Consider the following 54,612-nt stretch of genomic DNA (forward strand, 5'->3'; position numbering starts at 1 on the left):
GACTTGTGCTGTGGATGAGATCAGAGACTTTCACACTTTACAAATCCATTTTGTTTTACATTTGGCTTCCAGAACATGTAACACACGGCTTTATTGACCAGTGAAGGGGAAGTGTGCGACCAGTACAGGTACTGGGAATCCTGAGTGCACGGACTGACACTGGGCCGCAGCTGTCGCCAATCCCATGTATACAGGAACGATGGCAAACAAGGGATATTGGGGATGGGGGCCGGGACCCCCTCTATGTACAGCACAGCAGGTATATGGGCTAAAGGAGTTCTCAGGATTGGAAAAACAGCGCCTCCCTCTGTCTACAGGTTTTATGTGGTATTGCAGCTTGGTCCATTCACATGAATGTGGCTGAACTGCAATTCCGGACCCAAGCAATGGACAGTGGCTGGAAGAAAGCAGCCATGGTTTTCTCATCCTGATCTGAAGACATGGCTTGTCAGTGGCAGATGGACAAGACTAGAGGGTAAATGGAAATGTCCTGGTTCCTGACGACTAAAAAAAGTATTAAAAAGGAATTATAAGCTAAAATGGGTGGAATAGAAATCCAATAGGCGGGGTTATGGCACACTTAGGCGGAGCTATGGTGCATTGTGGGTGTGTCCTCAGTATCGCTATCTAAATAATGAAATATGAATTTGGCATAAAATCTATTTTGGACACAAATTGAGTTCAATCAGCCTGCAACAAAAAATGGTAGGAGAGGAAGATGCAGTGTGCAGAATGTGCAATATATGATCTCTCCTCCAGCCCCATTGTACCATATATAAAGTCACCGCTGGTCTGTGTGTGACCGCTCGTAGAGCCCCCACTGTCGCTTTTGGATGTTACATGACGGGTTATACAACGGCAGCATTGATCACAGCACAAGTTCATGGTGAAATATTCAGGGCGCCTGGGAGAAGGTCAATCTCAATCTCCCCACTAGATGGCGGCAGAGACGCTTCAGTGTCAGGAAATACATGCAGAGCCCCCACATATACCTAAGGCTACGTTCAGACTAGCGTTGTGCTAGTCTGCGTCGGCGCCGCGTCGGGCGACGACGCACGCGTCATGCGCCCCTATGTTTAACACGGGGGACGCATGCGTTTTTGCTTGTTGCGTTTTGCGACGCGTGCGTCTTTTTTGCCGCAAGCGTCGGACCAAGAAAACGCAACAAGTTGCATTTTTCTTGCGTCCGATTTTCGGCAAAAAACGACACACGCGTCGCAAAACGCAGCGTTTTGCCGCATTTTTCGTCGCGTCGCCGACGCAGCGGCGCACAACGCTAGTCTGAACGTAGCCTTAAGGCCTCTTTCACACTTCTGTCTTTTTGTTTGTCAAAATCCATGGTTTTGTGAAAAAAAACGAATCCAGAGAATTTGCCCGCTGGATCCGTAATTTTCTCATAGACTTGTATTAGCTACGGATTATGACGGATGGCCTCACGTTTCGTCATTCTTCCGCTGGATCCGTCGGAATTTATTTATCCGTCGTCTGGAGGACGGACAAAGTAATGTTTTTTTTGTCTGTATCAAAAAGTGAGACAGTGACGGAGCCAGTGGCGTCCATCATTGGCTAGAATGGAAGCCTATGGGCGCAGGATCCGTCGCTATCCGTCAAATGACAGAATCCAGCGACGGATTCCGTTTTTTTAAACTGAGCATGCTCCAAATCTGTATTTAGTAGCCAACTGGCCAGACAGCCCCAAATCTATATAAACCTGCCATGTGGCTTCATTCCTCAATGTGCCGGCCAGCAACCCGCCTGATGGATAGATGGTCACAATATTTGCTAGAACTCCTTCCATTTCTGCCACTTGCTCTACAACCTCTCAAAGATGGGGTGTTAAAACACTCAATATATAGGTTTCCATTATTTTCCAGTAGCCAATCACGTTTGGGAGACTCCCATTTGGAGATATGAAAAAACGGATCAGTCGAAAAAAAAAAACTGATGCAACGGATCCAGTTTTTCAACAGATCCGCTATACGGATCCATTGAAAAACCGGATTCGTTGTTTCCGTTTTTCACTATTTTTGATGGATCCGTCACAACGACTGATTTTGACTGACGCCAAAAGACTGAATTGTGAAAGAGGCCAAAGACGGTCCTGACGCTCCACCGTTCTGTGTTTTGGTTTTACCACCGACATCAATGCAATAAAAAAGAAAAGTCTTCACAGGATGTTCTTGCCATTCACTGGGTGGGAGCGAACGTCCACGTCATGAGCCAGAAATACAGAATTTGTACAAAATACAAGAAACGTTCCCAAAATGAGAAAAGAAGTCTATAGAGGAAGAAAAGCTTATTTAATAAAACACTGTAGAAACTTAGACAACCCGGCGTCCACAGCCACAAATCAGATGTTGGTGTCAGGCTGAGCTGCACCACAAGTCTTATTAAATAAGCCTGTACCGTTAAGGTTCACGTCTGATAATTCATCTTATAGGTTAAATATAGCTGCAAATGCTTTTATTCTGTATTATATATCAAGACATTTATTTCAGGCACATCCAGAGCTGCGTTCACAATTCTGCTCCTAGGGACTATGTTGTTGCACTGCCCCGTCACATATTCTTGTACAGGATTACAGCCAGCAGGGAGAATTGGAGCAATGTGTGATTGTCTGCAGCGCTGCAGTAACTGTACGTCATTGCAAGATGAGTAAACGGAGATTTATATAGTCATATAAAATGGTGTCCAGACGTGACCCTGCTCTTTACATCACTTTGTAGAACTGTAGGCAACGTATGTGTCCAGTTTTAGGCGAGTACCCTTGCAGCACACATCTGAAAAACCACATCCGCGTGCGGTGGCTAATGGCTGCACAGTTTGTCTAGCCTTCAAGTTCTGGGCCATTGGCCACCACACGTGCACATGGTTCTGGATGCTTGCAGCAGCTTTAGTGTGAACAGACCACCTTGGGCTTTATTCAGGCATCCTAATCTTTCAGCTACGGTTAATAGTCCGTTTTTCATCAATATTTGGCCAATGCAAATTAAACAATGGTGATATAAAGGGATACGTTGTTTTTTCACATGTGAAAATCGCTAAAGCTTCTCCTACTCATGGAAATGTTACTCACGGACTGTACACATATAGCACTTGGACACCATCAGTACAGTCACTGGTTTTCATGGACCTATAGACTTGTATGGGTACTTTTGGTTATGACTATGATCAAAAGGAACGGTTGCATGATTTTTTTTGCAGACACGAAGTCTGCAAAGAAAAAGAAAAACAAGTATGTGAATAGCATCAGAGTTTTCTGGGTACCTGTTCTACCTGTGAAAAATCACAGAGCACTTTATATTCAACGTTAAAGTTGTCTGTGGCCATAAATCAGCCGAGAGGAGCGAAAGAGACCACATTACAGTTGAATCTGCAGGAAAATAAGAAGCCAAACTGTGCAAAATTTGTAATGAAGCCCAATTGCAAAAAATGATTTTAGCCAAAAATACATGCATTTAAGTTGTAAAAAAAAAAAAAAAAAAAAAAAAAAAGAAATTGCCCTGAAAGATGGTCAACCCCTTTAATGCCGCTATCACTCCCCTCTCAATTGCGAACTGCTAATGTGGCATTAACAGATGTCTGCCAGTCTCGTGCCCCCGATAGGATGTGTGCACCAGACCCACAAAGCGTCCGCTGACCCCACAGGAGCAGTGCCCCCATTCCTTCAAAAATGCAGAAGTGATAGGGATGGTTGGCCCCTTTAAGTGTTCTCTGCACCTGCGTCTTTCCTGCAGTTGGAGCAGAGCAGCCTGTGGAAGCATTGTTAGGCTGTCGCCTCTTCATAATAACTGGAGGTAGATACAAGTGATAAATCATCATTAAAAAGTATATTGATGTATATAAAAATGTTTAAAATCTGATGATATGAGTCTGTCTCTGCATAGAGAGATCAGGGGCTCACTACAAAGTTTTACAAAATACGCATTAGCGCACACATATTATACAACGTTCTCTACGAGAGCCGACAAATCAGAATTCTAGTGCAAATAGAGATCTCCATAAACCTGAATCTAGGGAGAGGGTTAGTAAACCTCCAGATCGAGTGCGTCGCTCGACTGAGGGCGGATGGATACTGGGTCACATCATGGTCTCCACGATGACGTGTGTGGGCTTCATGTGACCTCCGTCTGGACAGAAAGGTGCAGACCCCTCCGATTCCTGGGCCCAGCGATTAATCTCTCTTGGGGCTGTCACCAACTTAATCCTCTGAAAAACAGAAATGACAAAGGATTTAGCCACAAACATTTAATAAGCTTCCATTTCTCTACAAAAATATGCTGTACTTTGCATTTGGAGAGGGTGTACTGCACAAAGATATGCAGACACTCGGGACTGAAGACATGCAGGCACTCGGGGTGCAGGGCTAATGACCCGCCAACCCTCGGGGCTCATGACGTGAAGGCACTCGGGTGCAGGGCTAATGACCCGCCAACCCTCGGGGCTCATGATGCGAAGGCACTCGGGTGCAGGGCTAATGACCCGCCAACCCTCGGGGCTCATGATGCGAAGGCACTCGGGTGCAGGGCTAATGACCCGCCAACCCTCGGGGCTCATGATGCGAAGGCACTCGGGTGCAGGGCTAATGACCCGCCAACCCTCGGGGCTCATGACGCGAAGGCACTCGGGTGCAGGGCTAATGACCCGCCAACCCTCGGGGCTCATGACGCGAAGGCACTCGGGGTGGAGGGATGCCAACTCTCGGGATTCATGACTTGAAGGCACTCAGGGTGCAGGGTTAATACCCCCGCCAACCCTCGGGGCTCATGACGCGCAGGCACTCGGGGTGGAGGGATAATACCCCCGCCAACCCTCGGGGCTCATGACGCAAAGGCACTCGGGGTGCAGGGCTAATACCCCTACCAACCCTCGGGGCTCATGACGCAAAGGCACTCGGGGTGCAGGGCTAATACCCCTGCCAACCCTCAGGGCTCATGACGCAAAGGCACTCGAGGTGCAGGGCTGACAACCTGCCGACACTCGGGGCTCATGACGCGAAGGCACTCGGGGTGCAGGGCTGACAACCTGCCGACAATCGGGGCTCATGACACGCAGGCACTCGGGGTGCAGGGCTGACAACCTGCCGACCCTTGGGGTGCAGGGCTAACGACACGCCAACACTCGGGTCGTGGGCCTAAAGGTTTATTTTTTTTACTGTCAGATTCATCACAATCTTCCTGTACCTCGATCAGTGATCCTTCCGCGCGCACGACTTTAAACACCACGACCAATGGAATACACAGCATGGAGGACAGAGCTAGGGCCCAGCCCAGCCCGATGGCCCAATCTGGATACGTGTAATACTTGTTGTACGTCAGAGGGGTATATTTGGCTAAAGAGAAAATGAAGCACCCCTGAGAAAAAATATGAGATGTTAGTGAGGCTAGAACACCCCCTAACAACCTCCCACAAATCCCTTTAGTTATGGACAGACTGCAGTTTCCTCTTTTTCCTATAGGGGGCACTGCAGGTAAGGCATGTATTAGGTGGCTGTAAAGGTTTCCACCATGCTAAGGTAATGAAGGATTATTACAGACGTGTCCAGAAGTGGAGGATGTGTGTCATAAATAAGCGTGTTCTCACCACGCAGAGCAGCGGAGTGATCGCACACCAGCTCCACTTCATCCACGGTCCTGGACGGTACCCGATCATGTCCTCAATGTTGTCATATAATTTATCAGCGCCTGGGGAGAGAAAACCAGCGTCACATGGTGGAGGCTCAAGGACGGGTACAATCTACTCACTGATACTTACCATAAACCCAGGCTACAGCAATACATTCAAAGAATGCAACCCACAGGAGGCAGACACCGCTCGCTGCATAGTAGTCAAAAAGTTGGAATACATACATGCCGCCCTGTGGGAGATAAAACGGGAGGTTACTGGGCCATGTACACGTTGCACAAGCGTCATGCCTTGTTTAAGGGGGAGCATTGCACTAAAGTGTCCTCTGCACGGTGGAAATCTGGAAAGAGACACTTTACCAGCGAGTTCTCGATTGTCATTATCGCTGTGGGTGGTGATAAATGGCGCAGGTCTAAGTGAGGGGACCACCAGGCGATACACGAGCCATGGTCCACCACATCTGGGCTTTGTAATGACTCTAGTTCATAGAGGGGGTTCCCAAGAGAAAGACCCCCTCTTCTACAACATCTTTTATCTGCATGTAAAAATAGGAAAATCAGTCTCCACATTAAGCAGCATACATGTACGTGTGTGGAGATCGTGGCCCTTTAAATAGACCATGGTGACTGAAGAACTTGTGGAAAAACACGTGAGCCCGCAGTCTGTAGCCGGCCTGGTACTGGAGTGGAAAATTAGGATTGCTTCATTTCCTACATCGCTAAATAGAGTCCGAGAGAAAAAAAAATGCCCACAGCATTTACAGACAGCAAATAAACAGGAGGCCCATCTGGACGCTCAGTGCGAGACGCCGACCTCAGAATCTGCCTGTATTCTGCTGCTGACGACCCCTGGACGATGCGCAGACCCCCAGATCCCTGCAGATCCAAGGTGCTGTACATCATGTGCTAAATCCAGCGTTCTATATGGAGGTGATCTGCATGGAGAAGGACCCCATCATATGTCACCGGCATGCACTGCTGAACATGCTTCATGCGGAGAGCTGCGTACACCATATGACTAGCTCAGCACATTTCAGGATCACACGGGCTCGCTTTTTGCAGCAACAGAGATAGAACGGGAGTCCCAGGATTATGATGTTGGGTACTTGCCTCTGTGACCATAGTTAACCCCAGAAGATAGCTGAGGAAACATATGATAGCGATGAAGATCTCTCGCCTGTATCCCTTCCGTAGGAAGGACGGGTACAGATCAACTAATGACGTGATCTGTCCTTCAACTTCAACAAACTGTCAGGAGGAGAAAAAAAGGAAAGAGATTAACAGTGGGCAGCATAGCGGCAGTGCGTCCACAGCCAATCATCTCACACAGACACCGTGACATCACTGTATCTAAGCCCATCATGTCATTGTGTATCTAAGCCTATTATATGTGATACTATGCCGAGAAACCTCATAGAAAACTTGACGTCGTACTATTAGTGATTATTGGTCAAGACATTAAATTGCTACAGCTGTAGGGTGGTGAAGGGGTTAATCATATTGAGATGGAGGGGACATCTCCGGTGGCGTAGGTTGATCATTTTGTGTTATTTACCATAAAATATAACATTAATGACAGAATTTGGGTTCTATCATTAAAGGGCACTCCTTTGGCTCTGAGCTACCGGCAGCCACCACTAGAGGGAGCTTATACAGATTCACGATTGAGGTCAATGGGAGCTGCACAAATTCATCTGTACAGAGCTCCCCCTGGTGGCGGCTGAAGACACCAGAATCTGACAGACGGCAGAGGTGAAGGCTGTTTTAGGGGACACCTACCTGGCTATCTAGTCCAAGCAACAAAAGCATTATAAAGAAAAGGATAGCCCAGAAAGAGGGCAGAGGCATCATGGAGACGGCTTTGGGGTACGCGATGAAGGCCAGGCCAGGACCTAGAAAAATAAGAAAGAGGGGCAGGGGAGGGAGATAAAAAAATTAGTCTAGTTCTGTACAAGATGGAGGACACAGCACGCTGCCGGAGTGAGGGATTCAATCTGCTCTTGGCTAATTATTATGTCCAAGAGCAAATTCCTATCTGACATCATTTACCCCCAACCTCTCAATCAAACTACAAGTCACTGATCTGCCAACTACTGCACCGGAAAGAGCGGAAAAATGCAGCCATGAAGGAAAAATGGCTCTGCGGAAAACTGCATCACGTTTCTCTGCAGAGGTTAATGGGGAAAGAAGCAGGAAAAACGACGCAAAAGTGACGCCGTAGTCATCAAAATATCTGCTCCTATGACTGACATGAAGGTAAAATGGGAAGAAACGTCGAACTCCCATCGTGCCCTGTACAGTGGCGCCGAAAGGCCCCAAACACAAGATCAATGTTGGCCAGACCTGCTGTTAGTAGGACGAGCCGACCATCTGAAGAGTTCGGGGGCCGTCGGAATTTCACCGTACGATTCTTTTGTTTTCAGGGAAGAGAAGCTGCGATCGGAGGAATCAGCAGCTTCTCCATCCTCTCTGCTGAAAAGCCATGAAGGCTCGTCTGAGCCAAGTCCTTGTGTATGGGGAGCTCGGAGAGATGGCGGCCTGCTGAATGAACAGCTATCTCATGTGTAATGGCAGCTTAGGAGCTAACAGCGATTCCGCAGAATTGTGAGTGCAGCTCCGGATGGGAATGAAATACAAAACAAAGTAACTTAAGACCAATTAAAGAAGTAAAGCAAAGTTACTGGAGATCATTTGCAGATGATGGAGCTGCGGTTCAGGCCCTGGGGCAGGATACAATCACAGCGGCATTTCTATCTCCACTTCAGGGAGGCAGGAGGATTTATACAAGTGGGAACAACCAGCAGAGCAGTACTCTCCCCGGAGCATTACAACTACTGGCGACAGACATGTTATGGCTTCTGCAGTTGACTCTTGGCCACTTCTAGGCCTCTTATCTCAGTACATGGAAATAATCATGTTAACCCCTCGCCGACGGGAGGGGGCGGCCACACCTGCCCAATGCCACATGCACCAGCACTCAGGAGGCCTCATTCTGGACCAGGTCATATCGACACCCTCACCCATCTGCAGATCCATTATTAAGAAAATGTCCAGGGACAGAACCTGCATCAAATGAAACATATTTCACTGCAGAAAATACTGCGGATTTAACTCTTTGCATTTCAGAAGATGAGAACCGCAGTAACATCAGCAGCATTAACTGATATATTGTGAATGGTAAAATAGCAGCACTGGTCAATTTACACTGTGCAGATATAAAAAGGTGTAAAATCTCATCCACAATGCTGCTGGTGTGAAACACAAATCCAAAGAGAAAGTCAGCCGTATATACAACCTGCGAGGCCATGACGTAATAGTGACATCTCCACCATCAGCACTGCGATGTATTACATGTATCACCGCGGCACGATCAGCAACCGTGGCACGATCAGCAACCGCAGCACGATCAGCAACCGCGGCACGATCAGCAACCGCGGCACGATCAGCAACCGCGGCACGATCAGCAACCGCGGCACGATCAGCAACCGCGGCACGATCAGCAACCGCGGCACGATCAGCAACCGCGGCACGATCAGCAACCGCGGCACGATCAGCAACCGCGGCACGATCAGCAACCGCAGCACGATCAGCAACCGCAGCACGATCAGCAACCGCAGCACGATCAGCAACCGCAGCACGATCAGCAACCGCAGCACGATCAGCAACCGCGGCATGATCAGCAAGCTCACAGGTGCTGACTGCAACACAAGTGCAGAACCGTGCATATAAACATGAGCCAGACTGAGATAGGGTCAACGTGCATTAGGGGATGGGGTGCATAAGAGGGTCTCATATGCGGCCCACCATGGCAACTATTACTTTGTTAGGACAACATTGTAGCTGCTTGTCAGAGTCACTCAAGAAAAGTGCAGAAAGGAGAGCAGACACGAGTGCAGGTCCCGCGTCCTTCCTGTGCGCGGCCGTGTCGCTCCCTAATTTACTATACACCCCATATTACCGGCAGGAGCTGTATACTGGTGTTCACAGCAGCATTATGTATGATTGTGCCATTCAAAGCAGCGGACAGGAATGTTTATCATAGCCCCCAAAATTAGCAGTAATTATAATAACCCCTCTAGATAACGGTGCAATATGTAAACGGGTGCAGGTCTGGGATTATTCAGACGTTTGTTGCTTCCTGTGGAAATCGGATGTTGGTAAGGGTTCTGTCACCCAACGCTCCGGCAGTCGGCGACAGCCCTCACCGTGTCGTGGTCATACAGTACCTGACTCTGCCACATCTGCAATGTCCACCCCTTGCTCTTGTGCCATGAAGCCCAGGATGGAAAAAATTGCGAAGCCAGACACAAAACTGGTACCGCTGTTGAGGCATCCCAGCAGCAAACAGTCCCTATGTCACACACATGTCACGGAGCAGTGTTAATGACCAGAAAAACCCGCACGCCACCCTCCCCCGCCAAGCGCGGACTTGCCTGTAGCAGTTGTACTTGTACTTGTTGTAACTTCCCAGGGACGTCATGGCTCCCAGACAGATGGCGTAGGAGAAGAAAATCTGGGTGCCGGCATCAATCCAGACCTAATGGTGAAAAGAAAAAACAGAGAAGAGGCTAAAGTTATAGTCTCAGTCCCCCATGACAACCCTTCCTGTCCCTGTTCCCTGGCAGCTCTACATTATCGTAGCAAACAATAAGATCTTTTATTTCTTAGCTGAACTGGAAAACTGAAATCTGGATTTTCATTGTATGCTGTAAAGCCCAATATCACTATGATATAGCTGAGCATACGGACAGGAGGTGTTGTCATGGGGACAATAAGTCAAGATGATATGGGTAACTCAGCTCAGAACCCCTTAATGACTGCCAATACGTCTTCACTGACCTGAGATATATGGGGATGAAATTCTCTTATAGGCGACATTCCAGCAGCAGCTGTCGGCTGTGCACTATAGCTGACAACTTGAATCACAGTTTTAAACAATTTGGTAAGATCATTCCTTCATTAGCTCGCAGCGATCTCTTCTACTCATATAAAATGCATAACTTTATTCAACAAATACCAAAACAAAATAACAAATAACCAAATCACATCATACCTTCAAAGTGATAAACACCAGGGGAGGTGCCTGCCCCTATTCTGGCCTATATGTACCTAGCTACCAGCAGAGGTTGGCACCCTAACACCTGCGCACTGGCGCCCCCGCTCCACGACGGCTTCCCCTGCTTACCCTATAGAGCCCTATGGTGGCAGGGGGTGCGATAGAAAGTGAACAGGTAGGTGAGAAAGAGGAGAGACATCTGTACATTTCTTGGGTCAAAAAGTGCTTCTAGATGGCTACTACTATAACCTCATGGTATTTTAAAGGACCTATCCTTATTTGATGATAGACACTATCGCACCCCCTGCCACCATAGGGCCCTATAGGGTGAGCAGGGGGAGCCGTCGTGGAGCGGGGGCGCCAGTGCGCAGGTGTTAGGGTGCCAACCTCCACTGGTAGCTAGGTACATACAGGCCAGAATAGGGGCAGGCACCTCCCCTGGTGTTTTCATCACTTTCAAGGTATGATATAATTTGTTATTATTTGTTATTTTGTTTTGGTATTTGTTAAATAAAGTTATGCTTTTTATATGAGTAGAAGAGATAGCTGTGAGATAATAATAGCTGACAACTTGCTGTATCAGCCGCTATCAGTGTTTGCACCGTCCATATCTGTTTAACCCCTTAGATGCTGCTGTCAATAGTGACTACATCATATAAATGGTTAACAGAGTGTGGGGGCTTCCTCTTTATCCCCATCGGCACCCTGAGATCATGATTGTGTGGTCCTGATGTTCGCCATGGCAATTCACGACCAAATAGCGGCCTTAGAGTCTGACGGCTTTAGTGACCTATTCACAAGTTTAGCGACATTTAGGTGGTAAAAATACACTTTTTCATTCCTGTCATGTCACTGTGCATTAATTCCTGAAAAGCACCTGAAGGGTTAATAAACTACCTGACTGCTGTTTTCACAATGTAGACGGGTGCGGTTTTTAAAATGGTATCACTTTTGGGGGGTTTCCAATACATAGGACCCCTAAAGGCACTTCAAACCTGGATAGGTCCCCAAAAAAATAATTTTGTAAATTTCCTTGGAAAAAAGAAAAAATTGCTGCTACATTGTAAAAGCTCCTAAAATGCTAATAAAATAAAATAACATTTTACAAATGGTCCTGATGTAAAGCCGACATGAGGGAAATGTTATTTATTAATGATTTTCTATAGTATGACTAACTGGATTAAAGGGATAATCATTCAAAGTTTGAAAATTGCAAATTTTTTTACATTTCTGTCAAATTTCTGATATTTTTTAAAAATAAACAAAACATATTGACCAAAATTTACCATTATCATAAAGTATAATGTGTCACGAAAAAAATGATCTCCAAAGCAATTGGATTTGTTGAAGCGATCCAGAGTTATTACCACATAAAGTGACACTGGTCAAATTTAAAAAATTTAGCCTGGTCACTAAGGGGTTAAAATATCTAAAAAGAAAACTCATTCGTTAATAGCTTTCAGTGACAATTATCTAATACTAGCTGAAGAGCCTGGGCATAGTAAATATCTGTGGTTAGTTATAGCACCTCACTTCTTTTATTTTCCCATCACGCCTCTCATTTTCCCCCTCACATCTCTCATTTTCTCCCTCACTCCTCTCATTCCCCCCTAACACTTGTCATTTTGACCTCACATCTGTCATTTTCCGATCACTCCACTATTTTCCCTCACTCCTCTCATTTTGCACTCACACCTTTTCATTTTCACCTCACACCTCTCATTTTCACCTCAGTATATACATGTTTGCATCTTCCTTATATATAGTATACACCTGTATGTCATCTCCTGTATATAGTATATACCTGTAGGTCATCTCCCCTGTATATAGTATATACCTGTGTGTCATCTCCTCCTATATATAGTATATACCTGTATGTCATCTCCTTCTATATATAGTATATACCTTTATGTCATCTCCTCCTGTATATAGTATATACCTGTGTGTCATCTCCCCTGTATATAGTATATATCTGTGTGTCATCTCCTCCTGTATATAGTATATACCTGTAGGTCATCTGCTCCTGTATATAGTATATACCTGTGTGTCATCTCCTCCTGTATATAGTATATACCTGTATGTCATCTCCTCCTGTATATAGTATGTACCTGTATGTCATCTCCTCCTCTATATAGTATATATCTGTGTGTCATCTCCCCTGTATATAGTATATATCTGTGTGTCATCTCCTCCTGTATTAGACCGCATTCACACATTATTTGCTCATTATTTTTACCTCAGTATTTGTAAGCTAAATTGGCAGCCTGATAAATCCCCAGCCAACAGGAAGCCCTCCCCCTGGCAGTATATATTAGCTCACACATACACATGATAGACAGGTCATGTGACTGACAGCTGCCGTATTTCCTATATGGTACATTTGTTGCTCTTGTAGTTTGTCTGCTTATTAATCAGATTTTTATTTTTGAAGGATAATACCAGACTTGTGTGTGTTTTAGGGCGAGTTTCGTTTGTGAAGTTGTGTGTGTTGAGTTGTGTGTGGCGACTTGCATATAGCGACTTTTGTGAGATGAGTTTTGTGTGGCAACATGCGTGTAGCAACTTTTTGTGTGTCGAGTTGCATGTGACAGGTTAGTGTAGCAAGTTGTGTGCAGCAAGTTTTGCGCGTGGCGAGTTTTATGTGTGGTGCCTTTTGAGTATGTGCAAGTTTTGTGTGAGGCAACTTTTGCATGAGTTGCAACTTTTGTGCATGTGGCAATTTTTCCGCGTGTGCAAGTTTTGGGTGTGGCGAGTTTTCCATGAGGTGAGTTTTGCACTTGTGGCGAGTTTTGCGTGAGCCTAGTTTTTGCATGTGGCGAGTTTTGAGCGGCGAATATACTCTTTGGCGCCATCGCTCTCATTCTTTAAGTCCCCCTTGTTCACATCTGGCAGCTGTCAATTTGCCTCCAACACTTTTCCTTTCACTTTTTCCCCATTATGTAGATAGGGGCAAAATTGTTTGGTGAATTGGAAAGCGCGGGGTTAAAATTTCGCCTCACAACATAGCCTATGACGCTCTCGGGGTCCAGACGTGTGACTGTGCAAAATTTTGTGGCTGTAGCTGCGACGGTGCAGATGCCAATCCCGGACATACATACACACACACATACACACACACATTCAGCTTTATATACAGTGGGGCAAAAAAGTATTTAGTCAGTCAGCAATAGTGCAAGTTCCACCACTTAAAAAGATGAGAGGCGTCTGTAATTTACATCATAGGTAGACCTCAACTATGGGAGACAAACTGAGAAAAAAAAATCCAGAAAATCACATTGTCTGTTTTTTTAACATTTTATTTGCATATTATGGTGGAAAATAAGTATTTGGTCAGAAACAAACAATCAAGATTTCTGGCTCTCACAGACCTGTAACTTCTTCTTTAAGAGTCTCCTCTTTCCTCCACTCATTACCTGTAATAATGGCTCCTGTTTAAACTTGTTATCAGTATAAAAAGACACCTGTGCACACCCTCAAACAGTCTGACTCCAAACTCCACTATGGTGAAGACCAAAGAGCTGTCAAAGGACACCAGAAACAAAATTGTAGCCCTGCACCAGGCTGGGAAGACTGAATCTGCAATAGCCAACCAGCTTGGAGTGAAGAAATCAACAGTGGGAGCAATAATTAGAAAATGGAAGACATACAAGACCACTGATAATCTCCCTCGATCTGGGGCTCCATGCAAAATCCCACCCCGTGGGGTCAGAATGATCACAAGAACGGTGAGCAAAAATCCCAGAACCACGCGGGGGGACCTAGTGAATGAACTGCAGAGAGCTGGGACCAATGTAACAAGGCCTACCATAAGTAACACACTACGCCACCATGGACTCAGATCCTGCAGTGCCAGACGTGTCCCACTGCTTAAGCCAGTACATGTCCGGGCCCATCTGAAGTTTGCTAGAGAGCATTTGGATGATCCAGAGGACTTTTGGGAGAATGTCCTATGGTCTGATGAAACCAAACTGGAACTGTTTGGTCAGAAACACAACTTGTCGTGTTTGGAGGAAAAAGAATACTGAGTTGCATCCATCAAACACCATACCTACTGTAAAGCATGGTGGTGGAAACATCATGCTTTGGGGCTGTTTCTCTGCAAAGGGGCCAGGACGACTGATCCGGGTACATGAAAGAATGAATGGGGCCATGTATCATGAGATTTTGAGTGCAAACCTCCTTCCATCAGCAAGGGCATTGAAGATGAAACGTGGCTGGGTCTTTCAACATGACAATGATCCAAAGCACACCGCCAGGGCAACGAAGGAGTGGCTTCGTAAGAAGCATTTCAAGCTCCTGAAGTGGCCTAGCCAGTCTCCAGATCTCAACCCTATAGAAAACCTTTGGAGGGAGTTGAAAGTCCGTGTTGCCAAGCGAAAAGCCAAAAACATCACTGCTCTAGAGGAGATCTGCATGGAGGAATGGGCCAACATACCAACAACAGTGTGTGGCAACCTTGTGAAGACTTACAGAAAACGTTTGACCTCTGTCATTGCCAACAAAGGATATATTACAAAGTATTGAGATGAAATTTCGTTTCTGACCAAATACTTATTTTCCACCATAAAATGCAAATAAAATGTTAAAAAAACAGACAATGTGATTTTCTGGATTTTTTTTTCTCAGTTTGTCTCCCATAGTTGAGGTCTACCTATGATGTAAATTACAGACGCCTCTCATCTTTTTAAGTGGTGGAACTTGCACTATTGCTGACTGACTAAATACTTTTTTGCCCCACTGTATTAGATGTCCGCTAGCAGAACTTCTCGCCCTATAGGCACAGGCTATCTGATAACAGCGTCGGGAAGTCACTTTCTCTGCAGCCCTTAAAGGGCCTAAGGTTAGAAAAACATGGCCGCTTTCTCCTAGAAGCATATTTGTCAAATATGTCCAAGTGCTGTGCTAGTAAATGAAAGATCAATCTGCAACTTGGCTGATACGACGTGACATACACGGCAAGACATGGCTGGTACGACACGACATGCACAACAAGACATGGCTGGCACAACACGACATGCACGGCAAGACATGGCTGGCACGGCAAGACATGGCTGGCACGGCACTACATACACAGCACAACATGGCTGGCACGACACTACAGGCACGGCAAGACATAGCTGGCACGACACTACAGGCACGGCAAGACATGGCTGGCACAACACAACATGCACGGCAAGACATGGCTGGCACGACACTACAGGCACGGCACAACATGGCTGGCACAACACTACATGCACGGCAAGACATGGCTGGCACGGCACTACATACACAGCACAACATGGCTGGCACGACACTACATGCACGGCACGACATGGCTGGCACGACACTACAGGCACGGCAAGACATGGCTGGCACGACACTACAGGCACGGCAAGACGTGGCTGGCATGGCACAACATGGCTAGCAGGACACTACAGGCACGGCAAGACATGGCTGGCACGGCACTACATACACAGCACAACATGGCTGGCACGACACTACATGCACGGCACGACATGGCTGGCACGACACTACAGGCACGGCAAGACATGGCTGGCACGACACTACAGGCACGGCAAGACGTGGCTGGCATGGCACAACATGGCTAGCAGGACACTACATGCACGGCAAGACATGGCTGGCACGGCACTACATACACAGCACAACATGGCTGGCACGACACTACATGCACGGCACGACATGGCTGGCACGACACTACAGGCACGGCAAGACATGGCTGGCACGACACTACAGGCACGGCAAGACGTGGCTGGCATGGCACAACATGGCTAGCAGGACACTACAGGCACGGCAAGACATGGCTGGCACGGCAAGACATGGATGAAACGACAACATGGCTGGCACAACACGCACGGCACGACATGGCTGGCACGACATGCACTGCAAGACATGGATGACACGACACGCACGGCAAGACATGGCTGGCATGACATGCACGGCAAGACATGGATGACACGACACGCACGGCACGACATGGCTGGCACGACATGCACGGCAAGACATGGATGACACGACACGCACGGCACGACATGGCTGGCACGACATGCAAGGCAAGACATGGATGACACAACACTATATGCAAGACAACATGGCTGGCACGACACGACACGCACAACAAGACATGGCTGCACGACACTACCCCATAAATTGCCACCAGACCCACAGTGCGATGCAGGCGCCTCCTGCTGCTCCCTGTACATTCATCCACAATGACGGAAGACTGTTACATGGTGCATGGATGTGCGGTTCTCTATGCAGAAGTGTAAATGGCCCCGAGGAGATGTCCCCTGTGATTGCTCCTTAGTAACTCTCACCGATACGGATTCCTGAGCGTTTATTGCATTTCCACTTTGCACAATTGGTTCCTACGGCATCTACATGAGCGGCCAGTAAGGCTTCATTCATTGTCAGATTAGATGGGAACCTTTGTTCTTCAACTAAGGAGCAACTGCAGAAATATTAAAGGATTTTAACCCCTTGGAGATGCAGCTGTTTTTTGTTTTTGCTTTTTCCTTCTCTTCTACCAAGAGCCATCATTTTGTTCTTTTTCCCTCCACATTCCCATATGAGGGCTGTTTTTCTGCAGAAGGAGTTGTAGCTTTGAATAATATTCATTTCATCTTCTAATGCACTGGAATAGGGAAAACAAATCCAAGTGTGGTCAAAATGGTAAAAAAAAAAAAAAAAGTTGTTGGTTTTTGGGTTTTGCTTTCCCAGTGTTCAATGTATGATAAAAATGATCAGCTAACATGATTTTCCAAGATTGTTCAATTATACGATACCCAAAAAAGGTGATTTTAAAAAAAAATATACAGAAAAACAATTTTTTTGAACTCAGTAACTTTTTTATTTTTCCGTCTATGGAGCTGTCTGAAAATTTTTTTTTTTTTTTTTTTTTTTTTTGGGGGGGGGGGGGGGGGCTGCAGTTTTTTTGCCACCATTTGGAGTACATACAATATTTTGAGATTTTTAGATTTTCTTTTTATTGCATTTTTTGAGAGGTGCAGCAACCGAATAAAAGCAATTCTGCAGCCTAAACGTCTTTCTCTTTATGGCACTTACTGTACAGGTTAAATCATTTTAGATTTAGAAAAGACTGAACTTTGACAGACGCGGCGATACCATATATACCGTATGTTTATTTTTTGAAACTGAGAAAAGGGAGGTGATCGAACCTTAGTATTTGTTTATTTATTAATTGCTTGGTTTTTTTAAACATTTTTTTTTTGTTAAGTGTATTTTCTTTATTGAGTCCCTTTAGTGAACTTACAATCAGTTGCTCAAAATGAAAATGCTGGCTGTCACGCAAACACTAAGGCAGCGGTGACGGGAGCCCTCACCCGGCCCTGGCAACCACATGTGATCGCGCGACACGAAGACTGCAAGCCTGCAATGCTGGTGTCAGAGAATGACTGCATCATTTAACGGGGTTTTATCCACAAACAAAAGTATAATTTAATCAAATAGATCTTGGAGTAATAATAATTTCCACAAATGGATGCGTTTTGATAAAATGTTCCTGTGCTGAGATAATCTTATCAACGTACCGCCGCTGTGTACTGTGTAATGGCTGTGGCCATGTTCCTGCACGGTCAGACACAGACATTACACAGCAGGGACACATTTATAGGATTATCTCAGCACAGGAACATTTTATCAAAACACATCCAACTGTGGAATAATTGATCCAAAATTATCAAGAAAACTCTCAGGTGAAAAAAAAAAACAACAACAACAAAAAAAAAAAAATCAGACGTCTGTTTGAGGCCTGACCCTGCATCACCTGCACCCGGCGTGTGACACACGTATGCGTTACATCAGGAGGGAATTAGAGAGTTTCTAGCCGGCTGCATAAAAATGGCGCACTCACCTGAGGGTCTGCTAAGCGATTGATGTCTGGATACAGATAAAATTTGATCCCTTCTGCGGCTCCGGGAAGGGTGACCCCACGGATCAGCAAGACGATAAGCATAATGAACGGAAACGTGGCCGTGAAATATACGACCTGCAGGGAGAGCAGAAAACACCACGGTCAGGGCCGCTGAGGCCATACAGGGAGGCTTTACCTATGGGCATGTGGGCACATTTACAGGAAATGGCACAGGCAGGATCCGCATATTGTGTCTGGCTGCCATTCTCTGGATGCAGACCGCTGCGGCCTTGGCGGACACGTGATGATCAGTGGTGCTCCGATATACAGACGGTGACGTGATTTCTTCACATCTACTGAAGCACAAGACTAGACGAGCGCAGGGTCCCATCTTACCTTCCCCGTGGAGCGGACACCTTTCCAAATACAGAAAAAGCAGATGACCCAGGTGAGCAGGAGGCACAGCGCCAGGTCCCACTTCACTATGCCAACATCATCAATTCCCTTTGATAAACTAAGAACTTTATTCCTAAAAGAAAGAGGAAAAATCACAATCACCTCGATGGTAAATGGAGGTTCCCTCTAAGAGGCATCATCACAGGGTCACACCGCACCCCTGGCATACGCTCCTATAACACCCCGATGGAGACGTCCTTTGGGGCCTCATGGACCGGTATAATTGTCCTAGCTCAGGCCACTATGGCCGGAGGGACCATCACGTAATCTCCACTTATGAGGAAGGTAAATTGGCTTGTGACAAACGATGCAGAACCACGGATGGACAAGGTGCGCTGCGGCCAGGATACTGAAGACTAAGTGATGCTACTTATCCTCAGTACGGCTCCGCCACTGATCATTAATCACAGGGTTTGGCTTTCATGTTATTTTATTTCTTCCCATTGGCAGGACGGACCCACAACAAATGCCTGGAACGTCTGGCAGAGAGCGAACCGTCCTGCATCACATAACGAGAGCAAACCTAAGGGAAACGGCAGGAGGAATCTCCAGTCCCCTGGTGCGCACAGTATGAACCCCGGACCCAGGAGCTCACAATCTAATGTCCGGCCGGTGTCATCCATCTTTCCCGGGCTATGGAGAGTGCTTGACTACACAGAATGACCTATGTTTCTGAGCTGCAGAGGGGCCACAATGGGCCTGCCATAGAGAGGGGCTGCCAGTCACAGACAGTTGGGTGCCCCCTTTGTAGGAGGTGGGGTGGCAGCCATATTGGTTAGACCCAGCTTTTCCTGAATGAGATAAGTGGACAAACCTTTCATTTCTACATTTTTAACTTTACGATTTTCCTCCTAACCATAGACATACACATTCCAGCGACGCCAGAGCCGGGCCGACCATCGTCACTTCTGACCCCCATTTCCTGAACATCTGCGGGTCCCGAGAGAACGTTATTCGCATTGAGTAAACAAAGCCGCACATTGGCGCCACAGTCACTAAAACATGAAAACCGCAGCATATTTCTTCTTCACCTTTTTCTGACGTGATATGGAAACAATCAGCAAGCAGGTCAGCTGCCGCAGCCAAATATTTCTCTTGTCCTCCCTACATTCTGGGGATCACTTATAAGGAGTCAGTAGACAGGTTGGGACCCCGACTGCCGGTGGCCAGACAACTTCCTAATCAGTGAGAAGTAGCCACCAGCAATAAAGAGGTTAAAAGGGTGAAATTGTCACAAATCAGCTCATTTATTAAATCCCAAAAGAGAGGCCTCATTACCCATAGCAACCATTTACCGTAGCAACCGTTTACCCAGTGTAGGCTGTAAACTGAAAGCCACGCTCTGATTGGGCACCACTGCAGCAAATCAGGAGGCTCTTTTCATTTCCCGCAGAGCCTTAAATAAATGAGAATTGGAACCTGATTGGTTGCTATGGTAACTCCTCCATTTACCCCTTGCACCAATTCTGAGAAATTCGAGTGCATTAAGTTCCCTTTAGAGGCTCTGCTGCTCTCAAAGCTGCAGCAAAACTAGAGGGATGAGGACATCAAAGATTCCAGGGTCTATTTTAGATCTAAACTATTTATCATCCAACTTCCCGGACAGTAAGACGCCACGGTCAGAGCGAGCAGATGGCGAACGGCGTCTATTAATATCCGAATAAATACAATATATCAAGTAACACAAAGAGATATGAGTCACCGGCGGGTAAAGGGGTCCTCAGAATTCACATGAAGGAGCCCCCAAACTCTATTCAACGGTTACACAATATGATCCCAGAAAGCTGGACGGCGACCACACGGCCAGGATTACTATGCCCACCCGAGTGGTCAGGAATCGTATAACACATCGGTACCTCCAGGTTTCTCTAGTCCTGGACAATCCCTTTAAGTACAATCCACTATACCATGAACGGAGCTGTCACCATCGGAGGGCCATGGCCCCTTCAACAAGCCGATCAGTGATGGTGTCTAGTTGGACCCCCACCAATCAGTTGGACCCAATCAATCAATTTTTGTTTCTGCACCCGTCTTTCATAACTTTTTTATTTTTACATCGACATAGACTTTTTTTGTGGGACGAATTGACAATTTCTCTATCGCCTTTCATTGGGGGACACAGGAACCATGGGTGTATGCTGCTGCCACTAGGAGGCTGACACTATGCAAATAAAAAAGTTAGCTCCTCCTCTGCAGTGTACACCCTACCGACAGGAAGTAGGATATTCAGTTTAGCTTAGTGTCAGTAGGAGGTGGACACGGATCTTTCATTAGACCCTTATCTACCTCAATGTGCGTCGTTTCTTTTCAGGTTTCCGGAGGGATACAGGGTGAACAGTCACACCTGTACTCCCACAATACGGACTATGAGTACGGCGTGTACTGCCACCCCGTATCCTCATAGATCCCTCTCCAGGACCAAGATCCTAGCACACAAGCGTGTTCAGAAGTCCGGTCCTGGCTCCGTCCCCCACCCACTCGCCCACCAGAGCCTGTCGGTTGGAGGAGACGAGGTCGTCCACCAGCTCCCTGGACGTCTGATATCTTCCCCGGATTGAGGTTAGTCAGAACGGCGTGGGATATTTTAGGTGAGTATTCCACATACCCCCCCATGCTGTTCCGCCTGAGAGCCTCCACTAATCCGGGGTGGTCACTGGAGCAGTCCTAGTTCAGTGCTGCGCAGTTTTTCCCCAGGCTGCCTTGGCCTGGTTGGCGCCTTATTGGCCCCACGCGTGGCAGCCGCGCTACTTTGGTGGCCGCATCTCTGAGCCTGGCTTATAGGTAACCACGCTGCCTTTTTCCTGCCGCACTGTGTTCTGACGCTGCGCCGCGGCCGTGCAGCCAGCCGCGCCATTTCCTCCCCCGGCGCTGCCCCCTTTCTGGCAGCCGCACCGGCTTCCTCCTGCAGCCGCACTTCTTTTCTATCACAGCGTGGCTGCCTTGCAGGCAGCCGCGCCGCTTTCTTGTGGCCGCACTTTCTCTCCCGCAGCGGCGACCTTGCAGGCAACAGCGCCGCCTTCTCCTGCGGCCGCGCTGCGCCTGTATTTGCAAGGTCACCGCACCGTTTTTTCCCGACGACCGCGTCCCTCCCCGGCGGCCGCCGGCCCCAAATTTAGGCCCCGGCTTCTTCTGGGGCCTACTTCCGGCGCCGCGTCTCCTCACTTCCTTTCCCTCAGGCGGGCTTTTCTCCCGCTCGGCTTTCATCGGCGAGCTCCGCCCCCGGCGCCATCTTGGTGCACCTGGCCTGGCGGTTAGCCCCGCCCACTTTTTCCTGCGCCCCTGAAAGGGTTTTTTCGGCATCAGGACCACCTGGCGCTGGCTCCTCAAAGCGCATAGCCTGGCGTCCTCATCCCTTGCGGTTCAGCATTGCAGCCGATCCCGGACAGAAGAGTGTCCCAGAAGTCTGCTCTGTCTGCCTGCACCCCTGCGTTAAGGACCATCGACATCATGGAGTGCAGCTTTCCATCCATCACCTGTTGTGAGTAGCTCTGATGCAGACTGACTCTCTCCTCTGCTTTCCTGTCCCCTAACCTTCTGGCTTCTTCAGGGGTTCCTTCGCCATGTCTAATCTTAAGGGAAGTCGCTTTTGTCCTCCCTCTTCTGGCTTAGTCTAACACTTTGCGTGTTCACCTTAGGCCCACCGCAGCGTCTGCCGTGAGTACCTCTGCACCGCAGACTGATACTCTCCCCTTCTGATTTTTTTCCTCGGACCCGTTCGGTCTAATTTTAAGGGAGGTCGCTTCCGACCTCCTACCTTTTCTCAGGCAGGCCTGCAGCAACCCACATTATGCTCACCGCCCAGGACCCCCCCCTGCTGCTCCGCCTCAGAGCAAAGTCCCCATCCTCTCTGTCTCTATCAGTAGCGGATCTCACACGGGTGTCCCAGATCCTTGTGTCCGTGCCTGATCGGTTGCCCCTGCAGACTTCCGTAGTAGCCAGCGGGTCGCAAGAAGCTCCGTCCAAGTCTTCTAATACAGGCCGCGAAAGATCCAGACAGGAACGCCGGTCTGAGTTCTCTTCTTGGTCCATTTCGCCCCACGGTCCTTCTCTGTGGTCGACTTCCCCCTGGTCTTTCCCCCCGGAGTCAGGCGAGGCTTTCTCTGATGCGCCTTCAGAGGATAATTTGGGTCCGGATTCGAACCAAATCGCTAACATGAGGGATATGGTTCAAAGCCTCATTGGAGCGACCAATCAGACCTGTGGCATCAAAGATTCCTCTACGAAACCCGCAGATCAGGCGGTTTCGTTTAGACGGTCTAAACTACCTCCCAAGGTATTTGCTCCTCATCCTGAATTCGAGGAGCGTCTGGCCAGAGAAAGAGCGAATTCGACCAGACGTTCTCAAGGAGACAAGCGTCTTGGAGTCTCATGTCTCTTTCCTCCGGATCTCATTGCCAACCAGAATGAGAGGCGTTAGAGAACGACCTCTCCCCCTGTGGATCCGTCGGCTGCTAGACTTGCCACCAACACAGTCCTTACGCTGTCCGGTGGGGCGGCTCTGAAAGATTCCATCGATATGATCATGGAATCCTTCGTGAAGTCGGCTTTCGAAACTGCCGCATCATCCCAATGCCCGGCTTTGGCTTCCACTTGGGTTTCGAAGTCTGTATCCGAGGGGCTAAACAACTCCATTGGGGCATTCAAGCTGGAGCTCCATCAGGCCGGCTGGCGGAACTTGCCACCCAGATTACTCACGCCGGGGAATAATTTGGTCCCTGGACGTCGCGTCTTCTGCCGCATAGGCGCCCAGTAATGTTGTTGCCAGCCCTCGCACCGTTTTGGCTCAAGAGTCATCAAAGAAGTCCCTTACGAGCCTGCCTTTTAAAGGTTCACGTCCTTTCAGTTCCAAGCTGGACCAAATTATTAAGGACGCCACTGGCGGCACCAGTCCCCTTCTCCAGACCTCGCCTACTTCCCCTTAGGCGGCTACTTCGGTCTTTTCGACCTTTTTCGTAAGTTTTGCGGCATCAGATCCTTCTTCGCATCAGCAGAGGCCACAGGCACGTTAAGAGAAGGTATTCTTCGACTCACTCTTTCCTGGTGTGCCCGCTACTCCTAAGGTGGATTCTCCAGGTCCTGGACTGGAAGTTCCACCTAGGCATGACCCACGACTAGACCCCAGCCCGTTTCTCAGGCTGGGCAACCGTCTTCTGTTCCTCAGGGACGTCTGGGTCTCCTCAGTAGAGGATGCATGGGCCAGGGCACTTGTATCCTCTAGATACAAAATCTTAATTTCACGGTCCTGGGATCGTTGTCTTCGAATCCCAACCTCCAAGAGACCCCGCTCTGGTCCCGGGTTTCTTTAGAGCCATTGTTTCCCTCCTTAAATCCGGGGTAATCGTTCCCGTCCCAGAACAGGAACGGTTCAACAGTTCACAGGCTTCTCTTCGAATCTTTTTGTACTGACAGAGGACGACAAGGTTCGTCCTAGTCCGGATCTCAATTTGCTGAACAGGAAGTTTCGTCAGAGACACTTCAGGATGATATTACCTCGTTCAGTAATCGCTTCCATGGAGGCTCAGGAATTTCGGCTTCAGGCTCCCGAAAGTCTATCCACCTTTCCCGACATTCTAGCCGTTGCAGGTGGCTCGTCAATAGGAAGAAGTTCCGTCTTGTTAAGCGCCTCGTATCTCCGGGCATGTTCTTCGACACTTGTCGGACCAGAGTCTTCCTTCCCGAAGACAGGATATCCCTCCTTTGTCAGGAAGTTCGCTTGCTCCTGGGTTTTCGGTTCCCCTCCTTTCCGATGGGCCTTAAAGGCCCTAAGGAGGTTAGTTGCAACATCGGAAGCAATTTTACCTTTGCCGTTTCATTCAAGACTTCTTCAGCAGGCTATTCTATCACAGGGGACATGTCTGTCTTCTCCCTGCATCGTCCGATCCGGTTTTTCTGGGTCAAACGGTTCCTCGACTGGTGGCCGAGGTCACTTCTCTTATGCCAGAGTGGATCCTTCACAGCATATCCTTCCTTCCAGTTCCCTGGCAGGTGGTGACGACGGACGCCGGCCCGCTCGGCGGAAGCGCGGGGCTTTGCCTCCTGTTCTTTCAGGGTTGTTGGTCGGCGCAGGAGTCCTCTTTGCCGATCAATGTCCTCGAGTTCAGGATCATCTTTCTGTCTTTCCTTCACTGGGTAAGGATTCTCAGCAGCCTGCCAATTCGAATCCAGACAATGACACACCAGTGGCATGTCTACCACCAGGGGTGGACTTGGCGTTCTCTGGCCTCGGCCGAGATTCCAGGATCCTCCTTTGGACAGAGGCAACGGTCCTGGTGAGCTCTGCAGTGCATGTCCCCGGCGTGGACATTTAGGCCGCGAGGGCCTCGCGGCAGGGGAATGGCCCTTCAGGAGGTTTTCCTATCGGATTGCTCTTCCATGGGGGACTCCAGTGGTGGACCTCATGGCGTCCTGATTGAACAGGAAGGCCCCTCGGGTCGGCCCAGGGTCCTGTGATCCTCTCGCAGTGGTGTCACTCTGGCCATTCCTTGGTTGCAGTTCGTGCTCCCCTATCGGTTCCCACGCCTTCCCTTGCTTTCCAAGCTGTCGAAAAAAGATCAAGGCTGGATGGGTGCCGGTCATTCTGATCGTCCCAGATTGGCCCAGGAGATCTTGATTTGCAGACATCGTCAATCTTCTCGCGGACACCCCGGGTGCCTTCCCAACGGACCCGATCTACTGTCTCAGGGTCCATTCTGCCACCCGAATTATCGGTCGCTCAGTTTAACGGCGTGGCTGTGGACTCCACAGTTCTAAGAGCGTCCGGTCTTTCGGCCCAGATGGGTCACTCTATAATCCAGGCTGGGAAGCCTTAGTCTTCTTCCAGGATCTACTATCGTACCTGGAAGGCTTACTTTCGTTGATGCGGGTCCAACCGCTTTTCACCTATGTCCTTTTTCCCTGCCTTCCATTTGGTTTTCCTTCAGGCAGGACTGGATTCGGGCTTTGCTCTCAGTTCCCTAAAGGGCCAGGTTCCTGCGCTCTTCTTCCCTTTTAAGAAGACGTTATCTTCTCAGCCACAGGTTGACCTTACTTCAAGTAGTAGCCCACGCGGTCCCTCCGTACAGGGCCTCTGTGGATTCATGGGGTTTAAAGGTTGTGTTGGTTGTTCTTAGGGGTTCTCCCCTTTGAGCCTTTCAGGGAGTTTTCCCTGTCAGTTCTATCTCGGAAGGTGGCTTTTCTCAGGTCTATCCCTTCGATCCGCCGCGTTTTTGAGTTGGCGGCCATTTCTTGCCGACCTTCTTTCTTGATTTTCCACCAGGACAAGGTGGTCCCAGGCCTCCACCTTCCTTCCTTTTTCGAGGTGGTTTTCATCTTTCCACCTCAACGAGGACATCGTTCTACCTTCCTTTTGTCCAGCTCCGACTCATCCTCTGGAGCGATCGTTGAACAGGCTGGGCCTCGTCAGGGCAGTGAGGATCTCCCTGGCTAACACGGCTGCTTTCTGAAAGATGGATTCTCTTTTCGCCATCCCTGATGGCGTGCGTAGAGGTCTGCTGGCTTCCAAGGCGACTATTGCTCGCTCTATCAGAACGGCTATTTTGGAAGCTTACCGGGTCAAGAACAAGAGTGCCCCCTCCTGAGAAAGGCTCACTCTACCCGGGCAGTCGGCGCTTCCAGTGCGGTACGTCATGGGGCCTTCGCCGACGACTTTGCAAAGCGGCTACCTGGTCTTCCATCTACACGTTTCGCCGAACTACGGCGGACTCCAGCCTGGGCAGAAGGATCCTGCAGGCGGCAGTGGTGAGTCCTCGGACTTGATGGAAGTCTGTTTTTTCCCACCCCAGGGACTGCTTCGGGACGTCCCATGGTTCCTGTGTCCCCCAATGAAAGGCGATAGAGAAAACAGGATTTTTGGTTGCTTACCGTAAAATCTGTTTCTCGGAGCCTTCATTGGGGGACACAGCACCCTCCCAGGTTGAACAGCTCTGTTTACCGTTTACGTTTGAGTTCTTTGAACACTCTTTGAGTGTTTGAAACTGTTAATCTATGGAGCGCCGTGGAATTTGTTGGCGCTATGTAGATAAAGTTTATTATTATTATATTATTATTCTTTCTCTTTTACACGTTGCTTCTCCTACTGCTTTCTCACTAACTGAATATCCTACTTCCTGTCGGTAGGGTGTACACTGCAGAGGAGGAGCTAACTTTTTTATTTGCATAGTGTCAGCCTCCTAGTGGCAGCAGCATACACCCATGGTTCCTGTGTCCCCCAATGAAGGCTCCGAGAAACAGATTTTACGGTAAGCAACCAAAAATCCTGTTTTTCTACCATATAACGTACTGAAAAATGGGGGAAAAAAATCCTAAGTGGAATAAAAAAAATTGCAGTGTCATCATAGTTTTTGGTTTATTTTACGGTGTTCACTGTGTGGCAAAAAAAAAGGCGAGAACATCAATCAGTACGATTACAGCTGAACAGAAATTGTATAGTTTTTTAGAATTATTCTAGGGAATTTAAAAAAAAAATTCTCAAATATATACCTTATATTACTAAAAATAAAATAATATGATGCCTATTACTTAGCCCCTTTATATGGAGACATACGTGGGTTTCATTTTTATGTGCCAAATGTAGCAGTTTATTGGTACAATATTGGGGTAAGTGACAATTTGATTGTTTTCTATTTTTTGGAAGTGAAAAAAAAAAAAAAAATCCCAGAATTCCTGATGATCTCTCTCCGATGTTCACCTTTCAGGTTAATTAACTTTAGATTTTGATTGGACTTTTACAGACTTAATGATACTAAATCTGCTTTTAAAAATAAATAAATAATAAAAATTCTACAGGGAAAAGGGAATGAGTCAACTATTGTTTTTATGTAATATTTTTAAAAACTTTTTTTTTATTATTATTTTGCACTATATTTTTTTTAATCCCCCTATATAACTTGAACCTGAGATTGTTTAATCGCTTGTTCCAAATATTGTAAAACTTTAGTATCACAGTATATAGAACAAATGACGATTCATTCTGAAGACAAACCTCCAGTGGGGCTTCATGCCTGTACAAAGATGGCGACAGTTGTCATGGGAGCCAATCAGAACCCTGCGTCACTAGCCCTAATTGCCGCCGATAGAGGCAGGTACTGGCTGGGTTATACCTGTCCTGTATGGAGCAGTTTAAGCTCCTGAGCCCTCTCTATAAGCTGGGACCCTCCATAGGATATATCATTAAACTTCAGGACAACCCCTAAGACATGATCCGTACCTGGAAAAGTTGTGGGACAATTACACGTCATTTAAACCAAACATTCACAACTTTCTAAACAGCAAAATCTGGCAAGTTACACACCCATACAAACCTGTCACCAAGTTATCTAGGAAAGCTGGGTGACAACGAATATGGCTGCCATTACAGCTCCCCTGGGCCAGCTCATTTCAGATTATTTTTTACACCTTTGTTTCTCAGATTCCTCCCATCTCAACGTCCACGAGGGTTCTGACCCCAAGCAGGTGCCAAGATGACATTTACTCTGTTTGCCAAAGCCAAGATGGGACGGCTCCAAACTTTGCAGTCAATAATTAACCGACAGGACAAATAAAGCTATCACTGGGCGATTATATGCAGGGAAGGGGAAGTTACTGATAAGAAAGTCCCATGGGCGTTGTAATATAAAGTTTACAGTAACAGAGTGACCCACATGTTGGTGGAGGGTGAGGGTTTAAAAGGTATTCTCATTGCATTAAAGGGGATGTCACCTTCTGGAAATCCCCTCATCTATAACCTAAAGGTGCTGGAAAACATATAAAATAATTAAATAATAATAAATCTATACTTCTATCCCAAAAGTGCTGCTCTGAGCCGGTGTCGTACACAAGTTTCGTGAAGTAGACAAAGTTGTGTAATTGCTGCAGCCCATCAGCAGCTGATCGTCTGCAGCCGTCACAGTTAGGTCTGAGCAGACGAGCAGTGTTCATGTGACCAGACTGGTGGGGGATACAAAACTCAGAGCAGCGGCGCCACTCCGAGAGGTAAGTATTGATATATAGATATATATATATATATATATATATATATATATATATATATATTTTTTATATATACTTTATCCAGTCCCAGTAGTGGAAAACGTCTTTAAGCGATGGAATATTACTAGGAAAATTATGTTTTCCTCGCAGATGTCACTCGCCGTCAGACACTGGCAGAAGTGCCGAAGAACGTCAGGAGTCTGGTTGGGCAGTATATGAAGCCCAAACCAAAATGTTACCACAAGTGCCGGATCTCGGTGACCCATCGCTTCTGGGCTCCTGAAAGCCACGCTCGTTTAGTTATACGCCACAAACCTCCATGTTACTGCATCCCTAGACCAAGGTGGAGCACAGCTGTGCTTGAATACATCACCATTTTCAAGATTTCTGCTTGCTGTCAGTGAATGCGACGAATATGAAATATGGTTCTGATCATGTACAGCTGCCACAAATACATGACTTCTTCAAAAGCAGGAACTTAGGACATGTTTCCAGCCTAAAAGTAAACTCTGAGTCTCCATTCACTGGCGGCAAGCAGGGGCAGGTAATAGTTGCAGATATCCTTTAGTGTCTACCCCTATAACAGCCCCGACATCGGCCTCATGTACTCACTCCCAGAACTCTGTCACCGGGGAGGTGAAGTTGGTGGAGTTCAGTGACAACCACGTGGTCCTGTTCTTCCGAAACGTGTCCTCCACGCAGGTCGGGGTGTTCCACAGCTGGTGGCACAGGGCCCACGGCAGCTGACTTTGGAAAGACTGGAACAAGTAATAGACCCCCCAGGCCAGGATGACAATGTAGTAGACGTTGAGGAGAGACACGATGACGATAGAGGCGTAGCCGATTCCTGGAGAGGAGGAAACACAAAGATGGCTGTAACTACAGGAGATTTACATGGAGATACATGGTGTGTGCTGGATCTCTAGTAGATCACGTGGCGGCCTTGGCAGGGATCACTGGGAACGAGGTGACGCTACACGTATCCTGCAGCCTAATGGACTATTATTACTCTGCATAATGGCCGCATCCAACAGGACGCTCACATGGAAGCGACACCCAAAAGTGAGAAGTGCGAGAAGCAGAAGTGTCACAAGTGCAGAGAAAGGATGTTTCCACGTCCGACATTTCGGGCTTATCCTAAAGCCGCAGGTCTCGCCTTTCTCGAGAACAAGGTCGAGGCTTGACTATTTATGGAAAGCGCTGCACATACACCCACGTACCGCCATATATACACAGACCGCCATATATACACAGACCGCCATATATACACAGACCGCCATATACCGTATACATAGACCACCATATATACACAGACCGCCATATACCGTATACATATACCACCATATATACACAGACCGCCATATATACACAGACCGCCATATACCGTATACATAGACCGCCATATATACACAGACCGCCATATATACTATACACAGCAATATACACAAGCACACACTAGAGTATATACACATCTAAATACACAAACTTTCACGCAACCGTTTTCCTGAATTGCGCCCCTAATTTCCACTTCTTTCCTTCTGCACTTTCCCTCTCCTTTGCTGCCAGGTTTGTGTAACGTTTTTCGTATTCTTGGTGTACAAATTTATGGTGATATCTTTATCCTGTGATTTGTGCTTTACGTCTCTCATAACATAACTGACTGTCCCTGTCATAGTCTGGGGCCTCAGCTCTCAGCGAATCATCCCTGACTAAGAAGCTGAAGACAGGACAGGCCCAGAATAGCCCCTGTAATGTGACAGCAGAGCTCTGCGCCCAGCGAGACCGGAGTGATCACATCTCACATCACTACTGCAAAGTCTGCCGCCGGATCTCACCAATCTGGAGTCTAAATGTATAACGAGAATCTCTCATAAGATGTAAGAAAACGAGTGTCGGCGTCACTATCCCGCACCCCCAGTGTCGGCGTCACTATCCCGCACCTCCAGTGTCGGCGTCACTATCCCGCACCCCCAGTGTCGGCGTCACTATCCCGCACCCCCAGTGTCGGCGTCACTATCCTGCACCCCCAGTGTCGGCATCACTATCCTGCACCCCCAGTGTTGGCGTCACTATCCTGCACCCCCAGTGTTGGCGTCACTATCCTGCACCCCCAGTGTTGGCGTCACTATCCTGCACCCCCAGTGTCGGCGTCACTATCCTGCACCCCCATTGTCGGCGTCACTATCCTGCACCCCCATTGTCGGCGTCACTATCCTGCACCCCCAGTGTCGGCGTCATTATCCTGCACCCCGAGTGTCGGCGTCATTATCCTGCACCCCGAGTGTCGGTGTCATTATCCTGCACCCCGAGTGTCGGCGTCATTATCCTGCACCCCGAGTGTCGGCGTCATTATCCCGCACCCCGAGTGTCGGCGTCATTATCCTGCACCCCCAGTGTCGGCGTCATTATCCTACACCCCGAGTGTCGGCGTCATTATCCTGCACCCCGAGTGTCGGCGTCATTATCCTGCACCCCGAGTGTCGGCGTCATTATCCTGCACCCCGAGTGTCGGCGTCATTATCCTGCACCCCGAGTGTCGGCGTCATTATCCTGCATCCCAAGTGTTGGCGTCATTATCCTGCACCCTGAGTGTCGGCGTCATTATCCTGCACCCCGAGTGTCGGCATCACTCTCCGGCATCCCAAGTGTTGGCCTCACTCTCCGGCACCCCGAGTGTTGGCGTCATTATCCTGCACCCCGAGTGTCGGCGTCATTATCCTGCACCCCCAGTGTCAGCGTCACTCTCCTGCACCTCAGCGTCTCTTAATCTTCAGTACAGGATTTTGCAGTCACATCATGGGGCTGAGGAGCAGAACAATGGCTGCGATCGCTGAGGTACAAGGTGTTCCTACCTGTGAAGATTGGGCAGATCTTCTCCCAGCAGGTGATTCCACCCTCCGATGTAAACTGCCCTAAAACAACCTCCAGGAAGAACACAGGTAACCCACCTCCAAACAGGAAGATGAAATACGGGATTAAAAAAGCACCTGTAAAAAAAGTAGCAGAATGAAGTCAGTAGATACCTGAGCTGCTTCAACAACCAGGTAGGAAAATTACAGGAAAATATAATACTCTTCAGACTTCCTTCAGTAAGAAGCGACTGATATAATAAGACCAAATGTCCCTATGATAACACTGAACTGCCAGAGCAGAGGGGCAGAATGTGCTGAGATGAGGAGCCTGTGAGCAGAGGAGCACGGCTCGTTACCGTACAGTTATATCGTCTAACGAGTCCTGCACCTCCGCATTCATTACACAACCAGGACAGATTGACAGATTCCTACTGAATGACAGCAAGCAGAGGTCCTGAAAACATAATGAATGCCTAAAGGAACTACGGTATATTGGAAAATTACCAAACCCTTCATCATACATTACACGCCAGTTCTCACTGCTTGCTTTCAGTGAACAGAAACCCATTGTGACCCAGTCCTACTCACACAGCTGCAGTTTGTTACAATGTATCAGTGTAGGGAATGCTCTGTACATAAAACACATCCCGGCTCATTCTCATTTCATGGACTTAAAGCCAAGGTTGGGACAACAACAACTTTAGCTGTGACATAGGTCGCGCGCACATTATCAGGTCGCTCAAAAATCTATTTGGTTCCCACTTTTTGTCATTTACTCGTGGTAGTGACAGCAACCGAGCGACCCAAATTCACCTGCATTACAATAAAGTTGTCGTGTGGTCCCAGTCGAAAACGCAACTGCACTGACACATTGGAGCAAGTTTCAGCTGTGTGAGCAGCACGGGGTCTGATCTTCAGTCACAGCAGAGAATCAATAGAAACCCCAGTGTACAGACAGCGAGGCCATGGTATGTGTGCAGGACATGCGGTCACTCACCTCCGCCGTTCTTATAGCAGAGGTACGGGAACCTCCACACATTGCCCAGACCAATGAAGCCTCCGGCCACTGACAGCAGGAAGTCGATCTTGCTGGCCCACTTCTCCCTCTGCGGGGGCTTCCCATCCGCCTCATCCTCCGGCCGGGTCCCCGGACTCTTGCCTGGAAACGGCTTTAGGATGTCTTTGTGAAAGTCCTTCAGATACTGCAGCTTTTCCTTGTTGGACATCTTTGTACCTAACAGATAAAAAGGTGACATAACGGAGACATGAAGGGCACGAGAGCAGCTGACCAGGGGGTCCGACCCCAGCATTTCATCCACGCACCTCGGGTTTATGCTCCAATCACACCCAAAGCTGCATTCAAAATGTAACACTGCAAAGGTGCAAATATGCATCACAGAAAAGTCAACTGAACTGACGATTTATGTGTAATGAGGCCAATCTCCCATCAAGAACACTTGTCCAAGCTGAGCACGAATATACACATGTATGGGGGACTTATCGGGATGGCGGACAAGTAAGGCAGGTGTATGGGATCCTTGTAGATAATCGTCATCTGAGCTCCCACAATGCACTGCTTCCTGGTAATAAAGTGCAGAATGGTGCGCGCAGCTCTGGGTGTGAATGGAGTACTAGGATACGCATGTCTCACTGCAACTTTGCTTTTGAATAAAACCAGAAGTCAAAGTGTTTGATTGAAAAGTGAAGGGGGTTTTATGAATGGACAAGACCCTCCAAGCATGAACACCCCATCCCCTCCCGAAAGCCAGAGGCGAGGAGACATCTGCTGGTCTGTGACTCACCCTCGGTGCGTGACATGAGGACACAAGGAGTCCGTGCCCTCCATGCCCAGATAATGCCACAGGGGGCAGGAAACAGATCTATTTTCCCAACGCCAATATCAACCCTTTCTCTGCACACATCCAATTGTGGAACTTATTATTATTCCAAGATCTACAGAAGAACATGGAGAAATCTGGCCTTTCCATCCAACAATTCATAAAAAAAAATTCAGACTTTATTGGAAAAACATAAAACCTTGGAATTCAATTCACATGTTAAAACCTGACGCATTTCTGGAGCGCTTGGTCGTAGGATATCCCATAACTAAGGTATGACTATGATGCCGGTGTGCACCAGAAATGCGTCAGGTTTGTGACATGTGAATTGGATTCCAAGGTTTTATGTTTTTCCAATAAAGTCTGAATATTTTATGAATTGTTGGATGGAAATGTTCCTCTGATCATTAGCCGTGCTTCACCAGCAGGGTCGCCACCAACCACTTTAGACTTCAACCATCATACACAGACTACTCAAATATCTACCAATTTCTCCTTGAGATGCAGATTATCCATCAGATCTACCAGAACAATCTGTGCAATATTAGAATTAACTACACAAGAAAGGGCGCTGCGGTGTATGCCCCAATATCCGCTGCCAGTCAGGTCACCTGCTGATCCCAGCGTTCTCCGTCTCTTCCGTGCGAGGCGGCTCTGCACCTGCACCGTCACATCTCCAGGGTCACAATTATCTTTTAATGATGTTTCTACACAAATAACCCAACAGCAAAAGAAATGTTCCTTAATTATGATTACATCGTGAAGTAATGAGCGAAACGTTATCAGATCTGTTAACACTTCTGCGGCCGGGGCTTGTGTAACGGATAGCAGAGCCTCAATACGCACGATAGGACTGACAGGAGTCACCATGACATCACTGGTCGCATAAAGCGCTGGAACCAGCGGCGAACATCAGCTCCGCCACAAAGTGTTGGCAATTTACTTGGTGCTCTGTTTAGCAGGGGTTAATTCTCTGGTGTACGCCCTCTGCCATCTTATTATATTGATAATACCTAATCTGTCTATGACAGGAGGCGAAACGGCGAATAGATAGCACCCAGGAGTTAACCGCCGCATTGACTTTCTCTTGACATAGAGTATCATTATACAGCTGCAATAAAGAAGTTCATGAAAAGGTGAAATCCAACCCATAACTAAAGAGCCGAGCCTGTGCTGTGGCATCACTGTGTGCATTATCAATGTGCTGTGGCATCACCGCGCGCATTATCAATGTGCTGTGGCATCACTGCGCGCATTATCAATGTGCTGTGGCATCACTGTGTGCATTATCAATGTGCTGTGGCATCACCGCGCGCATTATCAATGTGCTGTGGCATCACTGTGTGCATTATCAATGTGCTGTAGCATCACTGCGCGCATTATCAATGTGCTGTGGCATCACTGCGCGCATTATCAATGTGCTGTGGCATCACCGCGTGCGCCGTCCCTGTGCTGTGGCATGACCAAACGTGTGGTCCCTGCATTGTGACATCACTGTGTGCATGATCCCTGGACTGTGACATCACTGTGCGCATAAATCTAGTGCTGTAAAGTTAAAGGGTTGTTCTGCAATCTAACAAAAATGTACATTTTAACATAGATAATGCAGTTTTTGTAACCGCCTATGACAGTATATTGGCCCCTAGGTCCCTCTTAACAGCATAGTCTGAACTGTGACTAGTGGATGGTAAAGAGTCCACGGCGCTCTTAGCCCTGCTCATTGGAAAAGCCTCCTATAGACCCATTAGATTGCTAGTTGTGGTCCGTCCGGGCATCGCGGTCTATGTACAAACGTGAAACACGGATGCCCGAATTCAGCCTAAAGCCTCAGCTGAGGACATGGCCTGCCCCTTTAAGAATCATTAGGTCTTATTAATATACACACCATTTGCCATCATGGATAATCAACACAAGTCTGAGGAGAGCGGCCGTCAACATTTACATTTCTTTATGACTGAATCGACTTGAAGTTGTTTTTTTTCTGCAAATATTGTATAAGATGCACTGGGGTCAGTTGACCTTCATCTCCCTCCTATCTGCATTCTGTTTATCTCTTCCCATTTCCTCCCATTTTTGTTCTTACATACACGATTTCTCCATGTATTTCCTGGTGTGTGTTGTAACCCTTCCCTTTAAAAAAAAGTTAATAAAAATAATTTGAAGAAAACTTACATTTCTGCCTCATCCTTCTGGAAGGTAATCAGTGAGCAGCCAAATAATGTCAACCAATCAGATCCCTTCTTTCATTTTGTAACCTGCATTCAGAAAATGAGAGCTGGAATCTGATTGGTTGCTATGGGCAACACCTCAGCCACAGCAGGTGTCATCCCTGAGGCCTAGTCGATCATGGTAACGCCTGTGGCCACAGCTTTAGGTGTATTATAATCATTGGTGAAGGACCGAACTCGTCCCCAGAACTCGCTTATTAAATGCTAATCATTTTATCCAATAATTATGAGGTTCGCTGTACAGTCTAATGGAAATTTCCATCCTGCGCAGACGAGCCGCACGTACGGCAGAAATACAGAAACCACTTCCCGTTTCTATGGAAATCAGCTGATATTTTATTGGCATTTTTCTTTCATGTTGACAGAACACATACCGTAAACCATAGTAGGAGGAAGCGGCCGCTGGGGTGAAAGGTGACGGCGACACTCGGCGTGACCTTTACTTAAAGGGGCACGCTACTTTATAGAACTCAGATTTCCTGTTTTCATGTGAACAATAACTATACTAAGAAGTTCTGCAGCTTCCGCACAGACTTTATTTCAATAATGATCCATTTTTAAGAACTCTGCTTCTTGTCAGTAAATGGAAATGTTCTTCTTTATAAACACAGAAAAGTCCAAGCTGCCGGTGCGCTGTCCGGATATAATAACTGGAACAAACCCTCCGCTGTGTGAAGTATTAAGAAAATGATTCGTTCACCAACAGCAAGAAGAAACATTGAGGGGGAAAAAAAAAATAAAATGAAGAATCGTTGTAGAACTTTCCATTTTTCAATGATTAAGCATTCGTCGTTTAGATGAATCCGCTGCGACGGAATAAACTGTTCTCTGTGTGGGAGCCATGATTGAAAATGGCAATGAGTGGGAGCGCGCTGTGGTTTCCATGACAACGGATGCTCTGGTCGCCCCGGTTGTCGCCAATGCGCAGACATAAACATAACAATAAAAATGTAAAGCAGCCGATGACAGACGGGGAAGCTGTGGGGAGCGGCACAGGCATCATGGCGTTATCGCTTCCTCCTCCTCCCTCCTGCTGGGGAGAGACGAGCATCCGATAGATCCTCATCCTCATCGCATCTTTCTACCTCATTTGCCTCAAAATCATACAGACTGGTGCATAGATAATAGATCAGAAAGTTATCGTCAGAAACTGCGCAAAATACACCATAGCGGGTCTGCGCTGGACACAAGAGACCAAATAGCGGATCACGTGAAAATCCCCGCTTTAACCCTTTCCCAACCAGACACATTTTTGTTTTTGTTCCTTTGCTTTTCCCTCCCTTTCTCCTAAGAGCCATAACATGTTTTATATAGGATTGTCCTATATAGTTTTTTTTTTGTTTTTTTTAAAAGCACTCGGCGCGGGAACGAAACGCGTAAAAATAAAAACTACAAAATTGTTATTCCACTCTGGAGCGGCTTCCTTTATACAGCAGGGCGGGCGACTCAGAAACGTCAATCTCCATAGACATAGCCGTACGAGGGATTACCGTATTATTTTCCCCCTTATTTTGTGGGTTTATTTTTCTTTATTTTAATTTACATTATAATATAAATGAGAAATGCAATGCCCCCATCATTTCTTGGATTTCGTTTTTACAGCGTTCATTGTGCGGTAGAAATGACCTGTCGGCATGAAATTCCAGGTCAGAAAGATTACAGTGATACCACATTTACACATTAGTGGCTCCAAAAAATGTTAAAAATAAAAAAAATCCCACCCAATTGTTTTGACATTTTTTGTGCGGCACCCTATAGTTTGTATTGACACAATTTGGGGGTACAATAGTGACTGGTGTGTTTCAGTTTTCTTTTTATTTTATCATATAGGTAGTGAGATCAAATAGGCTTAAATTTCTTAATTTTTGCATTGTGAAAAGGGGGAGAATAAAACTTTTTTTTTTTCCTTGTGTTACCTCTTCAAAAACTAGATATTAAACAGCAGCCATTTAAGGACATCATTCATAAAAATAAAAAAAATAAATGATTGCCGGCAGCGGCTTCTCCTGCAGCCATTATCATGGCAGGGCATCATTATAAAGCTCCTGGAGATTATGGATCCAGTGATACACACTGTATCTATTCAGTGCAGGCAGCGAGAATCGTGCATGTCCATGATCTATACATTGTACCTACCACTTAAATGGACACTTCGGTAACTAGTGAATTTTTACGTTGTGTAATTATTTCGGAGGATATCCTTTCGAAACTCTCTACCAAATACTTTTTGGCACCAATATGTTGCTGCTGTTCCGGAGCAGATCAAGCTGCAGCGATCGGCTGATACATCTTGTTCTCCACGCTCCTGCATGGATTTGGTTGCGTCCACAACATTTACATGCACTTGGTTTGAACTGAAATCTACAGGTGAAATATCATGACATCACTGTGAATTGTGGCACACTGATGTAGCAGATCTGGGGTTGCAGATACAACTTTGCAATTATCACAAAACTGATGTCATGATCAACTATAATAACTGTGATAATTGTTAAGTTGTATTTATAAGTAGAGTTGAGTATGTTCGGAATCGGTGGCCGAATCTCAATTTGCCATATTCGTGCCATATTGGTACCCTGTTTGTGCCGACTATGTTTGATGATCGGTTACGAACATATTCGGTAATTTCTACGCCCATCAACTCCAATGACGTTCAGCTGTGTTTGGCGATTATTGAAAAAACATTTTGGAACGGAATTGTGAAAAATTCGTTCAACTCTACTTACATGCTCTGCTCTGCTACATTGGTGCCCTAGCAATGATATATACAGTAACTCTACTATAACCCCAATAATAGAGCAATACAAAGATACTTTGTGATCAGTACACAATTTAGCTTCTGGATGCTGTACACAGATGTAGCAGAGCCCAGAACGAGATTTGGTACAGCTTATTTTACTTAGCGCTGTGAACCGATGCAGCCCAAAGGGTTAAATGACGGATGCAACTCTGCTACATCTGTTCTGCTGCAGAGCTGAGGGCAGAGTCCAATCTATTAGCAGCACTGACATTAAATTCCTGGTATGAGGAGAACCAAAAACACTTCACTAATCAACAGCCAAGTTAAAAAATCACTTCAGATTCCTCTCCCGCTATGAATATACCTGTGCACGGATCTAGCAGATCTGGTTGTGTTGGGACTACATCGTTCTTGATTAACAAGACTCCGCTGAACTACTAAAAAGTTGTGCCAAATTACAAAGTCAATTCTGCTGTATCAGACACCCAGTGTCATCTCTCCGGGGAAAATATCTCCTGCGAAAAGCCTGTAATGCATAATGTAATCATCCACAATGATGTGGAACTACAAATCCCAGCATGAATAAATAGCCATGGGCTTCTGAGACTCACAGATGCCCAACCTGTAACCTGTTATATTGAGATTCTGCCAGTGACAGATGTGAATAAAAACTATACATGATATCATATCACTGTGATACAAGATATTATTACAGGTGAGATCGCTCTGCATTATACATTACTGTAGATTATGCAATTATACACGGTATATAACAATGTAACATATATTCTACTACATGACTGTATTACATAGATTATTTATTACATATGTTATTTACACATTATGTCACTGTTTATGCCATAACTGTACGTTATATCACTACACATTAGTTTATTACTACTACTTATTGTATATTACTGTATAATACCATTATTACACACACACTAGACAGCTGATATGTTATACTGTTACACATTTACTTTGAAATACTTATTTATACACCTGTCAGTATATTATGAGATATTATTGTCCACGGGGGGGCGGCTGCGGAGCGCCTCTCCATGGAGCAGATGGGTATCAGGAGGGCTCATCCTGTTATGTATGAATGCAGTGTGTGATTGTGAGGGCGGCAGGTGATCAGCAGATTATAGAGGTTTGTCTATGTATATTAGGATCCTCCACGTTATATACATATATACACACCAGGGCTCCATAGTTACAGATGGCTGATTTACAGCACATTCCGACACTTCTCTCATCAGATACAGCGGATTACTGCACACAATATGATTATTACTAATGTACCTGACTGCGAGTACAAGAGCAGGTTATATCAGCAGGAACTGCCTGGAATCTACAGTGAAGAGGAGGTTACTGCAGAGTACTTGTGAATATTGACCAGTATCCTGGAGGATGGGTGCGGTGGCTCCTGTGTGTTGGATGATGAGTGCGGTGGCTCCTGTGTGTTGGATGATGAGTGCGGTGACTCCTGTGTGTTGGATGATGAATGCAGTGGCTCCTCTGTGTTGGATGATGAGTGCAGTGGATCCTCTGTGTTGGATGATGAGTGCAGTGGATCCTCTGTGTTGGATGATGAGTGCAGTGGATCCTCTGTGTTGGATGATGAGTGCAGTGGATCCTCTGTGTTGGATGATGAGTGCGGTGGCTCCTGTGTGTTGGATGATGAGTGCGGTGGCTCCTGTGTGTTGGATGATGAGTGCGGTGGCTCCTGTGTGTTGGATGATGAGTGCGGTGGCTCCTGTGTGTTGGATGATGAGTGCGGTGGCTCCTGTGTGTTGGATGATGAATGCGGTGGCTCCTCTGTGTTGGATGATGAGTGCGGTGGCTCCTCTGTGTTGGATGAGGAGTGCAGTGGCTCCTGTATGTTGGATGAGGAGTGCAGTGGCTCCTGTATGTTGGATGATGAGTGCAGTGGCTCCTCTGTGTTGGATGAGGAGTGCAGTGGCTCCTCTGTGTTGGATGAGGAGTGCGGTGGCTCCTCTGTGTTGGATGAGGAGTGCGGTGGCTCCTCTGTGTTGGATGATGAGTGCGGTGGCTCCTCTGTGTTGGATGATGAGTGCGGTGACTCCTCTGTGTTGGATGATGAGTGCAGTGGCTCCTCTGTGTTGGATGATGAGTGCAGTGGCTCCTGTGTGTTGGATGATGAGTGCAGTGGCTCCTCTGTGTTGGATAATGAGTGCAGTGGCTCCTCTGTGTTGGATGATGAGTGCAGTGGCTCCTGTATGTTGGATGAGGAGTGCAGTGGCTCCTCTGTGTTGGATGAGGAGTGCAGTGGCTCCTCTGTGTTGGATGAGGAGTGCAGTGGCTCCTCTGTGTTGGATGAGGAGTGCGGTGGCTCCTCTGTGTTGGATGATGAGTGCGGTGGCTCCTCTGTGTTGGATGATGAGTGCGGTGGCTCCTCTGTGTTGGATGATGAGTGCGGTGGCTCCTCTGTGTTGGATGATGAGTGCGGTGGCTCCTCTGTGTTGGATGATGAGTGCAGTGGCTCCTGTGTGTTGGATGATGAGTGCGGTGGCTCCTGTGTGTTGGATGATGAGTGCGGTGACTCCTCTGTGTTGGATGATGAGTGCGGTGGCTCCTCTGTGTTGGATGATGAGTGCGGTGGCTCCTCTGTGTTGGATGATGAGTGCAGGGGCTCCTGTATGTTGGATGAGGAGTGCAGTGGCTCCTGTATGTTGGATGATGAGTGCAGTGGCTCCTCTGTGTTGGATGATGAGTGCGGTGGCTCCTCTGTGTTGGATGAGGAGTGCAGTGGCTCCTGTGTGTTGGATGATGAGTGCAGTGGCTCCTGTGTGTTGGATGATGAGTGCGGTGGCTCCTGTGTGTTGGATAATGAGTGCGGTGGCTCCTCTGTGTTGGATGATGAGTGCGGTGACTCCTGTGTGTTGGATGAGGAGTGCAGTGGCTCCTGTATGTTGGATGATGAGTGCAGTGGCTCCTCTGTGTTGGATGATGAATGCAGTGACTCCTCTGTGTTGGATGATGAGTGCAGTGGATCCTCTGTGTTGGATGATGAGTGCAGTGGATCCTCTGTGTTGGATGATGAGTGCAGTGGATCCTCTGTGTTGGATGATGAGTGCGGTGGCTCCTGTGTGTTGGATGATGAGTGCGGTGGCTCCTGTGTGTTGGATGATGAATGCGGTGGCTCCTCTGTGTTGGATGATGAGTGCGGTGGCTCCTCTGTGTTGGATGATGAGTGCAGGGGCTCCTGTATGTTGGATGAGGAGTGCAGTGGCTCCTGTATGTTGGATGATGAGTGCAGTGGCTCCTCTGTGTTGGATGATGAGTGCAGTGGCTCCTGTATGTTGGATGATGAATGCAGTGGCTCCTGTATGTTGGATGAGGAGTGCAGTGGCTCCTGTATGTTGGATGATGAGTGCAGTGGCTCCTCTGTGTTGGATGAGGAGTGCAGTGGCTCCTCTGTGTTGGATGATGAGTGCGGTGGCTCCTCTGTGTTGGATGATGAGTGCGGTGGCTCCTCTGTGTTGGATGATGAGTGCGGTGGCTCCTCTGTGTTGGATGATGAGTGCGGTGGCTCCTGTGTGTTGGATGATGAGTGCGGTGGCTCCTGTGTGTTGGATGATGAGTGCGGTGGCTCCTGTGTGTTGGATGATGAGTGCGATGGCTCCTCTGTGTTGGATGATGAGTGCGGTGGCTCCTCTGTGTTGGATGATGAGTGCGGTGACTCCTCTGTGTTGGATGATGAGTGCAGTGGCTCCTCTGTGTTGGATAATGAGTGCAGTGGCTCCTCTGTGTTGGATAATGAGTGCAGTGGCTCCTGTGTGTTGGATGATGAGTGCGGTGGCTCCTCTGTGTTGGATGATGAGTGCGGTGGCTCCTGTGTGTTGGATGATGAGTGCGGTGGCTCCTGTGTGTTGGATGATGAGTGCGGTGGCTCCTGTGTGTTGGATGATGAGTGCGATGGCTCCTCTGTGTTGGATGATGAGTGCGGTGGCTCCTCTGTGTTGGATGATGAGTGCGGTGACTCCTCTGTGTTGGATGATGAGTGCAGTGGCTCCTCTGTGTTGGATAATGAGTGCAGTGGCTCCTCTGTGTTGGATGATGAGTGCAGTGGCTCCTGTGTGTTGGATGATGAGTGCGGTGGCTCCTGTGTGTTGGATGATGAGTGCGGTGGCTCCTCTGTGTTGGATGATGAGTGCAGTGACTCCTGTGTGTTGGATGATGAGTTCGGTGACTCCTGTGTGTTGGATGAGGAGTGCAGTGGCTCCTGTGTGTTGGATGATGAGTGCAGTGGCTCCTGTATGCTGGATGATGAGTGCAGTGGCTCCTGTGTGTTGGATGATGAGTGCAGTGACTCCTGTGTGTTGGACGATGAGTGCGGTGACTCCTGTGTGTTGGATGATGAGTGCGGTGACTCCTGTGTGTTGGATGATGAGTTCGGTGACTCCTGTGTGTTGGATGAGGAGTGCAGTGGCTCCTGTATGTTGGATGATGAGTGCAGTGGCTCCTCTGTGTTGGATGATGAATGCAGTGGCTCCTCTGTGTTGGATGATGAGTGCAGTGGATCCTCTGTGTTGGATGATGAGTGCAGTGGATCCTCTGTGTTGGATGATGAGTGCAGTGGATCCTCTGTGTTGGATGATGAGTGCAGTGGATCCTATGTGTTGGATGATGAGTGCGGTGGCTCCTGTGTGTTGGATGATGAGTGCGGTGGCTCCTGTGTGTTGGATGATGAGTGCGGTGGCTCCTCTGTGTTGGATGATGAGTGCGGTGGCTCCTCTGTGTTGGATGATGAGTGCAGTGACTCCTGTGTGTTGGATGATGAGTGCAGTGACTCCTGTGTGTTGGATGATGAGTGCAGTGACTCCTCTGTGTTGGATGATGAGTGCAGTGACTCCTGTGTTTTGGATGATGAGTGCAGTGACTCCTGTGTGTTGGATGATGAGTGCAGTGACTCCTGTGTGTTGGATGATGAGGGCAGTGGCTCCTCTGTGTTGGATGATGAGTGCAGTGACTCCTGTGTTTTGGATGATGAGTGCAGTGGCTCCTGTGTGTTGGATGATGAGTGCAGTGACTCCTCTGTGTTGGATGATGAGTGCAGTGACTCCTGTGTTTTGGATGATGAGTGCAGTGGCTCCTGTGTGTTGGATGATGAGTGCAGTGACTCCTGTGTGTTGGATGATGAGTGCGGTGGCTCCTGTGTGTTGGATGATGAGTGCAGTGACTCCTGTGTGTTGGATGATGAGTGCGGTGGCTCCTGTGTGTTGGATGATGAGTGCAGTGACTCCTGTGTGTTGGATGATGAGTGCAGTGACTCCTGTGTGCTGGATGATGAGTGCAGTGACTCCTGTGTGTTGGATGATGAGGGCAGTGGCTCCTCTGTGTTGGATGATGAGTGCAGTGACTCCTGTGTTTTGGATGATGAGTGCAGTGACTCCTGTGTTTTGGATGATGAGTGCAGTGGTTCCTGTATGCTGGATGATGGGTGCAGTACACGATGAGCAGCACACAGCCTCGGGCTCAGCATCACCAGCCGCCGGTCTGACACTCACCTGGGGTCTCCGTACTCCGGCTCCAGGGTCGGTGCGGCTCTCCCCGGCTCCGGTCCGCTCCCGGGAGCTGCTCAGTGATCACTGGATGGAGACTCCGGGCTCCAGAACTGATGACAGCGCGCGGCTCATGGTGGAAAATCACCGGCTCCTCCACACGCCGGGGGCGGGGCCTGATCAGAGAGGCGGGGCCTTACCGGGAGAGGGCGGGGCTTAAGTGTGAGAGAGGGATGGGAACACGTGCAGAAGAAAACAAAGGAGAAAAGAGAGAAGGAAAGAGAGAGAAGGAAAGAAAACGAAGGAGAGGAGATAGATAGAAGGAGATAGAGATATAGAATGATGGAGAGAGATTAGAGGTTGATTACAGAAATAAACCGATGGACAAGACAGAAGAGCGGAGGAGTTGCACAGATGGGAGGATCGGCCGATGATGGAGTTCTCGGTGTCCCCATTACATACTCTCCCTCTCTCCTCTGGATACAATCTGCCCCGGGGATACAGCATTGATTTGTTTGCTGTCCTTACACATCACTTTCCCGGACTCTGTGGACTGCAGTCACTTACAGGCTATTTACACTATGAGCATTTGATTGATCACCAAAAGCCAAAATATGTGAGCGAGGAGTGTGATAGAAAGAGACGAAACTCCACAGACTACTACTGTAGACCGGGACCGCCCCGCTGGTCCGTCCTACTGTAGACCGGGACCGCCCGCTGGTCCGTCCTACTGTAGACCGGGACCGCCCCGCTAGTCCGTCCTACTGTAGACCGGGACCGCCCCACTGGTCCGTCCTACTGTAGACCGGGACCGCCCCGCTGGTCCGTCCTACTGTAGACCGGGACCGCCCCGCTGGTCCGTCCTACTGTAGACCGGGACCGCCCCGCTGGTCCGTCCTACTGTAGACCGGGACCGCCCCGCTGGTCCGTCCTACTGTAGACCGGGACCGCCCCGCTGGTCCGTCCTAATGTAGACCGGGACCGCCCCGCTGGTTCGTCCTACTGTAGACCGGGACCGCCCGCTGGCCCGTCCTACAGTAGACCGGGACCGCCCGCTGGTCCGTCCTACTGTAGACCGGGACCGCCCCACTGGTCCGTCCTACTGTAGACCGGGACCGCCCCACTGGTCCGTCCTACTGTAGACCGGGACCGCCCCGCTGGTCCGTCCTACTGTAGACCGGGACCGCCCGCTGGTCCGTCCTACTGTAGACCGGGACCGCCCCGCTGGTCCGTCCTACTGTAGACCGGGACCGCCCCGCTGGTCCGTCCTACTGTAGACCGGGACCGCCCCGCTGGTCCGTCCTACTGTAGACCAGGACCGCCCGCTGGTCCGTCCTACTGTAGACCGGGACCGCCCCGCTAGTCCGTCCTACTGTAGACCGGGACCGCCCCGCTGGTCCGTCCTACTGTAGACCGGGACCGCCCCGCTGGTCCGTCCTACTGTAGACCGGGACCGCCCCGCTGGTCCGTCCTAATGTAGACCGGGACCGCCCCGCTGGTCCGTCCTACTGTAGACCGGGACCGCCCCGCTGGTTCGTCCTACTGTAGACCGGGACCGCCCGCTGGCCCGTCCTACAGTAGACCGGGACCGCCCGCTGGTCCGTCCTACTGTAGACCGGGACCGCCCCACTGGTCCGTCCTACTGTAGACCGGGACCGCCCGCTGGTCCGTCCTACTGTAGACCGGGACCGCCCGCTGGTCCGTCCTACTGTAGACCGAGACCGCCCCACTGGTCCGTCCTACTGTAGACCGGGACCGCCCGCTGGTCCGTCCTACTGTAGACCGGGACCGCCCGCTGGTCCGTCCTACTGTAGACCGGGACTGCCCCGCTGGTCTGTCCTACTGTAGACCGGGACCGCCCCGCTGGTCCGTCCTAATGTAGACTGGGACTGCGCCACTGGTCCATCCTAATGTAGACCGGTACCGCCCCACTGGTCCATCCTAATGTAGACCGGGACCGCCCCGCTGGTCCGTCCTATTGAAGACCGGAACCGCCCCGCTGGTCCATCCTACTGTCAAGCGGGACCGCCCCGCTGGTCCGTCCTACTGTCGACTGGGACCGCCCCACTGGTTCGTCCTACTGTAGACCGAGACCGCCCCGCTGGCCCGTCCTACTGTAGACCGGGACCGCCCCGCTGGTCCGTCCTAATGTAGACCGGGACCGCCCCGCTGGTCCGTCCTACTGTAGACCGGGACCGCCCCACTGTTCCGTCCTACTGTAGACCGGGACCGCCCCACTGGTCCGTCCTACTGTAGACCGGGACCGCCCCACTGGTCCGTCCTGCTGTAGACCGGGACCGCCCCACTGGTCTGTCCTACCGTAGACCGGGACCGCCCCACTGGTCTGTCCTACCGTAGACTGGGACCACCCCACTGGTCTGTCCTTCTGTAGACTGGGACCGCCCCACTGGTCCGTCCTAATGTAGACTGGGACTGCGCCACTGGTCCATCCTAATGTAGACTGGGACCGCCCCACTGGTCCATCCTAATGTAGACTGGGACCGCCCCACTGGTCCGTCCTACTGTAGACTGGGACCGCCCCACTGGTCTGTCCTACTGTAGACTGGGACCGCCCCACTGCCGCCCCACTGGTCCGTCCTTCTGTAGACTGGGACCGCCCCACTGGTCCGTCCTGCTGTAGACGGGGACCGCCCCACTGGTCCGTCCTAATGTAGACCGGGACCACCCCACTGGTCCATCAGACTGGGACCACCCCACTGGTCCATCCTAATGTAGACTGGGACCGCCCCACTGGTCCGCCCTAATGTAGACTGGGACCACCCCACTGGTCCATCCTAATGTACATTGGGACTGCCCCACTGGTCCATCTTAATGTAGACTTGGACTGCCCCACTACTCTCTGTTAGTGTAGACCAGCTTTAGCTAGAATGATGCAGGGAAGGATTGCTATTAAATTACTAGACTGAATGGAAATTAAATTACTCGACTACCAGGATAAGCACTAAACCAGCAAGACACTGAGGTTAGGCCCTTGGTTATCAGTAATGGCAGCTAAACTGCTAGACCAGCACCAAATCACTATACTTTCAGTGTTCACAAAAGATCAATTGCAATAATCACCATAAAAAAAGGAAAACAAAACTAAAATCACTAAAAATAAATCACCTAAGAGGACCACAGAACCACTAGAGGGCATACCACGAGAGCTACAGTGAAGACCCCCACACCAATGGATAGGGATTGTCTGGATACAGCATTGACACCCTGTCCTTTCTGCATTTTTAGGAACATTTTGTTGATTAATGCACCCATGAAGCACTGAACAAAAGAGCTGCACCGCAGTCTACATGAACACGGTCTAATACTGTCCACAGCTGAGAGTTTGCCACAATTACATCCTGGCGGAACAATTCTTTTCAATCACACTGATATATTTTACCTGCACTGATTCATTGCAACAAAACATCAAGGACATGTTTGTTTGTGTTTCTGATTTAACTCTCAAAAGATTAAGTTGTAAGGATTTTCTGGTCAAGATGGTGGTGATGAGGGCCAGTGACGTCACGTGTACAGGTATCTGCAGGGTCTCTGGTCAATAACTGGTATCAGTCACAAGTCCTATTCTAAAAGTGCATGTAAGTCTGCAGACATCTGATGTCACCGATCCCATCCACCTACCGATACAGAAGTGAGCGGAGCCGGATTACCCCTTTAATGGTGGGGACCACATTTGAAACCTGGGCCCTGTATAGAACACAGAGGCTCCAGGTAATAGTGTCGGTCAGTTACACCCACAGATAGCCCTTGTTGATGTGACGGTCTCATGAAAATGGCCCAGTTGGTGGACATTCCCCCCCTTGAGTTGCACCAGGTGTGCGTGGTCGTCCCCTGTAATCCTTGTGGGTGAAAAGAGCCGGTACTTCTGCCACCAGCGTTGTCTGAGGGAAATCTTTTTAGCAAGTCTTCCACAACGGCCCTCTGGCATACACGCACTGAAAATGTCACGTCTGTCTCCGACATGAGAGAAGAAAATTTCTCCTTGAACCGAGGGTCAAGAAAGGTGCACAGCCAATATTTCATGGTGGACAAAATGTGTTTCACGCAAGGGTCTTGGGAAAGGCATCTGGACATGAACTGTGCCATGTGTGGCAGACTACAAAGAGTCAAACGTTGAGTCTCCTCACCAGGAAGAACACTAACCATCCTCTCCTCCTCACCACACATAGCCTCCTCATCCTCCTCCTTCTCCTCTTCAGGCCATCCATGCTGGACAGGCATGAAGCTGCGATTCAGAGTCCCCTCTCTAGCGCAGAACAGAAACTCCTGTTCCTCCTCATCCTCCTCCTGTTCCTCATTATCCCCCAATGTGGCCTGAGAATATTGTGTGAAGCTGGGCTGTGTGGTATCATCCACTGTATAATCTTGCTCCACCTGCTCGGCATTCAAAGCTTTCCCTTTGAGATTCTGCAGCGAAAGTTTTAATAGACGGAGCAGCGGGATGGTTACGCTGACAATGCGTCATCAGCGCTCACCATCTTGGTGCAGTACGGAAAGTTTTGAAGAACCTCAGAAATGTCATCGATCCACACCCACTCGGCAGTTGTTTTGTTGAGAGTAAATTGTCAGTCTTTGCTGATGACACCAAACTAAGTAGCAAACTATTTATGACAAACACCCGGCAAATTAAATTTTATGTAGATAAATGTAGAGCAATGCATCGGGGACAGAGTAATCCTAATGGCAGCTGTTACTTCAGAGCTTCCAGGGAAACTACCCCACCTGTGGCACACACAGAGATGAGGTAACGACAAGCATAGGAAGATGACAGTCCACTGAGGTACAAGGCCAGTTGATCAGAGGGTCACAACCTGACTTTTCCAAACATCTCCATGGAGCCAGGCGACCGGCAGGTCACAATCTTGGCTTTCTCCAAACGCATTGATGGTTCAGCGATGGTCAATGGAGCAGATCTGTATTCTTCCAGCCGGGGCCAAAGTCCCCTAAGCCAGCATCCTGAAGAATAATGAATCTGTGTCCCTTGTGATGGAGCCATGATATATTGGCTGCTGCCCTGTCTTTGGTCCTTTGGATGCATGGATGTCTTGGCACAATCTCTGGCTGTCTCTCTAGGTCTCTCTGTCTCATAGAGGCATATCACCTCTTCTTATGCTTAACAAGTCTCCTTCAATCCAGCATCACAGATAAGGGAAAGAATGGCGATGACCATGTCACATTTTTGATTATGTAATCTATTTGCATAGATTTCCCTCCTCTGTCAACAAACTATCTGGCCTAGACAATGCGTAATTAGCATATCAGTAAACATCACTAATCATCAAGAATAAGAGCACAATATGTTACATCAAATGCCAACTTACAAGTCAATATTACAGGCTTACACAAGCAAAAGTTGTTTTCTTGACCACATAAATTCAAAAATATCATATAGCTAACAGTCCATTCTGGCTTGATAGAAATAGTTGTCTGGCTAATTAAGATACAATGCTGTGTCTCCCCATGGCACATGACTTATTCCTTCCAAGGACCATACTAAGGACCAGGGGACCCTCATTACAGGTGGAACAAAGGCGATTCCAGCAGGTAAATAGGAAAGGATTCTTTACAGTTAGAGCAGTCAGACTGTGGAATGCCGACCACAAGAGGTAGTAATGGCCGACACTATAACAGCTTTTATACAAGGGCCGGATGATTTCCTCAGTACACAGAACATTGTTGTAGGTTGTAGTTAAATTAGTGACAAAAAGGACAATTGGTGGAGAAAGGTTGAACTTGATGGACCGAGGTCTTTTTTCAACCTATGTAACTATGCTACTCTGTGTGTATGTGTTTGTGCGTGTATTAATGTGTATGTATGCATATGTATGTGTGTGTGTGTATGTATGCCTATGCATGTATATGTGTGTGTATCTATGTGTGCAGGCTGTAGGCTTTCTTGAAGAGATGGATTTTCAGGTTCTGTCTGAAGGATCCGAATGTGGTTGATAGTCGGACGTGTTGGGGCAAAGAGTTCCAGAGGATGGGGGATATTCGGGAGAGGTCTTGGAGGCGATTGGATGAGGAGCGAATAAGTGTGGAGGAGAGAAGGAGGTCTTGGGAGGACCGGAGATTACGTGAGGGAAGATATTGAGAGATTAGTTCAGAGATATATGGAGGAGACAGGTTGTGGATGGCTTTGTAGGTCAGTGTTCCAATTCCAGCCCTGTGCTGATGAGGGCCTAAAGCCCGAAACACGTGTCCACAGGTAGGAATTGGTTGGCTGTGTAAATTTAGAAACTAATCCGCAGCATTGCACGCTTGGCGGTTCCAAGCGCTGTGGATTAGACAGGGGTGGAAAGAGATGATTTGCATAGCTCCGCCTACTGCAAAGGATTCTGGGTAAACCTGCTATTCTTTGTATTATGCTGCTTGCAAGTACTTTCCGTTTCAGGAAAGCATCCACTAGGTCAGTGTTAGTAATTTGAACTGGATACGCTGAGGGAATGGGAGCCAGTAAAGAGATTTGCAGAGGGGGGAAGCGGAGGAGTAGCGAGGAGAGAGATGAATTAGTCGGGCAGCAGAGTTAAGGATGGACTGGAGAGGTGCAAGGGTGTTAGCAGGGAGGCCGCAGAAAAGGATGTTGCAGTAGTCAAGGCGGGAGATGATGAGGGCATGCACAAGCATTTTAGTAGATTGACAGTTAATAATAATAATAATATAATAATAATAATCTTTATATAGTGCCAACATATTCCGCAGCGCTTTACAGTTTAACAGTTTCAAACACAACAGTAATAAGTAACAACGTTAACAATACAATAATTAAAGCAAAATAAGACGACCCTGCTCATGAGAGCTTACAATCTACAATGAGGTGGGGGAGATACAAAGCACAGGAGTGTATTTACAATGATGTATTTACAATGAAGGTCCAGCCAACTTCAGGGGGTGGGGGATAGATGGAGATAGTGAATGGGCTACACACAAACATAAAATGACTTTGATTACTGAATGTGACAGGTTGAGGAAAGGACGGATTCTGGAGATATTTTTGAGCTGGAGGCGACAGGAGGTGGAAAGAGCTTGGATGTGCGGTTTGAAGGACAGGGCAGAGTCGAAGGTTACTCCGAGGCAGCGGACTTCCGGTACGGAGGAAAGCATGATGTCATTGATTGCGATAGATAGGTCAGGTAAGGAATATCTATGGGATGGAGGACAGATGAGGAGTTCTGATTTGTCCACATTGAGTTTGAGGAAGCGAGAGCAGAAGAAGGAGGATATGGCTGATAGGCACTCTGGGATTCTGGACAGCAGAGCGGTGACGTCTGGGCCAGAGAGGTAGATCTGAGTGTCATCAGCATAGAGGTGGTACTGGAAGCCATGGGACTTTATGAGTTGTCCCAAGCCAAGTGTATAGAGTGAGAAGAGTAGGGGTCCTAGAACAGAGCCTTGGGGGGCTCCACCAGAGAGAGGGTAGGATGAGGAGGTAGTGTGGGAGTGGGAGATGCTGAATGTTCGGTTGGAAAGGTATGAGGCGATCCAGGATAGGGCGAGGTGTTTGATGCCAAAGGAGGAGAGGATCTGTAGTAAGACGCAGTGGTCAACTGTGTCGAAAGCAGAGGACAGGTCTAGAAGGAGGAGTACAGAGTATAGTCCAGTAGCTTTGGCGGTAAGTAGGTCATTAGTGATTTTGGTCAAGGCAGTCTCAGTTGAGTGATGGGGCGGAAACCAGATTATAGATTGTCAAAGAGCTAGTTAGATGAGAGGTGGGAGGAGAGTTCAGAGTGGACGTGCTGCTCCAGGAGTTTGGAAGCGAATGGGAGCAGTGATATTGGGCGATAGCTGGACATAGCTCTTGGGTCGAGGGTTGGCTTTTTAAGGATAGGTGTGATTGTGGCATGTTTGAAAGCAGAAGGGAAGGTGCCAGAAGATAGTGATAGGTTGAAGAGGTGGGTTAGGGATGGGATAAGTGTGGTGGTGAGGTTGGGGAGGAGGTGGGACGGGGTCGAGCGCACAGGTGGTGAGGTGCGATTTGGAGAGGAGACAATTAAGCCCCCCTTCAGTGATGTTGGATAGGGAGGTTATGGGGTTTGGGCATTGGTCTGGTATACAAAGGGGTTGTGGTGGTTGAACAATGAAGATTTGCCTTGTCTGGTTGATCTTATTTTTAAAGTGTGTGGCAAAGTCCTCAGCAGAGATAAGGGAGGTTGGAGGGGGCAGTGGGGGGCGGAGGAAGGAGTTAAAGGTTTTGAATAACTGTTTGGGGTTGTAGGATAGGGAAGATACGAGGGTTGTGAAGTAGGCCTGTTTAGCAGAGGTGAGAGCAGATTTAAAAGCGAGGATTGCCTGTTTGAATGCAGTGAAGTCGTCTTGCAAGCGTGTTTTCTTCCGCAACCCTGGACACTTGCCGGAGCTTTTTAGTGGTGTTATAGTGCCAAGGTTGTCTATTGATATGTCGCACTCTGCCATGGACGAGAGGGGCAACTGTGTCAATAGGTGATGCAAGAGTGGCATTGTAGAAAGCAGTGGCAGTGTCTGTGTCGTGGAGTGAGGATATGGATGCCAGTGGTAGGATAGAGTCAGAGAGTGTGTGGGTGTCTAGGTGTGCGAGGTTTCTGCGGGGGTGCAGTATATGAGTGTATGTATGTGTGTGCGTGTATCTATGCATGTATGAACATTTTTTTTTTGTTCATGTAGGATACTGTAAATTGTACAGAATAGGAAAATAAACTTGGCTCTTTAAAGGGTTATTCACCAAATAGTCAAATTACCTCTGATCCATAGGATCCAACCACTGCCCCCACCTCCCCAGAGATTCTGAGGACAGGGGTCTGCAGACTCGTCCTGAATGGAGCAGAGTTGTTCATGCTCGGCCTCTGCTCTCTCCATTATCTGTAGCACTGCTGAGCACTGCACTCGGCTATTTCCATAAGTTCCATAGACAATGAATAAAGCAGAAGTCAGGCATGCACCCTCCAATCCATTCATGGCAGAGCTGCAGAGTCCTGTTCTTATCATCGGAATTGGGGATATCTTGATTTATTTGGGGAATAACCCTTTATCAGATACCAGATGGTATAAATACCAGACATATAATTTAATATAATATATTCATGGTTGTCCTCATCACAAGCAGTCTACCGGGCAGGGAGGGGAGCCCAGATATATTTCTTGCACAGGGGCCCAAAGATGTCAGTGTCCGCTCCTACCTACATATTTATCTTATATTGGTTTTATGGTCACTTTTATAGCTTAATAAGATAAAAAAAATAATGTATAATCTCAACTAAAGAACCCCTCCTTCACAAAATGCCCCAGCATTGGTGGTCACCCAGCTTCCCACAAGCAGATATGACTAGAGGAGGCAGAGAGGAATGATGCCATGGTGGAACGTTCCTGTGCGGAGTGGGGTGTACCTGCTGGAGGCTCGGCTGGGCATGGAGCGCTCTGTGCAGGCTGCACACAGGGGCATTTTGTACTCTGGGTATTTTCAGTGTAATCTGTGTATTTGGCAGGGAGATGAGGGTCAGATGCTTAAGCCTCACATGCAAGCTGAGTCCCTGCGTTATAGGATTACTGTATCAGATCCCCACGTACAAGCTCAGAGCTGCAGCTGCAATATTCTCCCGTTCTCCTTCACTTGCACTTACAGATGTGTCCAGGCTGGCAGCTGCTTTCTGTGCAGTTCTACCCAACGACGTAATTCCTACCATCAGTGTTTTCCATATACCAGGCTTCTCCTACTCTTTGTAATGTCAAACACGGAGAGCACATGGACTGCAAACTGACGCCATACGTGAGCCCTCACAGACCCATAGACTTGTATTGGCACTTTTCATCCGTGCTGCTGGTAAAACGGACATGTGAACAGCTCCGTCTGAATGAGGCCTAAGCCTGAACTCTACTTGGTAACTCAATGATTGATAAACTTATGTGTAAGGGTACCGTCACACTATACGATTTACCTACGATCACGACCAGCGATACGACCTGGCCGTGATCGTAGGTAAATCGTACCACAAAGACAGCTCTCCAGCGACCAACGATGCCGAGGTCCCCGGGTAACCAGGGTAAACATCGGGTTACTAAGCGCAGGACCGCGCTTAGTAACCCGATGTTTACCCTGGTTACAAGCGTAAAACTAAAAAAAAACAAACAGCACATACTTACATTCTGGTGTCCGTCAGGTCCCTTGCCGTCTGCTTCCCGCACTCACTGACTGCCGGCCGTAAAGTGAAAGTGAAAGCACAGCCGCTGTGCTCTGCTTTCACTTTACGGCCGGCAGTCACAGTGCGGGAAGCAGACGGCAAGGGACCTGACGGACACCAGAATGTAAGTATGTGCTGTTTTTTTTTTTTTAGTTTTACGCTTGTAACCAGGGTAAACATCGGGTTACTAAGCGCGGCCCTGCGCTTAGTAACCCGATGTTTACCCTGGTTACAAGCAAACGCATCGCTGGATCGCATCGCTAGATCGGTGTCACACACACCGATCTA

The 54,612-nt window shown here is 48.3% G+C and overlaps 1 protein-coding gene across 1 annotated transcript; it reads right to left on the bottom strand.

The window, feature by feature from the left end:
• Positions 1-1,250: 1,250 nt before the first annotated feature.
• On the bottom strand, positions 1,251-44,323 carry SLC6A6 (solute carrier family 6 member 6). Its single transcript, XM_069736252.1, has 14 exons — positions 44,165-44,323; positions 32,822-33,058; positions 31,825-31,959; positions 29,585-29,819; positions 18,947-19,079; positions 18,551-18,685; positions 10,058-10,161; positions 9,851-9,975; positions 7,404-7,516; positions 6,735-6,872; positions 5,755-5,857; positions 5,584-5,684; positions 5,184-5,354; positions 1,251-4,209 (listed from the first exon to the last, which is right to left on the bottom strand). Exons 2-14 carry the CDS (start codon positions 33,048-33,050, stop codon positions 4,081-4,083), a joined length of 1,851 nt encoding a protein of 616 aa, XP_069592353.1. The 5' UTR covers positions 33,051-33,058; positions 44,165-44,323; the 3' UTR covers positions 1,251-4,080.
• Between the last annotated feature and the right edge of the window lie 10,289 nt (positions 44,324-54,612).

The sequence above is a fragment of the Ranitomeya imitator genome, chromosome 8 (assembly GCF_032444005.1).
Source record: "Ranitomeya imitator isolate aRanImi1 chromosome 8, aRanImi1.pri, whole genome shotgun sequence".
In the NCBI taxonomy this organism is placed as follows: domain Eukaryota; kingdom Metazoa; phylum Chordata; class Amphibia; order Anura; family Dendrobatidae; genus Ranitomeya; species Ranitomeya imitator.

Excerpts from the sequence above, each read along its gene's own strand:
- SLC6A6 (XM_069736252.1), bottom strand. The coding sequence starts at position 33,050 with ATGTCCAACAAGGAAAAGCTGCAGTATCTGAAGGACTTTCACAAAGAC. Across the intron at positions 6,873-7,403 it reads TGCTTGGACTAGATAGCCAG|TTTGTTGAAGTTGAAGGACA; the intron begins GTAGGTGTCCCC and ends TCCTCCTGACAG. Across the intron at positions 4,210-5,183 it reads CGGAAGGATCACTGATCGAG|AGGATTAAGTTGGTGACAGC; the intron begins GTACAGGAAGAT and ends TCTGTTTTTCAG.